The sequence below is a fragment of the Garra rufa genome, chromosome 24, assembly GCF_049309525.1.
Source record: "Garra rufa chromosome 24, GarRuf1.0, whole genome shotgun sequence".
Taxonomy (NCBI): domain Eukaryota; kingdom Metazoa; phylum Chordata; class Actinopteri; order Cypriniformes; family Cyprinidae; genus Garra; species Garra rufa.
Window position 1 is genome coordinate 26,045,291 of NC_133384.1, and position 61,107 is coordinate 26,106,397.

Sequence of the window (61,107 nt, forward strand, 5' to 3'; positions counted from 1 at the left end):
AAAATAGTTCAAGGCTGACAGCAAAATAAAAGCCATCCATCAAACGAAGGCTGCATGGACGACCTGCTGTGGCATCAGAGGAGTGCCATGGACTGTCTGTACCTGTCCCATCTGTACACAGCCTAATATTATACATGCAAAGCAACATCTACAAACCCTACCTTGATGTTTTATTAAAGTTACCTGTTTATAGGCAGGCATGGTTGCACAAGTAATTCTATCTATGTATCTATCTACTGTATATATTTTACAGCTGTAGGCTTTGTGGTTGCAGTTTGACAGAAAAGTAAAAGTGTATTTGTAAAATGTTCATGGGGCATCATAAAAAAATTTAGTCATTTTCCAGCTTGTCAATCAGACCTTCCCCAGTTACTCTGCTTTATGATGATTCATGTGCTTTAAGACCAAAGGAAGATCTGCCCATGGCCTCTCATATCCTAGCAATAAAATACTGGCGGTGTATCCAATGACCCAGCGGTGTTTTTAAAGCATCATCCACATCTATCACAGTGCATTCATCTGCTATGTTTGTAAGTCCTGCACTCAAGACGTCTCTCACCTAATGAACTGTAATAAATAGCCCCTAAATACTGAGGAGCAGCCCGGAGAATTATGCTGCATTCATTTTCTTTTGCTCTCCAGGGTTTGAATGATGTTTCTTCTGAATGATTTTCATAAAAACGTAATATCTGGACTTTGAGAAATGATCTGCCGTGCTGCCATAAATCTTCATTAAAAGCCAGCACAGTTGCCATCCTCATAGTCATATGTTTGGATGACCAGACATCTTTGTTTTCTAGAGACAGTTTCTAATTTTTGTGGCTCGTCCTTAGGTGGAGATGTCCTTTCTCTGAAAGTGTCCCCATTTCTGCTATGTCAGAAGTGAAATAATACCTAATGTGCTAGATATTGCATATAAGTAGCACAGGTATATTTGTAGCAATAGCCAACAATACATTGTAGGGGTCAAAATGATAATTTTTTCTTAAAGGATATTAAGTAAAGATCATGTTCCATGATGATATTTTGTACATTTCCTACCATAAAAATGTCAAAACTTAATTTTTGATTGGTAATATGCATTGCTAAGAACTTTATTTGGACAACTTTAAAGGAGACGTTGACTTCCAGAACAAAAATGTACAGATAATGTACTCACCCCATTGTAGTCCAAGATGTTAATTTCTTTCTTTCTTCAGTCGTACAGAAATTGTTTTTTTTTTTTGTTTTTTTGAGGAAAACATTAAATGACTTTTTCTCCATATAGTGGACTTTTATGGTCCCCCGATATTGAACTTCCAGAATGCAATTTAAATGTGGCTTCAAACGATCCCAAATGCGGTTGTAAACTATCCCAGCCAAGGAAGAAGGTCTTATCTAGCGAAATAATCTGTTGTTTATTTCATTTTTTTCAATTTATATACTTTTTAACCTCAAACGCTTGTCTTGTCTTGCTCTGCCTGAGCTCTATTTTTTTCCAGTTCAAGACAGTAAGTATATAGTATATAAATTGTAATAAAAAAACTTTAGTTTTGCTAGATAAGACCACTTTTCCTTGGCTGGGAAAGTTTACAACCACATTTGGGATCATTTAAAGACGCATTTAATCTGCATTTTGGAAGTTGAAACTCAGGGCACCATAGAAGTCCACTATATCAAGAAAAACCCTGAAATGTTTTCCTCCAAAAACAAAATTTCTTTACGACTGAAGAAAGACATGAACATCTTGGATGACAAGGGGGTGAGTACATTATCTGTACATTTTTGTTCTGGAAGTGAACTTTTACTTTAAAGGCGATTTTCTCAATATTTAGATTTTTTTGCACCCTCAGAATCCAGATTTTCCTTACATCAACGGAAAGCTTATTAAGCTTTCAGATCATATAGCAATCTCAAATTTTTTTTAAATTACCCTTTTGACTGGTTTTGTGGTCCAGGGTCACATATAATAATAATAATAATAATAATAAATATTTTATATCAATAAAATAATTACAAATAATAATAACAAAATAACTTTATTTTTCTATTTATTTTTATTTTTCTTTCTTTCTTTTATTTATTTATTTATTTGTTAATTTTTTAAAATTGAGTTATAACTGAAATATATGAAAAACGATCAGCTCCATGTCGTTCATTGAGGCTGTTGGGAGGGAGTTGTCTGTCAAGCTGCTAGTATGTATTATTTACAGAACATATAACTACAAGGCCTTTTCCCCCCTCACATCCCTGTATATAATAAGTCAGATTTATTTAATTCAAAATTTCAATTATATATTAAGCAGAGAAATAGTAATGTGCCTGGTTTTCAATTCAGAAATGTGGCCATCTTATCATGTAGCTAAGCCTCTCAGATGTATAAAGTTCAGAGTTGACTGTTTATAGAGACTTTCATTAAGCTAATCATTAGCCGTATGGAAGGTGAACTTACTGAACAGTCTATTTGATCAAACGTTCATCCTACTGGCACACAATGAAATTTCCCTAATTTTCATTATTTCATCTCCAGTTGTGATTAAGGGGATTGAGGGGTCATTCGGCTAATGTTTATCCAGTAGCGCGCTCTGTTTGAGCTAACTAGCAGCTAGTCTTCAAAGAGAGAGAGTTAGACTTTGACAGGCTTTGGGAACTTTTCCTCAAACTTCATCCTGACAACTTTCTACCCCACGATTTTCATTCAAAGTTATGCTTTCAAACTGTTTGTTTTTGAACCTGGGACGTCATGAAAACTCATTTTCGACTGTAACTGTGTTTTCCCTCCTGAATGAAGCTGTCATAATCATAATAAACCCCTCACGGTTTTATTCCCCTATTACCTGTATAATCCAATTCTAGAGGTATATTAGAGCTGCAAACAAGCAGCCACAAAATGACTCTAACTGTGCATATTGGAAACCTCTGCAGTGGTAAGATAAGCCTATTTGGTTTGTAAGTAGTTCACAGGGCTTTTTCTCCTTGCACCTTCTGAACCATTGGGTTGAAACTGCGATTTCTCATTTGTATCCATGGTAACCGATGCATACATTTTGACGCTGATTAGTGTGCCCTGAATGATCTCAATGATGACTTTCCCTGCAGATGCTGTTATTTGTGCTTGTAGAAGCTGACTGCTTCAATAGAATGAATCTCCTTTAGGTGTCTGAACTAAATATAGTGCTTTCTTGTAAAATTAGGTTAATTACTTGGCATGGTGGTTAACTTTCATTTAGTGCTCCAGTTTTCTCTCTTTGTTCAAAAAAATAAAACTTATGTAGCTTAAACGACTCTGAAATGCTTCTAAATCTACATTTAGGCTAATATATAAACAGCTTCTATCCACCTTATTTTTTTTCCGTAAGAGTGGATGCAGCCATTTGTACATTTTATGGCTCTGGCTTATCCAGCTATTTTAGCTGCACAAAACAGCTCCTTTTGCCACTTGATGTTGCAAATTGGTGTCTTAAAATATTATTTTAATGTATTACCTTAATTATGAACATACTGGTTTGTAGTGCAAACGGTTTTACCATTTACTGCGGATTGGTATTCTTTTTGTTTTCGGGTAATAAACCGAAAGTCTCAGCCATAGACTTTCTTCAGTGTTAAACAATGTTAAAAATAGTGTTAATTTTGTTAACTATGATGAAAAATGTTTGTTGACAAGTTTTTTTTTTCCATGACTAATACATGACGAAGCGACAAAAGAGGGTTTGCACTTACGATTTGTTCGGTTACACGAATACGTGGCCATATTGGATATACTTGGATGTATACAACAGCATTGATTGCATGGTTAATGTACTACTGAATACGTTGTTCTGCTAATTTATGCTATCTAAACCAACTTGGAAAACTTAACACTGTGATAACTGCGACTACATTAACATGCACTATCGTTCAGGATAAAAGACAAGACTAAAATGTATTTAAAAAATATGAACGATACCGAAATCTTTTTTTTTCTATCTAAAGAAAGGAGACAAAATATTATTGCAGACATTCGTATGTGCCTCTACTACGCGAGCTTTCATGTGGGTGGTTGCCAGATATCAAGAGTTCAAATCCCCAAATCAGGGATTCTCTGTTAAAACGATACATTTTCTACCCAGTGTTTTGGTTTATTTTTGCAATTTGGCAACCATGCACACGCACTCACTCTTCATTACGGAAGCGCCAATCAGTGTTGCCAAGAATTAAGGCCATTGCACACTGAGTACGAAATTTTCGCACGTTAAAAAATAAATACGACCTCATGTTATCGAGTTTACACACTGCCTCTGAAACTTTCGTTCGTCATAAAAATTTCAGATCCGGTTTTGCGTTTCCGCATCCGTAACAAGCATTTTGATAGGAAAGGATGGCAAATGTGACAAAACCGCATACAAAAATTTTTGACTTTTAGACAATGACCTTTAGTCTACTTTTATGGTGCGTTTTCACTGACACGTACCAGGAAACAGCAGAGCGACCGTTTTTTTTTTTTCAATTCATTCCAATTGAAAGAAAGCGGCGTGGAGAAAGCGTTGAGAGGGCCGAGAGCATAAAAAAAGGTTGGGTATTCCTCGACTTTATCCCCGCAGAGCGACAACCAATCGCTGTGAAAAGTAGGCAACGCAAGATTTTGATATGTTTCCGAATGTGTGCTGAAATCCGAGCTGAAATCTCTTGTCGTTGAAAAAGTGTTAATTAGGTCTATGTAGACTACATTTTCTCATTTTGAATTTTAGGTTGTACCTAGATGGCGTCAATAAAGTGTTTAGTTTGTGAACCACCATTAAAAGAAGAAGATGAGACGCAAACAGGGTGTAAACATGTTTTCAGAGCCATGCTCTGCCCTAAATTTGACAAGTCCCAAAGCAGTGGCGATGTAGCATTGCCAAATGGACCATAACATTGTTTCCACAGGTTGAAGCAGACATGGAAACCCAGGGAAACCCCACTAAAAAACTATTTTTACCTAGGCACCCCTTCCGAAAGTTTTGGGATTGTTTTGAGTAGTAATTGGGCAGGTTTTGTTGTGAAAACCTGGCAACCCCGGCACCGATGTTGATCTGAAAACACTGACAAATAAGTATGTAGTGTTTCCACTACAGCATTAAATCTGCACTCTTTTAAAAACAATGTTTACACTGTTTCCGTTTTCTGTTTTTATTTTCTTTTAAGAGCAGTTCACAAACTAAACACTTTAATGTCGCCATCTAGGTACAACCTAAAATTCAAAATGATGAAACGTTGCCTATAGAGACAGACATAAATAAAACATAACTTCAACAACAAGTGATATCAGCTCAGTAATTCAGCAGTTCAGCAAACACCCGGAAACATCCGTCAAAATCTTGCCTTGCCTACTTTTCACAGCAATTGGTTGTTGCCCAAAGTTTTTGCTTGATGTTTGCATAGCCGAGGAACGTCCAAACTTTTTGACACTCTCGGCTGCTCTCAACACTTTCTCCGTGCCATTTTCAATCCCATAATGCACCGCGCAAGCATTTAAGCTCAGCTTCTATAGGAATGAATTAAAACAAGACTAAATATGATAACTAAAAAGTACATTTGACACAGGACTAAGATTAAGACTTAATTAAAACTTAATTAAATAATCTTATTTGATACTCGCATTTTTATGTGATTTTTTTTCAGTAAGTGTTCATCTTCCCATATTACTAACAATATAAAAGTTATACTTATCTGTACTTTATTAAATTTGGTAAAGATTTCAGAGCAAAAAGTCAAACGCACCATAACCTGAAGGGGGACATTTTTAGAATTAAACTAAAAGGCCTTTTAGTTGCTAAAAAAGCATAAACTGTGTACAACAGGTTTTCAGCAGCCTTTATAGGGTTAAACCTTCTGTATATGTATGACTAACTCATTATAAGCAATTATTGATCAAATGTAAATTAATAGGGTTGTTTCTTGCTCTCTCAACCCCTAATGTGTTTATCATGCTCACACCTGATTTCTGCTTAAGCACAGTAGTAGATCAATGGTGTTGATTCAAAGCTAAAATAGGAGGACGGCTATTCATAGTCATGACATTTCAGCAAAACATTTTTTAAACAAAATATGTTGGCATTTTATTATCAGTACAAGTAATACAATTAGTCCAGTGAAGTGTCAGGTAGCGCACAGGGAGCTTTGTGAGATGAACACTGACCTTTTACAGCAGAACACAGATGGGAAGAGCAGAGAATGGAGAACTCCCTTCATATCTAATGGCTTTGTGTTTTAATGAAGCATCTAATTAACTCTGAGAGTCCTCATAAAGACCTGGAGAATTGTGGAAGTAATAGGTATATAACGACATTATGCATTATTATGATAAAACTGCCATGTCCGTTGAGCTCTATTGTGCTAACCTTATCAAAGCACGAGGTAGCATTATACTTATAGACCAGCCAGCCTGGACAGTGCTTCAAATAACAGAATTACATTTAAATAGAGTTGTGATAAAAAATTACACCAGGCCATTAAATCTGTTTTCGGTATGGATAATTTTTTCATGAATAATGTGGAAATATATACAGTCAAGCCTGAAATTTTTCATACCCCTGGCAAATATTGACTTAAAGTTACTTTTATTCAACCAGCAAGTTTTTTTTTTGACCGGAAATGACAGGCTTATCCCAAAAGATAATAAGACGACGTACAAGGGGCATCATTGTGGAGCAAAATATAACTCATCTTTTATTTACATTTGAACAAAAAGTGGCATGTCCAAAATGATTCATACTCTTCTCAATAATCAATAGAAATGCCTTTATTAGCTATTACAGCAATTAAACGCTTCCTATAATTGCTGACCAGCTTTTTGCATGTCTCCACTGGTGTTTTTGCCCATTTATCTTTAGCGATGAGCTCCAACTCTTTCAGGTTGGAGGGTCTCCTTGCCATCACCCTGATCTTTAGCTCCCTCCACAGATTCTCAATTGGATTTAAGTCAGGACTCTGGCTGGGCCTTGGTGGTGATCCTTGGATTCTTCTTTTTTACCTCTCTCACTATCCTTCTGGCCAGCACAGGTGTCACTTTTGGCTTCCGACCGCGTCCTCTGAGATTTTTCATAGTGCGGAATGTCTTGTATTTTTTAATAATACTTTGCACTGTAGCCACTGGAACTTCAAAACATTTAGATATGGTCTTATAGCCCTTTCCCACAATGCGCAGCCGCAGATCTTCAGTGAGCTTCTTTGTCTTAGCCATGACTGTCCACAAACCAACAGCAGAGAGCTTCGTTTTTCTGCTGTTTTTTTACCTGTTGAGTTGATGAAAACAGCTGTTCCCAATGAATCAGGGTAATTAGGATGCTTTAGAACAGCTTGGACTATTTGGAATGGTATAGAACTTTGGATTTTCCCATAGACTGTGACAGTTTGCAAATGGTATGAATAATTTTGGACATGCCACTTTTTGTTCAAATGTAAATAAAAGCTGAGAAATATTTTTTCCACAATGATGGATGATAATGATTATTATCTTTTGGGAGAAGCCTGTGTAATTTCTGGTCAAAAAAAAAAACTTGCTGGTTGAATAAAAGTCTGAATTTGCCAGGGATATGAATAATTTTGGGCTTGACTGTATATACACTACCATTCAAAATGCTTTTAAAAGTCTCTTATGCTCACCAAGGCTGCACTTTTATAAAGATCGGGGTAAATTTTATTTATTTTTCTTCTTGGAATCATGAAAGTATCTTCTGTAGCTTCTGTAGGGCAGTACTAAATTAAAAAAAATATGATATTTAGAATAAAATAAGAAAAATGTACACATCTTCATTCTGTTCAAAAGTTTTTATCCAACGACTTTTTATGCATCGCTTTTCCTTCTGGAACATCAGTGAGCATTTGAACATTCTGTAGTAGTTGCATATGAGTACCTCAGTTGTCCTCAGTGTGAAAAGATGGATCTCAAAATCATACTGTCATTGTTGGAAAGTGTTCAAATACACAAAAATGATGAACAACCAAAGAATCTGTGGGACCTGAAGGATTTTTCTGAAGAACAGTGGGCAGTTTAACTGTTCAGGACAAATAAGGGACTAAATAAACAACTATCACAAAACAAAAAAACACAGCTGTGGATCATTCAGGCAACAACACAGTATTAACAATCAAGTGTATGTAAACTTCAGGTCAGTACTAAGCAAAAATGAACATGCATTTTGTATGATCCCTCTTTTTTTGGTAAAATAATTACCATTTTGTACATTCTGCAAGGTGTATGTAAACTTTTGACCTCAACTGTGTTGAAAAAAAAAACGTATATAAAAAATATAATTTTTTTAGTCATATATCCTTCATTTTATCTTATTTATCTCTGTTTCAAAAGGCCTTTCAGCGCTTGATACTGTATTATGTCAGCCACAAGGTGGCGCCCCATGATTACAATAAAGTTTCTCCTGTTCGTATGCTAGCAGCTCTGAATTGGTAATTTGTTAGAATAGATCCCAGACAAAATGGGTCTTACTAGGTTACTAGGCAGTAATTATCTACTCTACCTTCGTTTAATAAGCAGATATCTTTAACAATATTCAGAAAGTAATCAGATAACATATTAGCTACTCTCACAAAGTGTGCTTTAAACTAACTAGCAGGCAGCAGGAATAAATCAACAACAGTAACTATACAAAACACTCACACTGTCTTATCTAAATGTGATAGTGTGACTGGTTGTTTAATACGCACAGCTGCTTTGCATGTCCAGTCAGATATTTTTAGGAGTGACAAGCACAGAAAAAAAACTAGCACACAAGATCCCAAAAGGCAAAAGGACAACAGCTCAAACTCTCACTGCACACAAAAGACTGTATTGATACACTGTTGCTAACCAGGTAGGACAAAACATTCTTGTCTAATCCTAAAATTATAATCCTGGTGTCTTTACTTTTCTAAAAACTTCTTTATTTTCCACTACAGCACAGATTGATCACGTGGCCTTATAATGAAGCCTGCATGGATAGCTGTGCTTTGTGTGCTAATGGCAACCAGACTGGGTGTCTCTCAGGATAAGGACACAGAGCTGGCTGAGCAGGACGGCAGGGAACCTTGTGCCCGCTCAATGAGGGGCATTCCTGGCACACCAGGGTTCGATGGCATAGCTGGGCGAGATGGACGTGAGGGGCGTGAGGGGGAAAAGGGAGATATCGGAGATCCAGGTGATTTATTTACAGACTGCTAATGGTATAAAGTGCCCATAAGAAGTACTTGATGTTCATGTCTTTCTTCCTTCAATCAAAATAGAAATTAAGGTTTTTGAGGAAATCATTTTAGGATTTTACTGCATATAGTGGACTACAATGGGAGCCAGTGGGTTAAAGATCCAAACTGCAGTTTGAATGCAGCTGCAAAGGGGAAAAACTTCATCTCATTTTCTCCTCCAACTTCAAAATCATCCAACATCATTGTTTTACCTTTTTTATGTTTTACGTTGACTTTCTTTGTACATTTGCTTTGTAAAACTCAGTCAGTACTTCCACCGCTAGTGCAGGACGAACATTTGTGGTTAAAAAGTACATAAATTTGAACTTTTTTTAGAAAATGACCCATCATTTCACTAGATAAGACCCTTATTCCTTGGCTGTAATTGTGTAGAGTCCTTTGAAGCTGCATTGAAACTTAAATTTGGTCCTTCAACCCATTGATCCCCATTGAAGTCCACTATATGGAGAAAAATCCTGGAATGTTTTCCTCAAAAACCTTCTTTTCGACTGAAGAAAAAAAGACATGAACATCTTGGATGACATGTGGGTGAGTAAATTATCCTTTAAAGTTAAAACCATCTAATATTAATATCTACATTAACCCTGATTGGTTTCAGTACAGTTCATCAAAAAACACACAATGATAAACTGATATAAAATGCATTATAAAATGTTTCTATTTAGGCTCTGTGCAGATGTTCATGACCCTAAATGTTAGATAATTTCAAGAAAAACATTACTGGTATTTCCGATAATTAAAAAAAAACGAAATCCATTTAACCCACAACCTAAGCTGTACAAAAAAAAATCTTATTCTCTTCAATTATCTTTCTCTAGGCCCTAAAGGACCGAATGGAGAGCCAGGTGAACCAGGGGATGAGGGATCTGCAGGCAAAAGAGGATTTCCTGGAAACCCCGGTCTGAAAGGCGAAAGCGGAGAGGGCTCCTTCCCTTACCAATCTGCTTTTAGCTTGGGACTCTCAGATAAAACCACCCAGGCTAGTGGGGCTCCCATCCGCTTCCTTAAAACCTTCTACAATGAGCAGCACCACTACGACGACATCTCCGGAAAGTTTCGCTGTGCCATCTCTGGGATCTACTACTTTACGTATCACCTCACCATCAACGGGAAGGAGACCAAGGTAGCTATGTATAAAAACGGCCAGACCGTGGCCTTTACTCTTGACCAGTTTCACAACGGAAATCTGGATCAGGCCTCCGGAGGGGTGATTTTAAATCTGTCTGCTGGAGATGAGGTTTGGCTGCAGTTGTATGATGACATATTTGATGTGGGGATTTATGCAGATACCAACAACGACTCCACCTTCAGTGGCTTCCTTTTGACTCCTAAAATCTTAAGCAACCCAACTGACAACCGCAGACGCTGACACTGTGGATTTATTTGTATCCACATGTTCACTTAATCTCATGGAATAATCAGTTTAATGCAGCATGAATAGATTATTTGCTGTGTGTGTGTGTTTGATACTGTCGTAAGCCTTGTCATTTTTAGATTTATAGGCCAGATATGTTCACAGGGAGTCTGTCTTCCCACCCGCTAAACATGTCACTTCTAGCCAGCTGGCTTCCTTTCAGTTCTGCAGTTGGTGTGCAGTTTAGCATACTTCATCCTCAGATATTTTAATCAAAGTCAGTATGTACCACCAGACATACTGAGCTACACATACATACTGATTTGCGACTTGCTATCTGTATGCCATAATGAACCAAAATATGTATTTTATATTTACTAATGTTTATCAAAGGCATTCTCAGGCGAATGCCCAATTACTTGAACTGTGTTTTTAAGATTTTGAAGAAACATCTTAATTGTAGAGAGTTTTACATCTCTCTAAACTCCTAAGACAGTTAACTGAAAAATCCTGCAAATTAATGCCACATTAGTGGCACATTAAATATGGATTTTTATGCTGATTTGGAGCATGAAAGTGTGTGTAGATAAGTGAGATAATTAATCAGTTTTTAGTATTGCATTGCTCTGTGAATAACAATAGGATGGCATTATAATTATGGCCTTATCATTCACTTGTCTGTGATAGTCCAATAAAATGTGAGCAACAACAATTTCTACCAGCAGTTTTTTTAATAATATTATTTCACTGCAATTAATACAAAGTTAACTACTAATAACTAATAGTTTTTGAACAGTAAGATTTTATGATTTGTATGATTTTAATTTATGATTTAATGATTTGAATGTCTCTTCTGCTCACTAAGCCTGCATTTATTTATCCAAAATACAGCAAAAGCAGTAAAACTTTGAAATATTTTTACTATTTAAAATAGCTGTTTTCTATTTTAATATATTTTAAAATGTAGTTTATTCCTGTGATTTCAAAGCTGAATTTTTGCATCATTACTCCAGTCACATGATTCTTCAGAAATCATTATAATATTGCTGCTCAAAAAACATTTATTACTATTACTATTAATATGTTGAAAACAGCTGAGTACATTTTTTCAGGATTCTTTGATAAATAGAAAGCTTACTTAAGCTCACTTTAAATGTCACACTGAAGACTAGAGTAATAATGCTGAAAATGTAGCTTTGATCACAGAATAAATCACATTTTAAAATATATTCAAATAGCAAGCAGTTATTTTAAATTGTAAAATGCAGCTTTTGCTGTATTTCGGATCAAATAAATGCAGGTTTGGTGAGAAGAAGAGACTTCTTTAAAAACATTAAAAATCTTTTGACTGGTTGTGTATGTTAAATTAGCTAGATTGTCAGTAGTAATAATGCATTTGCAAATAAAGAGACTCAAGATCTTTAAAGCTTTTATTTGAAACATTCAAAGAAAAACATCTTACAAATATGCAAACAAATCACAAAGCATCAATCTGGCGATTTAAAAACGAATACCATTAAACAAGGGTCCCAGAAGTTCATTAAATATTCTTTTGAAGGAAAATTGTGGGGTGAATTTACAAAGAAAAAGCCAAAATGAATGAAAAAGCTTACAGTATATTCAAATACACCTTTCACCTTTTGCAAATTTTGTTTGGTGTAATTTTCCCTCCACGAAGCTACGAAGAGCTATTTTATGTGCTCTTCTAGTACAATATCTCTTCTAGAGATGCTGCAACACAAAATCAGATTACATGGGCTAAAAGAATTAACAAGAAATCATTTATTTTCCCTATACAAGTGCTGTCAAACTCCAGAGCTAGGAAATTTCAGCAGCTCACCAAAATATTGTGAGCAAACCAAGTGAGTTTCTGCGAAACTGATGTGGGCCTTTTCTACAAGTGTGTAAACAAAAAAACATGTTTTGTCCTGACTATTTTTGTTATACATTGTCACAGGTATTTATTTATTTCTGTAGTCTCCGTTGTAGGCACGGTGGTCATCCTGGCCAGGATACCGACCACCGTATCCTCTTAGGACATCCTGAAAACTAGTCGCTCCTTGTTCCTGGGAGCCATATCCGGCATATGGATCTTCTTGTCCACTCATGTAACGCTCGTACTGCTGCTGGTCGTAGCCTGGAGCCTCAGGGTAGGACTCTTCTCTATGCTGAGGGACCTCCTCACGGTGGGATTCCTCCTGGGCTGGCTCCTCTTGAGGAAATGGACTGGCAGGTTGGGCCACCTCAGGTTCGTAGCGGCGCAAGCGGCAGTTTCTGTCGTACTCTGGGTCGCAGTCGGGATCAGGTTCGATCACTCCATTTCTGGATCCATCAGCATTCAGATGGGGCTCGTAGGCTTGGGTTGGCAAGGATGGCTGTCTGTGCACAGGAGGGCGGTGCTCGTTTTGGGAACCCAGTGGGAAGCACTCTTCATCGTACCCAATGAAGCAGTCATAGCCCTCTTTGGTCTTCCCACGGGGTCCCAAAGGATGTTGAGCCTCCTCTGGTTGGTGCCTTGGAGGCTGGAGTTGTGTAGGCAGGTGTCTTCGCAGGTCAGCCCCAGCAGATGCATCTCGGTACATGGCGTAAGGGTCATGACGAGGGCTTGGAGGTGCCCGCATGGCACCGGCATCAGAAGCAGGCTCGTCCTTCAGATCTTCAGGAGACAGGCTGCCATACCTTGTGGCTGTCAGAGGGTTGCAGTTATCATCGTACAGAGGATTGCAAGGTCCAGAAGATGGGGCTTCAAGGTTTTGCGAGGAAGCCAGAGCAGCAGCATAAGCACAGTATGGGTCAACTCGAGGATCACAATGGGGATAACGCAGGTAGAGACTGGATGGCGCCTTCTGGACCATATGGGGGACGCAGTGAGGATCGGTCTTAGGGTCACAGCCGAGATGAGCGTAGGATGGGGCCATGGCAGCAGCTGGCTTGTATCCGTAAGCAGCACGGAGGTGGTACTGAAGACACTCAACATCTTCTGCATCGCAGATGCGCAACAGCTCGGCCCTCTGCTCGGCTGACAGGAAGGATTGCACAATTGGAGAGTAGTAGTAGTAACCAGAACGTGGGTCCTTCATCACAGGTGTGTGGATGTAGGCTGGGGCTTTGACTGGGGCCGGTGCAGGTGCTTTGACGGCAGCTGGGGCTGGTGCCATGTATGGGTAATACGAGTATCCCTTCGAGTACATGCAGTATGGGTCCCTATAAGGGTCGCAAGACTTGACCGGGGCAGGCGCCGGTGCCTCAGCCTTGGGTTTGGGTCTGTTGGTGTACGAGGCAACACAGTTTGGGTCATCAGACTCGGCACAAGATTTGTAGATATCGCTAAGGTGCTGCAGGTACTGCTTGTAGGAACTACGTGCCTCAGCCCGATTCTTGTTCTGCAAGTATGCGAGATAGACGCGATCCAGCTCTGCAACCTGAAAGGTGACAACGAATGATTTTGATTTAGTACTTGGATTATACAACAAACAGCCTGATACTGAGGAGATAGTTCAGCCAAAACTCCCCTCCCCTGCTCCCCTGTATGTCGTTTCAAACCTGTAAGTCCTTCATTTATCTTTGGGACACAAATTTAGATATTTTTGATGAAATCCGAGCTTTTTCTGCATAGACAACAATGGAACTGACATGTTCAAGGCCAAGAAAGGTAGTAATTATTAAATAATTAAACATTATTAAAATAGTCCATGTGACAGTGGTTCAACTTAAATTTTATGAAGCTAAGAGAGTACTTTGTGTGCAAAAATAACAACTTTATTCAATAATTTCTTTACTTCCGTGTCAGTCCCATGCTGTCTATGCAGGGTCAGAAAGCTCTCGGATTTCATCAAAATTTCTTAATTTGTGTTCTGAGGATGAATGAAGGTCCTACAGGTTTGGAACAACATGGGGGTGAGTAATTAATGACACAATTTTCATTGTTGGGTGAACTATTCCTTTTAGATGAATCTTTGGAAAAACTATGAACAATTCGTATAGGATTGTTGTCCTGTTTAGTTGATAATACGCTGTACTCACTCCTTCTTGGTTCCCATTGTCAGTGAAGTATTTGTACCAGTTCCAGAAGTCAGAGTGCTGCTTGTACCAACTGATGTTTCTCCTGTTGCGGATTAGTTTCTTTGGACCTGCTTCAAAGCCTGCCTTTTCATCACTTCCATCTGGCAGAAACATTACGTGTTACTTCATTATATGGTAGCTATACAACAGATACATGTGAAGACAAAAGTTAACAAACACCTTGTAAAATCTGCTAACTGTTAAGTATTGCACCAAAATAGGAGGGATCATACAAAATGCATGCTATTTTTATTTAGTACTGACCTGAATAATATATTTCACATAAAAGATGTTTACATAGTTCACAAGAAAAAAAATAATAGTTGAATTTATAAAAATGACCCTGTTCAAAAGTTTACATACACTTGATTCTTAATACTGTGTCGTTACCTGAATGATCCTTGTTTGTCCTGAACAGTTAAACTGCCCGCTGTTCTTCAGAAAAGTCTCCCTCAGTTGTCCTCAGTGTGAAAAGATGGACCTCAATATCATACACTCATTGGAAAGGGTTCAAATACACAAAAATGCTGAAAAGCCAAAGAACCTGAAGGATTTTTCTGAAGAACAGCAGGCAGTTTAACTGTTCAGGACAAACAAGGGACTCGCGAACAACCATCACTAAACAAAAAAACAGCTGTGGATCATTCAGGTAACAACACAGTATTAAGAGTCAAGCGTATGTAAACTTTTAAACAGGGACATTTTCTCTTGTGAACTATATGTAAACATCTTTTATGTGAAATATCTTAGTCAAGTCAGGTTATTTTGTTAAAATAATTAACATTTTGCAGATTGTGCAAGGTGCATGTAAACTTTTGACTTCAACTGTATAAAGAAGCTGACAGAACAGGAGAGCAAGCCATTCTTACCATCTCCTTTTAAACGATGGGTAACAGGGACAGCCAACAGAAACTCTGTTTTAGAAGAAGAGTAGAGGGGGAAAATTAGGGGGTCCAAGTCTCAACCAGATGTTGCATTTTGTCAAAGACAGAGCAGAAAATGCTTACAGACAGTAAAGGTCCAATGAGCTGAGGGCAGCAGGATGCACTTTTACAAGTTTTTGGGGGGAAGGGAAGGTGGCAATATACAGGGTATTGTAGGAAATTAATCTTCAAATAGCACACATCAGCACTTTGATGCCTGACAGCAGGGGGCCACAGTAACCGAGCTCGTCTACAAGCAAAAGCTATAAAATCTACAAAGGAAAGGAGCCTCTGTAACTACAGGTGAACCTAATTATCCCAGCGTCAGAAAAAATATATGAACTGACACTTTTTCTGTCTTATCTCTCTGAAGGTGACGTTCATCTCTGCTGGAATGGGGACGAGCGGATCATGGATGTCTTTACTGTGCGGTGACTGAACGGAAGATCTCAATGTCTTGTATGAGGGAGGTAAAGGAAATGTTGCTCTTTCAGAGTATCAGCAAGTTTATTTTTATGAGCTCGTAAACTGCTGCCACATCTGGAAACCTGGTGCACTTGAGTTTTTGCTGACTACTGTTAATCATTTTACCAGTTGCAGAGCAAAAAGCAAAGACCTGGCACTCAGAAACATGATACCCCTTGTTTGCTATACAAGCCTTTAACTCAAAAGATACAAAGTCAGATACAAAGTTAAGTAGCTTCTAACTGATCTGGCATTTTATCATAGAACTACTAAAAATAAAGATACATACATAAATGATCTATAAAGCAGCTCGAATTATGAGAAAACCAAAAAAATATTTTTCAAAAGTCTTACCTGGTAATAACAGTGTTGCTAGCAGCAACACATGGAAGACGGAACGAGCCATTCTTAACCTTCCTGATCCCTTTGAATAAACAAAATTATTTATAGCATTTAAATTTGTATTTTCGCATTCAAACTTTAACATGAACAATGCAATATTTGAACTGATATTTGACCATTTTGAGAGGAAGAATCGATCAAATAAAAAAACTCAGCAAATAGTACCAAAAACTTAGCTCTACACTACCAGTCAAAAGTTTTTGAACAGTAAGATTTGTAATGTTTTTTTAAGTCTCTTCTGCTCACTAAGCCTGCATTTATTTGATCCAAAATACAGCAAAAACAGTAATATTGTGAAATATTTTTACTATTTAAAATAACTGTTTTCTATTTGAATATATTTTAAAATGCAATTAATTCCTGTGATTCCAAAGCTGAATTTTTAGCATCGCTACTCCAGTCACATGACCCTTTAGAAATCATTCTAATATTCTGATTTGCAGCTCAAAAAACATTATTATTATTATGTTGAAAACAGCTGAGTAGAATTTTTTCAGGTTTCTTTGATGAATACAAAGTTCATTAGAACAGCATTTTTCTGAAATAGAAATCATTTTTAACATTATAAATGTCTTTAGCATCACTTTTTGAAGCATCCTTGCTAAATAATGTATTAATTTCTATAATTTATTTCCCAAAAATCTTTACATTCATCAAAGAATTCTAAAAAAAAAAAAAATGACTCAACTGTTTTAAATATAGATAATAATGATAAATGTTTCTTGAACAGCAAATCGGCATATTAGAATGATTTCAGAACGGTCATGTCACACTGAAGACTGGAGTAATGATGCTGAAAATGTAGCTTTGATCACAGGAAAAAATTATGTTTAAAAATCAATTCACATAGAAAGCAATTCTTTTAAATAGTAAAAAATATTACACAATATTACTGCTTTTGTTGCGTTCAATTAAATACAGGCTTGATGTTCAGTAGAGAATTCTTAAAAAAAACATTAAAAATCAAAAACTTTTGACTGGTAGTGTATATGTTCGATTATCTGCAAATTATTGGTTTTTACATGTTACAATTTGCCTGTATACAAAGAAACATACAATTAAAGTCATTTTTCCTGTCAGTGTCATTATTTTTGCTTGTGCAGCTTTCAGCTTTTTTTAAACAAAAAGTTTGAAATATTTTCTTAATATAAAAGAATTAAAAAATTCTCTTACAGCCATTTAACTGTGCAAAAAACATGTTCAAATGTTTAAGAAATGTAAATTTGGGGCACATCTGCATATTGTTAAATGCAACTATAAGGGTTTTTGAAATGTAGAAATGTGCATTTGCTTTATAATCAGACAAATGAAAGCACATACAAAAGGTTTTTTAGCTGTGTCTTACCTGTGTTAGGATGTGATGATATGAACTGCTGGGGAGAGGCCTTGAAGTTCAGCTCTACAGCTGACCGACTGGAAGAGGAAGGTGAGCCAAACCCCTCGTGTACTACTGTCTCAACACACCCCTGTACACCGACTGGGCCACCTTTAAGAACCTGGCCACAATTTAAACCCAACCTTGATAATTAAAAACACAAAGGTGCATCCCATAGGGCCGACTACATGCTGCTTCCAACCCTATGATTGGCCTTCTCTGGCCCAGCGAGTCAACCAATCAGATGTTGCAATTATAAGCACAGAAACAGGAGGAGAGAAAAGAACATCAACTGTTTTGTGTTAAAGAGGTAAAGAAAAAATGCTGAAGGACAAAAAGTACAAGGCATAAAAAAAATCCAATCTGCGCAATTGCTTTAGTTAGAAAATGGGGGAACAAAGACAAAGTTTGTGTCTAAACTAGTTGCCCTCAAAATAGTGAAAGCAGTCATATATATATTAGGTGCATTTAATAAGTTTAGTTTAGTAGTGTAGCTTTCAGTTACTAAATAACTGTTTTTTGCTTCATAATCTGGTTTTCAGATTTGTTTTTAAAGAAATTGTTCACCCAAAAATGAAAATTTCAAAAACCATCCTAAATGCAGATGAGTTTGTTACTTTTCAGACTTGAAGATTTAGAGAAAGTTAGCATTACATCACTTGCTCATCAATGGACCCTCTGCAGTGAATGGGTGCCATCAGAATGAGTCCAAATGGCTGATAAAAACATCACAATAATCCGCATGTAATGTAAGTAATGCACAAGCCGCATGTTTGTAATAAACAATTCCATCAAGACATATTTTACCATTTCTTTTAGCTAAAATCCTCGTTTTCCAAGTTTTCTCGTCCGAATCAGGAGAGAAATATGTACAGATCAAGCACTGTTTAAAAGTGAAAATACTTCAAAACAAATACATTGGTGGATTTTGATGTGAGAGGACAACAGGGGGTGGGCTTTACCAGAGGAAGTGTTATTATGAATAATAGACTGATTTTGGCCAGAATCAAGTTGAAATGTCTTAAAGATGAATTTGTTTCTTATAAATGTGCAGCTTTTCACTTCACAAGATGTTAATTGATAGACTAGAGTCGTGAGGATTGCTTGTGGATTATTGTGATTTTTTTTTTTATCAGCTGTTTGGACAATCATTCTGACGGCACCCATTCACTACAGAGGATCTATTGGTGAGCAAGTGATGTATTGCTAAGTTTCTTATGCTAAACTGTTCCAAAATTAAGAAACAAATTCATCTACATCTTGGATGGACAAAGTTTCATTTTTGAGTGAACTATTTCTTTGAATACAGTTGAAGTCAAAAGTTTACATACGTTTTGCAGAATCTGCAAAGTGTTCATTATTTTACCAAAATTATTTTACCATTATTTTTTATTTAGTACTTACCTGAATAAAAGATAAAAGATGTTTACATATAGTCCACAAGAAAAAATAATAGTTGAATTTATAAAAATGACACTGTTCAAAAGTTTACATATATCCTTCAGGTGCCACAAATTCTTTGGTTTTTCAGCATTTTTTTGTAAATTTGGACCCCTTCCAACAATGACTGTATAATTTTGAGGTCCATCTTTTCACACTGAGGACAACTGAGGGACTCTATTACAGAAGGTTCAAACGCTCACTGATGCTTCAGAAGGAAAAATGATGAAATGCATTAATGATGCATTTCACCAGGGGTGAAAACTTTTGAAAATATGCATACATTTTTCCTATTTTGTCTAAACATCATATTTTTTTCATTTAATACTGCCCTTCAGAAGATACTGAGAGGTGAAAACTTTTAGAATTAGAAGACCAGGGTCAATTTTGTCGTCTCTGGAACATGTAAGTATCTTTTGTAGCTTATGAAGGGCAGTACTAAATGATAAAAATATGATGTTTAGGCAAAAGGAACACATCTTCATTCCATTCAAAAGTTTTCACCCTGTCTCTTAATGCATCGTTTTTCCTTCTGGAGCATCAGTGAGCATTTGAACCTTCTGTAATAGTTGCATATGAGTCCCTCGGTTGTCCTCAGTGTAAAAAGATAGATCTCAAAATCATACAATCATTGTTGGAAATGCTAAAAAACCAAAGAATCTGTGAGACCTGAAGGACTTTTCTGAAGAACAGCAGGCAGTTTAACTGTTCAGGACAAACAATGAACAATTATCACTAAAAAAAAAAACACAGCTGTGGATCATTCAGGTATACAGGATTAAGAATCAAGCGTATGTAAACTTTTGAACAGGGTAATTTTTTATAATGCATTCCTTTTATATTCAGCTATTACTTTCTCTTGCGGACTATATGTAAGCATCCTTTATGTGAAATATCTTATTCAGGTCAGTACTAAATAAACAATAACATGCATTTTGTATGATCCCTTTTATTTTGGCAAAATAATCAACATTTTGCAGATTCTGCAAGGAGTATGTAAACTTCAGACTTCGACTGCATGTAGGTTACCTTCAAGTCTATATAATAACACAACTTCAGCATTGCCATCAGCACCTGGGAATGTACCATATGTGTCTTTACAGCGTCTTTAAATATTGCATCACTAAATGCACTAAACCATCAACTGCAGCAAACAGGGCAAAACCCTTATGGGGAATTTTATCATATGCACATCTGCCAAGCAGCGACTCAATCCATCATCCCACAATTAACTGCTCACAATGGCATTACGAGTGATCATTCACAATTAAAATCCTATTTGTGATGAAGCAATACAGATAAGGAATTAATGCATGTCTTTTTGAATTATCTGACTATCTGAATGATAACAGATGTCTGTATGATGTCTGTTCAGATATATCTGTGAGCAAAAATATTTTTATGTCAATGTCAGTGTAAAACATCTGTGCTTTATGTTAACAGTGGATCGCACATGTAATTATGCAGCCTTACAGGTGTTCAGGAATGTGCAAAAACCTACAATCAGGGCTAGAAACAGATTTCAGCCTAGGGAGAAAACGTTTATAATAATTTTAACTTGACTCGGAATGTCTGTGGAAACATCTGGAAAAAGGAAGACTTTGTATTGCACAAAAGTTTATTATTCAACTGAACATCACTCTTGAGTGAAGAAAGAAAACACTTAAATGTACAACATTTTATACAATGGAGAAATCCTATTCGTCCTCTTCATCACTGAATATCATCGTCATCAAATAGATCCTCAAAATCTGTGGAGGAAAAGAAAATGGAAACCAGAATGTGTCAAATTTGCACAAATAGCTCATCTATGACATGCTGTTCTTAGTTAAACGAGGGTATGAGCTCTTATCGGGGTCTCTGGGTTATTTTCCATAAACCTTTCAAAAAGGCCCCCTGATAAAACCGCCCTTGTGACACGTGTTCAGCTACTTCAAGCGCTGCAGATGGATACAGAGCCTCTAAAGAGGGAAGACCTGCTGTGCTGGAGCCAATGAAGCCCAATAAAGCGCTTTACATGGGCTCAGCTTCAAACCTCCTTTGCTCTTTAACTGCCTGTTTTTAGGTCATCCTGTGCCAAGCTTAAACTAGCTTTACTATCACTATGTATAGGAGGCGGAAAAGTGTAAAGAAAATTGTAGAGTCTGCATGCTAAAGCACTTTGGAATATTCCGTTGCGAAGCAAACAAATGATAATAGCAACTTAATGGAAAGAATGTGTTTTAATAAATTTTGCACATACACATATTGATGGTCAAAAGTTTGTAATCATTAGGATTTGTAATGTCTCGAATTAGTTATAAGTTATCAAAAATGCTGTAAAAAACAGTAACATTGTGAAATATTTTTACTATGTAAATTAATTGGTTTCTGTTTGAACATATTTTAAAATGTAATTTATTTCTGTGATGCAACGCTGAATTTTCAGCATCATTACTCCAGTTTTCAGTTTTACATGATCCTTCAAAAAAATCATTCTAATATGCTGATTTGGTGCTCAGGAAACATTTATTATTATCATCAATGTTGAAAACAGTTGTGCTGCTTTGCATTTTTGTGGAAACCGTGAAACATTTCTATTCAAAGGTTTGGAGCAAGTAACATTTATGAATTGAATTCTATAGGTACCTCGACAAGGATTTTTTTGGCTGAAAGAAATATTTTGCATTTAGTGAACAAGCATATTTAAGTTAGATGTATTGTTTTATTTTAAATTTAGTGTGTTTTAATGAAGTTATTATTACTATTTTGTTTGTTTGTTTGTTTGTTTGTTTGTTTTTCTACAGGGCCCCAAAACATTCTCAGACCCCAGAGGGTTCATTTATTTATGTATTTATTTAATACAGTTTTTGGTATCTAGCATTATTTTCTTTTCTTTTTTTATTTTTTTCATTAGTTTTTTATTTTATTTATTCTGTATAATATTATTTTAATACATTAGTTTAGTGTTAAATTAAATATTTATTTAATTGATTATTTTATTCATTTTATGTTTACTCATTTTTATTTGTACATTTTTTTGTATTTAGCATAATTTTATTTTAGTACTGTAGTTTGTTATATTTATGGGCTTTTTATTACAGTTTTTGGTATCTAGCATAATTTTATTATTTTCTTTTCATTTGTTTTTTATTTATTTTTGTCTAGTATTATTTTATTTTACTTTTAATTTAGTTTGTTTTAATTTAATTTATTACTTTTTAATACATTAGTGTTAAATTAAATATTTAATTTATTATTTTATTTTATTATTACATTTATTTTATGTTTATTCATTTTTATTTTATTATTGTAGTTTGTTATTTTATTTTTAATTTACTTTTTTAAAGTTACATTTATAGGCTTTTTTATAAAAAAAATATTCCTTTATTATTTTTATTTTTTTCAGTTTTAGTTTTTACAGGTTAGTGTTTAGTATTGTTTTATTTTGCTTTAAATTCAGTTTGTTTTAATTTAATATTTTGATTTTTGTGGAGTAACCCCCCGGGTTACAGTTTTGTGTCTATCATGATTTTATTAATTAATTTATTTTAGTTATTAAGGTGTAAGGTGATTCGCTGGGATTGCATTCTCTCTGGCTGATCTTATATCTTTAAAAGCAGTTGTGGTGTAAAATTATTACAGTTAAGGGAAAAAAAGAAATATACTTTTATTAAGCAAGAATGCATTAAATTGGTCAAATGTGACATTTAAGACATTTATCATGTGCAAATTATTTTATGTCAAATAAATAATTTTCTTTGAACTTTCTCTCATCAAAGAATCTTAAATATATAAAGCAGATTTTAACTGCTGAACTGGATGCTTCAACTGTTTTGAATATTGATAATATTACGAAATGTTTCTTGAGCAGCAAATCAGCATACTGGTATGATTTTTGAGGGATCATGTGACACTGAAAATTGGAAAAATGATGCTGAAGCTTTGCCATCACAGGAACAAATTACATTTTGAAATATATTCAAATAAAAAAAAGTTTTAAATAGGAAGAATATTTCACAATATTACTGGTTTTACTGTATTTTTGAATGCAGCATAATATATTAGTGAACATAAAAAACATTTAAAAAATAATTATTCCAGTTATGATTGGTTCTTAATTATTCCAGAATTTCAACAGTGAATTAAAAATTGACATTTCCAGGTCTGGAAAAGTAAATAAATCTTGAAAAGTCATTGAAATGTGCATGTTTTGCTCTACTCTACAAATTAAATTTGTGTAGGCTAGGCCTACATCTTTAAATCTTTCCTAGAAATTTTCATTAAAATTATTTTTAATAAAAAAATCTAGTAATGACAAACCATTGGAACGGTCAATGAACGTAACCGATCGACCTACTGTACATAATAAATTATAACTTTTTTGTTTGTGAGTCTCACCATTGAAAAAGTCTGAATGTACAGCCTTCTCATTGGCGGCCAGATCCATCAGCAGTCCAGTGCTGCCTCCTGCCTGTCAACACACAGCACTACATCATTACTAATGTACCATAATAATAGCTCATCAGACCAGTCAACACATTTACTCATTCCTGGCTTTTGAATAAATAAAAGGCCATAAACATTTACAAAACATGCATTAAATAAACACTAATGTAGCCTACGTCTGAGAAAAATGGGCTTTTCCACTGTACAGAAGGAAGATTACAAGTAACAGTGGTTAAGTTAACGTTACGCTGTGGTTTATACAGGTTTACTTGAAATGATACATAATTCTGTTCGTTTACATATATATGACACCTTTAAGTTCATGTAAACTTAAATACGCGTTTATCACAGACAGAAAATCGCACAGAAACATCTGTAAACACCAACCTCATCCAGGTCCACATACGGACCAGCTCCTTCAGGAAACATTTCATCAACTGCTGGCTTCATAACTAAAGCGTGAGTACTTATAACTTAACTCAGCGATGAACAAATGTTAAAATTAAGTATTTTCAGCTCACTGTCACATTCACCAAAACAAACACTGTAGCGCTTCGCTCTCTTTCCGGTGCTGTTTCGATTCGCGATGTCCGATTCGTGAATGAATTGTTCATTTGAGTCGAATCTTCTAAATGAATCTGTTTCAACCATAGGTTTCAACACCCGATTTGAAGGACCCACTTTTTAAATTTATTAGCCGATTAGCAAAAGTATAAATAAAATGACTCTAAACACGTGTTCATTAAACATACATAAATGCTAAATGTTTTTTCTGAAGGACTTGAATGCATTATAAAATGAGCTGAATTATGGCTGCAGCTACACATTAAAACAAGTATATTAATTAATTACCTAAACATAATAGTAATAAAACAATAATAGTAATAAAATAGTATTAAATATGAGTTTATTCGAATGTTTAAAGCATAAAATATGCCAGTGCCACGTGATGCCGCTACGAACCGGTTCTTTAGAATGAACTGTTCAAAGGAATCGATTCGCGGAATTCATCACTAGTGGTGTTACGTAAAAACGTAACCGGGTGGGAAACGGGTCCCACTGGCTCGGTTGGCGAACTGGTTCTCACGGTTTATTGCAAGGATATTGTTAAAATAATTGGTGTGCAACAGTATGACACTTTATGGTTTTATTTCTTACATTCCTATATTTGCAGCTGCAGTAATCGTATAATACATCACAATCATGCACTTACACTACAATCAAACATTAGTAGTTTTAGTAGTAATATGCTACATTTAACAATATGGCATCATTACAGGATTATAAATGCTGTTTAGTTACATTTAGTTTCTAATGACACAAACTAAACTTTAAGTGATGAACTAATGATATCAACTCAGTGTTCATGTTGATCTGCCACTTCATAACCCAGTGTGTCTCCCAGATGCTGATGGGCGAAGAATGTTCTGGCCATTTCATTGATCCGGTCGTAGGCCCCAATGTTGCGGAAGTATTCCACGTAGTTCCAGAAATCTGAGGTGGAATAAGACCAGTAGGGCACAGCCGGGGGCTGTTCATAGGGCACTACATTTGAGAGAGAAAAATAGAGCTTGTGTATTCCTGCTGAGTTCTTGCATTCCAGAATTCCTGATGTGTAACTGCAGAAGTTGTGTCTAAATGTGCCTCTTTGTTTCCTCAGGCAAACATAACAATACAGTTAGTGAATATAATTATAAAACCAGCACCAAGAGTTCAACTGAAAGGTGCATTGTGTATTTAGGATTTTTAAATACTACTATTAATATATACTGGCTAAAGGTGTGTAAACAAAATGATAAATGGTCTGTTTACCCCCTTCAGGAATGAATCTGGCACCTGTGGAAGGAGAGAGAAGAGAAGAGTGAATGAAATATGAAATCCTCTCTTACAAAGAGCTGATTCATGCTTGAGAACTGAATATCTCCCAAGGGATTTAAGAAACGTGTGAGTTTCCTCCACAAATATTATTCCTAACTATGTGCACAGTTGTCCTGATGAACACAGCTCAAGTCTTTAATATTTATGATATTAACATGTGGTATTTTGCTGTTTTCATTTCATGCAATGTCCCACTTTGTTTATCTGACAAACATTAACCTCTTTTGTCCTATAATACAGAAATATTTACCATAAAATACAGCTATTTTCATATTCGGGAAGTTTAGATTTTAAAGTAAATATTCAAAGTGCCCAGAGATGAGTGATATACACTGCTTACCGCTGAGATTATTAGCAAGAAAGCATAGCAAGAAAACTGCCAAAACAATACTCCACTTCATCATTCCCTGGAAATAAAAATAATTAAAAAAAAAAAACTTTTACAAATTAAAATGTTAAGTAAATATGAAAAAGCTTGAAAAAGCAAATAGTTTGCTATATTATGTTCATGCATGCTTCATAATTGAGTCACATAACAAGTTATGTATATTGCTAATTGTTTTGGAAATGAACAACATTACCTCGTTTGCAGCAGTGATCCGTCCGGGTCTGAGAGCTAAAAAGATTTTGTGTGTCACAGGTTCTGCACAGACTGAACCCCAAGTTCAGGAAATTTTTGTCCCCTCCCAAACTAGATCTGCATCATTGAAACCCAACTCAGGGCTGTATATGATACAGTATGTGTTTCAAAGTTGTTTTATGCATCATTCCATATAAACATGAAAATAAAAAAACAATGTTACTTACATTCCAAGAACATAATTCCATTTTTAGTTCCTTAATATTCCAGTAGTAATCTAAACACATTTTTTTATCTACATAAAGCAATCACAAAGGCACAGAAAACACAATTTTGAGGACCAATGCATATCACAAATTGTGCAGAACAGACATGACTTCGGTGTACAGTTGAGGTCAAAAGTTTACATACACCTTGCAGAATCTGCAAAATGTAAATTATTTTACCAAAATAATAAGAGGGATCACACAAAATGCTTGTTATTTTTATTTAGTACTGACCTGAATAAGATATTTCACATAAAACATTTTTTATTATTATTTACAAGATTTTTATATATAGTCCACAAGAGAAAACCCTGTTCAAAAGTGTACATACACTTTATTCTTAATACTATGTTGTTACCTGAATGATCCACAGCTGTTTAGTGATAGTTGTTCATGAGTCACTTGTTTGTCCTGCTGTTCTTCAGAAAAAAACCTTCAGGTCCCACAAATTCCTTGGTTTTGATTGACTATGATCTTTTAAGACAGAGGACAACTGAGGGACTCATATGCAACTATTACAGAAGGTTCAATCGCTCACTGATGCTTCAGAAGGAAAAACAATGCATTAAAATCAATACTTTGAATTTGAAGATCAGGGTAAAGTTTATTTATTTTGTCTTCTGGTACACATGTATGTATCTTCTGTATCTTCTTAATGGCAGTACTAAATGAAAAAATATATATATATTTAGACAAAATAAGAAAAATGTACATATCTTAATGCATTATTTTTCCTTCTGGAGCATCAGTTCAGTTTGAACCTTCTGTAATAGTTGCATATGAGTCTTTCAGTTCTCCTCAGTGTGAAAAGATGGATCTCAAAATCATACAGTCATTGTTGGAAAGAGTTAAATTACACAAAAATGCTGAAAAACCAAAGATTTTGTGGGACCTAAATTATTTTTTGGAAGAACAACAAGGAGTTTAACTGTTCAGGACAAACAAGGGAATCATGAATAACTACCACCAAACAAAAAACAGCTTTGGATCATTCAGGTAACAACACAGAATTAAGAATCAAGTGTGTGTAAACTTTTGAATGGGGTCACTTTTAAAAATTCAACTATTATTGTGGACTACATGTGTTTTTGTGAAATATCTTATTCAAGTGAGTACTAAATTAAAAATATCGTGCATTTTGTATAATCCCTCTTATTTTGGTCAAATAATTCATATTTTGCAAAACTGTATTTTTTAAAATTATTTCTCAGGAATGACAACACAGAACTCCATCAGCAACGGATAATGCTTTATTTATTATTTTTTCAAAATACATATACACTTTAGGCAATGTTGTGCAACAGGAGTAGTTTTATAACGATAATTGAAACTGTTTACACTCATAATAGTGATAGTTAAGGATTTGTCTAAACCAAAAATATATATATTTCAGTCTTCATTGTTTACAAAGTACCATCGCATCCTTGCTGATCAGTGGGAAACATTTTGCTCACATCGATGTTGTCTCGTGAGAAGATCTCCTTGGCATGGTAGATGGCTTCTGCGGGCAGAATGCGTGAGCGTGACAGGATCCAGGCATAGTCCACATGGAAGAGCCGAAGAACATCAGTGCACGAGTAAACAAGCGCAATGCTGTTGTAGTCAGTAGACAGGACCCAGTATGGAGCATAGGGAGTGACTGCATATAATAAAGAAGAAGATTTAATTAACATAAGAACTTATCCAACTTTTTCTTCCAAGCAGAAGTAAGCCTATGGGTGAGACTTCCAGTTTATTATCCACTAAAGGGAAATAACAATGTGCAGTAAACAGTAAAACTGTTTTTTTTTAAGATAATTAAGATGATACATTTAAAATAACATGGTAAGACAGCAATTTGCAATATTTTGCCGTTTTGTACAGATAAAAATAGCTAGACGTGGATGAGACCGGAAGCCAGACCCATAAAATTTACAAATGGCGGCACCCCAGTTCTTACAGGAAGAAAAAGGTGGAAAGTGCACCTTTTGAGTAATGGTTGCAAAACCAACTGTAAACAATGTTAATACAAGCAAGAGATGCTGAAGACGAACACAAAGAGGAGAAAATACTGTAGCAGGCAGAGCAAACACTGTTCATGATGCGCAATATATTGGTTGAAAATACGAAATCCTGAATTGGGGGTTTATATTAATGTATGGCTGAAGGGAAAAGTTCAGAAAAGACTATATATATTGTCTTTACATCTTACAATGCATATTAATGAAGTATGGAAACGCTGTATTGCTGCTGTTCCATAAGTGCCACCTGCTGTCAGAGAGTGGATTTGCATTCTCATTCAGCCTGCCTGCTGTTTTTGTTTCGCACAGTTGTTTTATGTAGCGTAATTTCATTTTTAATTCAGATTTTTGGTCAAACTGCCCAGCACTGAAAGAACTCTTTAAAAAACGAGAAAAAATATCCTACAGTGTTCAAGAAATGTGTTGTTTGAACACACACAGACCACATTCATGGACTTACAGTATGAGAAACTGACTCCAAGCTTTGCTGGCTCCTTTGGGTCCTGAATGATTGCTGTGCCCTCTGCTGTTCTAATTTTTCCTTTGCTGTTTTATATAAACACAATTTAGTTATGAAAAAAAAACAATGGTGACAAACACAAGTTAAATTTAGAAGTCAGAAGATTTGGTTACTCACTATGTCTGAACATTGAGAACTCGGACGGTTTTGTCAGGTCTTAGTGCGTAGTTTGCCTCAATGCACTTGCCTTTCTCAAAGGACGCTGGGAGCTTTTCGATCTCATACCACTTTCCAAGATACTAGGAGAGAAAGGTAAAACTCATATAAGTGTACACTATAACAGCATTTGGATTTAGTAAATAATGACGATTTTGAGATTTAAGATTGTGTGTATTTACTAGTGGTGGGCCGTTATCGGCGTTAACGTGCTGCGTTAACGTGAAACTCTTATCGCGCGATAAAAAAAATATCGCCGTTAATCTATTCTCAAATTTGGGTTGGGAGCTGGGTCTAAACTACGCAAGCTATGATGACTTTCACCTTGATAGTTTAACGCGGATGTATACCGAAGACTATAGAATATGGTCGCGCGTTTAAGTCTCCTCCGCCAAAACACAGACGGGATCGCGTCGTCCTCCATTCATAAAAACCGAATCTACTATAGCGAAATGCCACGTAAATTCGTCGTTTTTTGGATTCATAAATCAAATGTTGGTCAGTCACTTAATTCAAATCGCGATATGGACTAGTGTATGTGAAAACTGAAATGCAAAAAGACCGTTTTAATATGAATCCGATATGTTCCGTTTGCCTAGCTGTATGTATGCATTGCGGAGACGAGCTTTTACTAACGTTACACGCATACTGAAACACACGTGACGCTCCCGGTAATTTTTGGCATTTTCATCTCACATGAACAGATAAACTCAATCTCCAAAACTGCTGTGAGTGTCACTTTTACCGTTTCATTTGAGAAAACTAGCATCATATCATACTGTATACACAGAAACTTCACGGCAACCTGTCAAAATAAAAGTACGGTGTAACATGTAATGGGCTGGGTAGGTGTTGACGTTAAAAAAAAAAAAAACAATCTAATAGGTAGAAAAAATTATTTCATTGTTAGTTAGTTAGTAAACACAAGTACATCTAATTGAACATAATTTATTTTCATCAACAAATTATCATAGAACAGCTTTATGAGCTTTATGATCCATTCTCAAAGACTTTAAGTCATTATTTGGGTAGCACACATATTCTGAATGCCTTCAGCAGAATTCAAATTAGCCATTTTAATCTAGATTAATTCCAAGATTTAATCTAGATTAATCTAGATTAAAAAAATTAATCTATGCCCACCCCTAGTATTTACATACCTTGTCTAATTCAAAGTTTGGTTGGACCATTGGTGTTGGGCAGGGGCCCCAACGAAATGTCTGAGCAGAGACCAAGGGAAGCAGGAGAGGTACGACCAACACAATCACGGCCTTCATGCTGTCAAGAGCTGCTGTCTCGGCTGTGAGAAAAAGTTGAGTCATGAGCTCAAGATGCATTAGCCATTTTAATGTAATCATGACAATATGTCACAGTGTTATATGGAAATTTGTAAACATATTTGTTATATGGATATATTTTTCACACCGAATTAATTTGTTGTTTTGCTTTTTATTGAGTGAAGACACTCAAATTAAAAAAACAATTCCACTGTGCTATGACTTTAAAAAAGTTTTTTTCCCCCGGGGTCTTCTTCTGTTTTTTCAATGACGTGTCACGTTAGCAAAACTTCTTTTAAAAACATGACAAGACTTTTTTAAACAAGTTTTTTTAATTCTGCTGTGCTGTGTCTCACGTCGCTCTCTGTGTGAATGGACTAGATTAACTTAGAGTATAGAATTTGCAGGGTTTTGAGATGCCTTTTGTCTCGAATGCCAGCATTTTTGTTGATCTCATCCTGTCAGACCTGTTAAACCTGTTTGCATATGATCAGAATTCACTGGTGTACACGTGCACATTATTTATGTTATGAAACGTGATGTTATAAAACCATTAAATAATAAAATAATCTTTATAATAAATTAAAAGATTTTTTTAGCCTAGTCCTAGACTAAAATGTAAGTCCGAGCTGTTTCAACTGAAATAAACTTGCACCGACTGAGTTTAAAAATATATCAGTATTTTTTTTTTTGTTTTAAGATGCACACCAGTAATGTTTTTTTCTAAGCATGTTTATAAAAATTACTTAAATGTCCTAATTGATCTATGGCCTAATCCTGGCTTAGTCTAAGCCCTGTCTGTGAAACTGCGCCTATAAGAACACAATTATAGTCTACAGAAACTGTAATACAAATAATGAAATCATATAAAACCCAGTTTGCTGGATAAAATCATTAGTGCTTAGTAGAATTTATCAGCTTTTTTCTTTCAGTTTTTAAGGCGGTATTTTTATAAAAATCTAAATGTAACACCTAACACAATAGTTACACAATATACACAGTATACTGTGTAAACACAGAAAATGATTATTGATAGAATTATGATTAAATATCACAAAAAGTATGAAACAGACTTTAAAACAATGCAAAATAAATTGATACCTGTTCTAGATGAACCTGTTAAGTGCAGAGTTGAAGTTGTTGCGTGCGTGTTGGTTCAGTAACCGTGTGCTGACAAGGGAGGAGGAGACGCTTATAACAGACTGAGATTGTTTTGTAACCAGAAGCAGCTGATTATGTAAATTGATATCATGGGAGTAGTACTACAATTATAAGGTGTGTCCTGATAAATTGTGTCTCTTTATTTGTCCCTCTCCATTTGCCCAGACCTTTTGTATCAGAATGTTCTTGTCACATGAAGATTATTTTCAGCAGATTTTATTCATAAAACTGACAATCAGACTGTCCCACAGACTGCAGCTAGACACTAAATGTCATTCTTGAGCCCAGTAAACAAATGACATGAGTAACCTTTTAGGTTAGGTAAGTTTGATTATTAAGTATAATTAAATGTATATACCTTAGTAGTTCACCACCCATTTTGGTTAACGGTCACATTGTTGATGTCAAAAGGCCTACCACTCCTGGTTAATTCTTTGCGGAGACACGTTCCTTGTAGTTTCGGCCCAGGATAATTACTCACACTCATGTCGTTCGAAACCCATAAGACCTTCATTCATCTTGGGAACACAAATTAAGATATTTTTGATGAAATAGACAGCAGTTTTATGTGCTAGAGTGTTTTCACAACACGTCATCAATCTGTTGTATTGGCGGCATTAAGGGTAAAAATTCCACTGAACAGAATGAAACTTGTATATTTCGCTGATTATTGCTGCTGAAAATGTCAATTATTGTCATGTTTTGGGCTGTACTAATCAGTCAGACTGGGAAAAACATCTGGAATACTACTGACTGCCAAAAGTTATAACAAATCAAGGAGAAGAGTTCAAAAAACTGAAGAGCAAAAGGTGTTTGTGGTTGGCCAAAATGAACCAGCATTTCCAGGGCAAGTCTTGACAACATTCACGTTTGTTCTTATCAGGTTGGTAAATTATTAGGCTAACATTTTAATTAATTCTTGTCGTATGTATCTTTTCCACCTATTAAATTAATGTTTGTCAAAATATTGCGCCCTTTCCTGCTTATGAAGTCCTTCTCAATGTCAGGGTTAGCAAGAAGGGACCCAAATGCAGAGTGAATGAGACAATTATTGACAACACAGGTTCAGGGGTGCACAGGGGTGAACAATCTTGAGCTCCAATCCAGCTGAAAGAGAATTGTGCCTCCAGAGATGGACAATCTGGAAAACAGTCCCATACATATGGCCAAACCAGGCAGAATACTGAGGGGAACGCCAGAGCAGAAACGCCAGAGCTAGCAGTCAGAGTGACGGGATGCAAAGCAGGCCAGAATCAGAGATAGAATCTCAGCACCAGGCTTTGTTGGCGAGCTGCCCAGGAGAACCAACAGGCAGGGAGTCTCAGGCTGGGAGGGCAGGACTGGAGGGAACACAACACAAACATACAACATTCAAGACCACACAACACTAATTAGCACAACACAGGGAGAAACATGTAATATGTAAAAAAGGAAAAATAAAAATACCAAAAAAAAAAAAAAAAAAGAATAAAAGCAAAACAAAAAGGTAAAAAAGAATATCTGAATTTAAACTATAAAAAGTAATATTAAAGCCAAATAAAACAAGACTAGAAACAAGACAGAAGAACTACTAAAAATAATGTTTTAAGTAAATATTAGCAAGAAAGCTAAAAGGTAGTGATGTAACGTTTGACACCGAAGCTTCGAAGCTTGTATCAAAAAAACGAAACATCTCACAGTAAAGCACTGTACCGGAGCTTGATTCGTTTTGCCATAACCACATGACCTGTGACGTCCGATGCTTCGTTTTCACACACAACCACGTGACTGCTTCATATTCTGATTCAAATAACGCAAACTCCTTGCGCAGGTTTCAAGTGTCATTCGCTTATTGTTAAGAATAAAATCATAATACGGATAAATATGTACATGTGTAGTTTTGTGCATGTCAATTTTGTAGTTATCCTTGCTTCACTAGCACTTCTAATTAATAATAATTATTAGTCAACTTAACAGTTAATTTACTTTGAACATAGATGCCTACATAAACCATGCTTATATTTTTAGAATTTTATAAAAAAGTTTATTTACAGATTAATTCAAGTAAAATGACATTTTTATTATTTTTTAATTTCTGACGGTTTTCGTTGCACTTGATGTATTTGATGAAACTGTCCAAAATCGCTTTGAGATCTGGGACGCAAAGGCAACTTTTTCCAACTTTGGCCACAAGATGTCATTAGTGTGCAACGTGTTGAAAAGCTTCGAGTAATGAACCTTTTTACGATACAGTTGAGGGGAAAGCTTTAGTGCTTCGAAAAGCTTCATTTTCCCATCACTACTAAAAGGTATAAATAAAAACAAAAGCAGCAAAACTGCAGCAAGGCTACACCAAACTACAAGGCAGGATTGGAATATAGAGCAGCAAGTGAGCACTGCCTCTATGACACAAAACAAGCCCACAAACACTGAAAGAGAAATAGCACAATATAAAGGGAGAAAGGTAATGAGGGCCAGGTGAGCACAATTAGAAGAAACGAGGACAAGACAAGGGCTAAACAAGAGGGCGTGACCAAGGGAAACAAGGAGGTGGGACCACAGGAACACATGGTAGACACAAACAAAGACAAAGCCATGTGTTAAGACACAAGATAAACAAAGAAACATTAAACAAAGACAGCACAGACAAAGCTGCCAGGGCAGAGCTCTGACACTCTATATGATTTAGCAGCTTCCACACTTTTTTTTTTTTGCTTCTGTGGTTTAGACAGCATAAATTAGCAGAACAACATATTCAGTACTATATTAACCGTGCAATCCATGCTGTTGTTTACATCAATTGCGACTTTATCTCACAATTCTGACTTTTTTTTTTGCAATTCTGACTTTGTATCTCGCAATTCTGACTTTGTATCTCGCAATTCTGACTTTGTATCTCGCAATTCTGACTTTGTATTTCACAATTCTGAAATTGTATCTTTTGTAATTCTGACTTTTTTTTGCAATTGCGACTTTGTATCTTACAATCCTGACTTTTTTCTCACAATTGCGACTTTGTATCTCACAATTCTGACTTCTTCCTCGCAATTGCGACTTTGTATCTCGCAATTCTGATTTTTTTTTCAAAATTGTGAGATATAAACAAGCAATTGCGTTATAAGGTGCTGTTCTCAGGAAAAAAAGATGTTCACAGAATTGCTAGTTTCTCACAATTCTGACTTAACTCGCAATTGTGAGTTTATATCACACAATTCTGACTTTATAACTCGCAACTGTGAGTTTATCTCACAATTCTGAGAAAAAAGTCATTATTGCGAGTTTGTATCATGCAATTCTAAGGGAAAAAAGTCTCAATTTTGAGATAACAAGTTGCAGTAACCTTTAAAAAAATTATTCAGTGACAGAAAAGGATTAATCGGATTGCATTAAAATAGCTTAATTTGTGTTCCAGAGATGAACGAAGGTCTTACGTATTTTGGAACAACATGAGAGTGAGTAAATAATGACAGAATTTTAATTTTTGTGTAAACAATCCCTTCAATAAATTAGGGTGACCATATTTTAGTTTTTAACAAAGAGGACGTAAGAGGGTATGGTGGGGGCGGGGTGTTGGAGGTTGTGTTGGGGTCCTAGTTTTGGTATCAAAACATGTTATTTCCATACCAAAACTACATATTTTACAGTCACCGTTATTCAGATTGATCATAACACAGCTAAAAAGCTTCCTACCACAGTGGCTATCCTTCACAAAACTAATATCTATCAGTTTTATCACAGATAGACGGCAAAATGTTTCAATAATAAGCATTTCAGTCAAATGGAATCTATGCAATATTTCTAACTTTTAACCCACGGGAAAATAATCCGCCGCAACAGTTTAAAATCAGCCCATTTTCGTGGAAAAAAAATGCGAATTTGGCAACCCTACATCCAACACGAGCTGCATTGAATGCGATATAAATAGCGATTTAGGATGGATTAAGAAAACAGTCCCGCGCAAGGCTTTAAAACAAAAACGCACAGGCGACTGTAGAAAGCAAAAGCCGAATGCTGGACATTTTGGGCGATTTAGGAATGCATTTTAAGTCCAAAAAAGAGGACGTGTCCGGGGAAAAGAGAACGTATGGTCACCCTAAATAAATGCATCAAAAAGAAGGGGAAAATGTTATGATGAAGTAAAATCTTTTAAGTATGACTTTTGCGTTGGAATTGTAATTAAATAAAAGTACCTACAAGTACAAGTACACATTAAACACTATAGTAATGAAGTACAGTTACTACACACTGTAGTCCTTGAAAGTACAAGTTTCTGGTCACTTGTGTGTTTGGCTCCACCTAATGGCGACAGCTGTCATTTTGGCTCAAACACCGGAAAGAATTCAGACGGGAGGATATGACGTCACCGACCAAATCCCCTTGAAGACCTCGAAAATGGCCGTCAAAGCAAAGAGATTTTAATCTACTGTCGAAATAACGTGAGACCTGAATTCTTATTAAAATTCGAATTTAACTGTATATTTATCAATCACATAATTTAAATAATTATTGCACGACTCGGTGTTGTGCTTGTAATATACGGACCGAGCCTGTGAATGGCAGCTTTACGCGCTCTACCGGATCGAGCATTTTCGAAATAAGAGCCCTTTGTTTTTGCATGTCAAAATTATAAACATTCCTCTCCGCAGCCATTTAGAAAACAATGCATCTAGCTTATTTTAGTGCATATTTACGACTAGAATTATTGGGTGCATAATAATATTTTGAGTGGCCTTTAACGGGGATAGTTTGTTAGCAAGCTCGTTATTGCAGCCAACTTTTGAGTAATGGGCGGGAACTTTTATTTTCCTTAGCTGATGTTGTCCAGTCTGAACAATCGCTAGTTTTATATTGAGCAATGGTTCATTTATATGTGCACAAGTTATATATATTTACATGCATGTCTGTTTCATTTAAACAGGATTTTGGGTGTGGTTTATACCATTATAAATTTACGTGCGGTGAGTGAATTAATTTTGTTATTTTGTTTATTGCTTGTAAAATTATTGCATGTAAAATAGGTTCATGATAGGTCAAGTTCATCCAAAATGTAAATAATTTAATCATTTATTCATGTTGTTTACCATTATGTTGTTCCAAACCTTTATTATTAGAACTCACCACTTTTATTATATGGAATGAGGATGCAGTGCAAAATTTTTGATGTTCTAATATGTTCATGATGCTTATTGCAGGTTGCTCCTCTTCCACGTCATGCCACATATCACCCACAGTGAGTTTCTTCTAGAGCAGCTGAAGAGGCAACGTGAGAGAAGCTTTCTGTGTGACTGCACAGTAGCAATAGGACAGTCTCAATATAATGCACACCACAATGTTCTGGCAGCCTTTAGCGAGTATTTCTCCACGCAGTCTATTGATGCTGGAAAGGAGAATGCCACCATAACTTTGGACCCAGAGCTGGTGAGCGGGGCTGTGTTTGAAAGACTACTGACTTACATTTACACCGGGGACTTGAGTATGGACAGGTGAGTCGATTATTGATATCTGTATGTATTGTTATCGATATTTAGAAGTACTGAAAAATTAACGTAAATAAATTAATTGGAAATTTTCGTTAATAAATACGGATTTTAAAGTAATTTTAAAATGCACTACCAGTCAAACGTTTTCGAACAGTAAGATTTTTAATGTTTTTTTTTAAGAAGTCTCTTTTGCTCACCAAGCCTGCATTTATTTGATCCAAGGTATAGAGAAAACTTTTAAAAAAATGTTTAAATATTTTTACTATTTAAAACAACTGTTTTCTATTTAAATATATTTCAAAATGTAATTTATTCTTGTGATTTCAAACCTGAATTTTAGCATCATTACTCCTGCCATGTAATCCTTCAGAAATCCTTGTAATATTCTGATTGGCTGCTCAAACTTTTATTATTATTACGTTGAAAATGGCTGAGTAGAAACTTCAGGTTTTTCTGATGAATAGAAAGTTCAGAAGAATAGCAGTTATCTGAAATAGACATTTTTTTGTAACATTGTAAATGTCTTTATCATTACGTTTGATCAATTTAAAGCATCCTTGCTAAATAAAAATATTAATTTTTGTAATCTCTTTCCCTAAAAAAAAAAAAAAAAACAAAAAACATACTGACTCCAAGCTTTTGAAAGGTGTAGTGTATGATGTTGCAAAAGATTTTATTTCAGATAAATGCTGATCTTTGGATCTTTCTATTCATCAAAAACTGAAAAAATGTGCTGAACTGTTTTAAATACTGATAATAATAAAAAATCAGCTCATTAGAATGATTTCTGAAGGATCACGTGACATTTAGCTTTGATCACAGGAATAAATTACATTTTAAAATATATTCAAATAAAAAGCAGTTATTTTAAATAGTAAAATTATTTAACAATATTACTGATTTTCCTGTGTTTTGGATCAAATAAATGCAGGCTTGCTGACCAGAAGAGACTTCTTTAAAAACATTAAAAATCTAAAAAAAAAAAAAAAAAAAAAAAGACTGGTAATGTATATATTAAATATGAATAAAAGTGCATATTCACAACTGAAAAAAATTGTTTACCTGACTAGATCAAATATAAAAAATGTATATTGGAAGTCATGGAAATGTATTCTATAAAGTTATTTTGTGAGTAGTGTGAAAATTCTAAAAGTAGTGAGTATGAACTTTTAGTTTTACTCTTCCACTTTTTTTTACTTAACTATTAACTATTTAATCTGCTAAATGTTATTTTGGCAAAAACTTTATCTTCATAGATTAAAACTAATATATATTTATATAGTTCATATAGTTCTAACTATAGTTCATAAATTCCTTTGCTTTGTTTTCCACAGAGAGGAAATTGAAAGTGTTCAGAAAGCTGCATCTTATCTTGGGATGCCCGAGGTTGTAGCTCGTTGTACTTTAACACAAGATGATATAAAAATTGGTGGCTCACCCACAAGACAAGCAGAGTATGAAGACCCACGTTCCCCCTTGAGCCCAGACGACTACGAACCTTTAGAGCCAATCGCAGAGGTGGAAGAACGAGTTGAGAGGTTAAGAGAGAAAAAAGAAGATGGGTTACAGGATGATCCCGCATCTATGGACGAAGCCCAGTCATCCAGCGATCAGACGCCGCAGAGAAGCGGCAGCAAGAGAGGGAGGAAACCCAAAACTAGGCTGTACGAGGATGAGGTTGAGATTGAGACCATCACAGCTCACAGAGGCAGAGGAAGAGGTCGGGGGAGACCGAGAGGTCGCCCACGCATAAGGCCGTTGACTTCTGATTCAACTGAACAATCTCCTGTGCAGCAAACTATGAGTCCAAATAGCAGCTCGGTAGGGAGAGGAAGCGGAAGACCAAGAGGTCGTCCACGGGTTAGACCTCTGTCCACTGACAGAGATGATTCCGGAAACGCTGAAGATGAATCTGTAGCAAACGAGGCTCACAAAAAAGGACATGCACAAATTAGACCCCTATCCTCAGGTGCAGAAGGAGACAACGGAGAAGAACAAGGAGACGTCCAAGAAACAGAACTTGTTGAAGAAGATTCTGTGAACGCTGGTGAGGAAGATGACGGTCATGAAAAGACTGATGTGGAAAACACAGATGACGGTCCTGTAAAACGAGGAAGAGGAAGACCACGGATGAAATCGTCAACCACTGAGAACCAAACTACAAACACTGAAAGCGCAAATACAAACACAGAAGATGGCTCAGAACCTTTAAAGACGAAAGAGAACGAAGGGACCGGCCGTAAAAGAGGAAGACCTCGATCCAAACCCGAGTCTTCAAATCCAACAGAGAACAGTGGAGAAGAAGCGAGTGGAGATGCTGAGAAACACCCTGAAGAAGGCTCATCTCAAGCTACTGAAGATTCAGAGTCAAATCCTGCGAAGAAGGTCCGCACCAGCAACAGAAAGCGAAGCTTGAGTAGAAAGCTAAAAGAAAGCCAAGCGAGTAATGAGGAAGAAGATGATGTAGAAGATGAAGAAATTAGCAATGACAATGAGGACTGGGCCGGAGAGGAAGAAGTGAAGCCTTTGCAGGACAAACACAGGCCTATTTGTAACATCTGCGGGAACCTCTTCTCAGAGATGAGCAGTCTGCGCAGACACATGCGCATACACAAGGGCCTCAAACCCTATCAGTGCCAGCTCTGTACCCGATCCTTCAGACAGGGAAACCAGCTGAAGACACATATGCGGATACACACAGGTATGACTCTTTGCACTTACATCACAGTTTTGTCAGTTACCTGGATGCATGGCTATATTGGCGATACTCGGATGTAAACAACAGCATGGGTTGTACAGTTAATGTACTACAGAATACGTTGTTCTGTTAATTTATTCTTTCTAAACCATGGAAAAAACATGTGGAAGCTGTTGAACCATATAGGGATGGACTTAAGCAATATTTTGACAAACTAAAGTTGATAGGTGGTAAAGATACGAACAAGACAGGAAATGATAAGAACAAACACAAATGTTGACGAGATTCTTGCCCTGGAAATGGTTCAGTTTGTCCAACCACAAACACGTCTTGTTCCTCAGACAGTTTTTGCACGCTTTTTCTTGATTTGTTATAAGTTTTGGCAGTCTGTTGTACTCCAGATGTTTTTCCTGGTTCAACCGATTAGTACAGCCCAAAACATGACAATAATTGATCATTTTCAGCAGCAGTAATCAGCAAAATATGCGAGTTTTGTTCAGTTCAGTGACATTGTTTACATTCAGTGCTGCCAATATGGCCAATTGATGATGCATTGTGAAAACACTCTATAGACTCGTTAACTTGAACGAATTTGTCTTATGTAGTTTTGATATATAATGTAGTAATATATTGTAAAATGTAGTTTATTCCTGTGATGGCAAAGCTGAATTTTCATCGTCATTACTCCAGTCTTCAGTGTCACATGATTCTTCAGAAGTCATTCTGATATGGTGATTTGCTGCTCAAGAAACGTTTTTTTTTTTAGCAATATTGAAAGACATTGTGCAGCTTAATATTTGTGGAAACTGATACATTTTTTTATGAGTAGCATTTATATGAAACATAAATCTTTTTGTGATATTATTATATATGTATTTACTGTCACTTTTTTATCATTTTAATGCATCCATGCTGAAAAAAAACTATAAATTTCTTTTAAAATAATCTAAAATCTTAATCACACTAAAGATTTTGCCATAACTTTGTTTATAGCTTAATGTAAAGTGATACATGTTCTGTTTTGTATTCAGGGGAGAAGCCCTTCAATTGTACATCTTGCGATGCACGTTTTGCTCAGAAATGTCAGCTGGTCTACCATTGCCGCATGCATCACGGAGAAGAAAAGCCGCATAAATGTGATTTCTGCGGAGCAGCTTTTGCCACATCAAGCAATCTGAAAATTCACATAAGGTATGTGTAGTGCAATTCATGAGCAGTATTCTTATTACATTTAATTTTTTTTTTTTTTTAAATTACACATGTATGGGCATTGATTCAAATCCGGTCTGCTTCTCAAAAACTTCTTTGCTGTACTATTCCATAAAATTAGAGATCTCACACTTAAAGGGATAGCTCACCCAAAAATGAAAATTCTGTCATTAATTACTCACCCTCATGTCGTTCCAAACCAGTACAACCTTTGTTCATTTTGGGAACACAAATTAAGATAATTTTGATGAAATCAAGAGCTGACCCTGCCTAGACAGCAATGCAACTACATAAATAACTCTTCTAAACAAATTCTTCTATTCTGTGTCAGTCTTCAACGTGCGTTAATGAGAGTACCATGACGCATGCATGTGGTGCTGCTGATGCAGGAGCCTGTGTTGAATAAATAGTTAAAAAAAGTTGCCATTTTTGTTTTCTTTGTGCGCAAAAAGTTTGAATTAAGGTTGAATTACTGATTATGGACTACTTTAACAATGTCCTTACTACCTTTCTGGGCTGTGAATGTGTCAGTTGCATTGATGTCTCTGTCATTAAAATATCAATAGTAAATTAGGAGAATAAGTTCTCATCATTTCTCATTTGCTCTCAGGAAGCACAGTGGTGAGAAGCCCTATGAGTGTGGAGAATGTGGGAAGCGCTTCACACAGGCCAGTACTCTGATGTACCACAAGCGGCGACACACGGGGGAGAAACCCTATATCTGCGACACGTGTGGCATGGCATTCGCTGTGTCCAGCTCTCTCATCGCTCACACCAGGAAACACACCGGTGAGTGTCTAATGCATTCAATAACACTTTCAACATTTTCTGTTTTCTATTTGCTAACATACTGATGCCACAGGGAGTCTGTGTTTAATAAATGATTTTTTTCTTTCCCTTTTATTTTAGGTGTGACCCCATATATATGCTTGGATTGTGGAAAGCCTTGCTTAACTGCCGGGGAACTTCGAAAGCACATGGACATCCACAATGGTAAATTTAGTTAATAAAAGCAAGTGATTCATTTTCAAAATGGAAATCTTGCAAGAATATATCCAAATACATATTTATCTATGTCATTTTACCTGTAGGATCAAGAAAAGTGAGGTGTAACCTGTGTGGGAACATGTTTTCGGACATATATAGCTTGAAGAAGCACAGCATTTTGAAGCATAACGGTGTGTTATTTGAATGTTTTTTTGTTTTGTTTATTATTAAAAAATATGAAAGCCTGTTTCCACCACTGAATAAAAAATTAAACGACTTTTGATCTTACAATTCTGACTTTTTTTCTCAGAATGGCTTAATAGAAAAACTCAATTCAGAGAAAATAAATTAGGATTGTGAGATGTAAACTCATAATTCTGAGAAATAAAGTCAGAATTGCGAAATATAAACTCGCAATTGCAAAAAATAAAGTCAGAAGACATTAAAAAGTGAGATTAAAACTTTTTTCTTGCAATTGCGAGTTTATGTCTTGCAATTTAGATTTTTGATAAACAGATTTTTTGAGTTCAGTTCTGAGGGGGAAGAAGACTGATACGTTCTCATAATTGTGTTTAAATCTCACAATTCCTACTTCATTTCTGAACTGACTTTCTCAGATTTGAAAGTTTAAATCTTTCAAAAAAAGTTAGAACTGTGAGTTTATGCAAGAGATCTAAAACTATATTTCTATATAAACTATATCACTCACATAAACTCGCAGTTCTGACTTTTTTTCCCAGTATTGCATGATTATAAAGTCAAAATTCGCAGTTCTTAGAGAAAAAAGAATTTTATATTAGATATAGATCTAGTTCTAGATTCTCTTAATTCAGAGAAAAAAGTCAGAATTGTGAGATAAAAAGTCACAATTTTATTTTTTATTCAGTATTGAAAACGGGCTTTCATTTTTTATTTCACAATTCTGGCTTTTTTCTCAATTGCATGATACATACTCAAAAATTCTGGCTTTTTACTTAGAACTGAGGGGAAAAAAATGTAGTTTAGAATAATTAAAAATAAATAAATTATATTTTTGAAAGAAATCTCAATCTTGTGTTCACCAGGGACATACTGTTTATGTTATAAACAGTAATATTGTCCAATATTATTCCAATTTAAAATTCCAGTTTAAAAGAATCTTAAATTCTTTTTAAAAATTCGGCAAAGCTGAATTTTCAGCTTCATTACTCCAGTCTTCGGTGTCACATGATCCTTCAGAAATCATTTTAATATGCTCATTTGCTGCTCTAAAATATGTCTTATTATCAATGTTGATAACAGTTGTGCTGCTTTATATTTTTGTGGAAACCTTTACGATATGTCACCATTCAATAGTTTGGAATAAGTAAGAATGCATTAAATTGATCAAAAGTAACATTAAAGAGTTATAATTTTACAAAACCTTTCTGTTTTAAATAAATGCTGTTCTTTTGAACTTTGTTCATCGAAAAAACCTTGGGGAAAAAAAAAAAAACGTGCCAGAGTTTCCACAAAAATTATTGACCAGTTCAGTTGTGTATATAACATAATTGATCTATCCATTCATCTAAATATCTATTTTTAAACATACTTTTCAGCTCTTCCAGGCCAAGAGCCGCCGCCTCCTGTGAAAACCGACCCAACGCAGTGTCCTCTCAACATCCCCATCGACCACCAGGGCCTGATCGCACGTGTCCGCTCTGCCCTCGTTGATTCCCAAGACCATGAAATTCAGATGGAGCCCCCGTTGCCAATTTTGCCCCCAGAACCCTCATTTATTATCCAACAATCAGAGCCTCAGATGATCATACAGCATGCAGACGGCACAGAACCCTCCATGATCTTCCAGCACGCAGAATCGTCTGAAGCACCGGTTCTCATCCAACACGGAGAATCAGGCGAGCAAGTGAGCTATGTAGTGGAACAGTATGAAATCCCAGGAACCGCTGAAATGGAGCACACACAGATTGTCATCGTTCAGACCATTGATTAAAATCCCCGGCTTTTACTTTTATTTTAAATGTATTTTCTCCATTAAGTGAAGACTGAGGAATGGGATCAGTTACACAAACAGTCATAAACATCCCTTCAGATAACTTGTTTTCTAAGCGCTTGAATGATGAGCTCTTAGCAGATACCAGTTATACAAAGCTATCGAGTGAATGCGTGGGGCTTCTCCTCTCTTGCTTTTTCGTAATTAAATGTAAAGTCACATTCAGAGCAGAATCTGGCTCATTAAAGGCATAAAGTATTTTCTGAAATGAAGGCAAGGCCAAACTTACGTTTAGCTGTAATATAAAAATCTCTGCATTTTGGTTCGTTTAAAAAGACTTTTCTATTTAATTCAAAGGACAGTGCGGCTCTACATTACAACTAACTTGGTCATTCTGATATTTTGAACTATGCGTTTGTCTTTTAGAAGTATGACATGTAAATATCTATAATGTTATATGACCCAGTCTCTGAACAATTTCATATATACAGTAATGTGAAATCATTTGGATCCTCTAACAAACTGGGCAACTTTTATAATAAATCATCTCACGTCTGAATATTTGTTGTGGTTGATATATATGTTTTTGAGTAAGACATATTTAACTCAGTAGTCAGTACCCATCAATATTACTTGTAGTAGTTTCTTTTTTAGGGTGATTCTTCAACGAATGGAAGTTTTCTGTCCACTAGGATGATTTTAAAGAAAAAACTATATCAACCTTTTTATTTAACATGGAAAAGACTTTGGTTCTCATTTCATAGGAAAATAATAAGAAGATGTGCGGTAAACGGTAAAACTGTTTGCACTATGAACCAATGTGCTCATAATTAAGATAATAAGTAAAAATAATATGGTAAGATACACCAATTTGCAATATCAAGCTGCAAAACCAGCTGTTTTGTACAGCTAAAAATAACTGGATGTGGATGAGACCAGAAGACAGATACAAAATTACAAATCGCCGAACCCATTCTTAAGAAAGGGTGGATATATAAAACATTAATTCTATTCGATTTTTTTTTTTTTACATTTACTTAATATGAAGAGTGTTGAACTTACAAGAACTTCTCTATTTTGGGTTTGTTTTTACCTTATATTTATGTTTTTTTTTTTTTTTTAAGTTATGACATTACCTTCCCTACAAGTATTTAAAAAAGTTTTTTTTCCTGTTGGGTTTTACATCTTGATATCAGGTAATATATTTAAACTTGATCTCAGGTAATCTGAATTCAGAAACAGTCCATTTCTTTATATTTATATAAATGAATATAATTTACAGATGACTAGCTTTTTATTATTATAGGTCCAATACTACTTTCAAGGCCCAATTCCTTCAGAATGTGAGTACTGTTTTTTTCCCCCTACATTTTAGTGGATATATGACACATCATTTACATATTTTGAATACTTTTGTAACACGTTTATAAAGAAAATATTTTGTGAAAGATTCAATAGGTATGTTTCTCGATGTTTTCCTATTCTCGATGACTTAGAATGTTGTTTCTTTAACCACATTTCTATATATCTTTTTTATACACACACACACATATGCATGAAGTCAAACCAAAAATTATTCAGACACCAGATATAATTTTTTAACAAGTGGGTGCAGGGCACTATAGTTCATTTATACAAGTGAGGATAGCAAAATAAAGTAAACCATATATTATACCCAAACATTCTTAAGTTGATACAAATCTAGGACCAAAAATTATTCAGACACTTCTACCTGACCATGGTTTGCTTAAGAGTTTTTTTTTTTCACAGACTGTACAAAATTAAGCATTGCTTGGTAATATTGGTCAACAAAGTACTGATAGTTGTGTGAATATTGTCATACAGTTGTCTGAATTTTTGGTCGATTGTAATCCATTACATACCTTTCTGTCAAAGATATCTGACATTATCAAGATGAGTTTGTTCTGACGCAGATTTCTTGTCATATTTTATTACCATTTTCTAAACTACAGCGAGTAAACTGATATAATGAAAAGTGTTGAAGGTGTCTGAGTCTGAATAAATTTTGGTTTGACTGTACATTTCATTTATTCATTCATTCGAGATAACCGTTATCTTCGACCTGAAGATGTCGCCATTGCGCAGTTGCGTTTTATATAGGCATGGAATTAGCCTCTGTTGCCTTAACAACTTAAAGCGTAAAACATGGAGGACCTAAAGAGTCGATATTTATCTATATGCGCTGAACTTCAGCAGCCTCCAAATATATGTGTTTTGGAAGTCTTCGAAGACAACATTAGTAGGTTGGTTTGGCAAGTATATAATATAGCATGAAGTGGGAGCAGTCGTTCGACTTCACTGTGAATTAATGGTTTTTTGTTTATTTCAGTGATGGCTTTCTCAAACTAACCGGTAATGAGCAACTGAAGCATGGAGACAGATTGTCAGATGACGATATGCTGGTCTTGTCAAAAACACTCGAGGGAAATTCGGCTATAAAGGGTAAATATTAACTTGTTCTGCCCAGAGCACTTTTAGGTCATGCCAATCATAAACTAGTAGACATATTTGCAAGTATATGTAACCTGAATGAAGTAATTTTAAAAGTATGATTTGGTAATTAACTGAAAATTGCAGGTTTAGACCTTAGATGCAACAGTGTCACAGATGAAGGAGCTGTTTATGTCGCACACCTCATTCAGGTATGTCATCAGAGTGTTTCTAAAGACTCATTTTAAGGTTACACAGTTGAGGTCAAAAGTTTACATACACCTTGCAGAATCTGCAAAATGTTACCTTTACACAATAAAGGGGATCATACAAAATGCATGTTGATTTTTATTTAGTACTGACCTGATTAAGACATTTCACATAAAAGACATTTACATATAGTCCACAAGAAAAAATAATAGTTGAATTTATAAAAATGAACCTGTTTAAATGTTTACATACACTTGATTCTTAGTACTGTGTTGTTACCTGAATGATCCACAGCTGTTTTGTTTTTATTTTAGTGATTGTTGTTTATGAGTCCTTTGTTTGTCCTGAACAGTTAATCCTTCAGGTCCCACAAATTTGGTTTTTCAGTATTTATGTGTATTTGAATCCTTGCCAACAATGACTGTAGAATTTTGTGCCTAAATGCTTAAATGTTTTGTTACCCTTAAATTCAAAACGTTTTCACTCCCTGGCTCTTAATGCATTGTTTTTCCTTCAGAAGCATCAGTGAGTGTTTGAACCTTTCGTAATAATTGCATATGAGTCCCCCAGTTGTCCTCAGTGTAAAAAGATGGATCTCAAAATCATACAGCCATTGTTGGAAAGGGTTTAAATACACAAAAATGCGGAAAACCATAGAATTTGTGGGACCTGAAGGATTTTTCTGAAGAACACCAGGCAGTTTAACTGTTCAGGACAAACAAGTGACTTATGAACTATCACTAAACAAAAAAAAAACAGCTGTGGATCATTCAGGTAACAACACAGTATTTAGAATCAAGCATGCTTTGAACAGGGTCATTTTTATAAATTCAACTATTATTTATTACTATTATTATTTTGGTAAAAAAAAAAAAAAACATTTAGCTGATTCTGCAAGGGTGTATATAAACTTTTGACATCAACTAACACTTTATAGCTTGTCAGACTTTAAATGAATATTGTAATTTTAACAGGAGAGTGAGTCCCTTCAGTCTCTTGATCTAATGTGTAATAACATTGAGGTCGATGGTGCAGAAGTGATTGCAAAAAGTTTGCACGTAAGTGTGGCTAATTCACATTAAATATCTGTATTTTAATTATAGGTGTTAAATTAATTCCAATGTTTATCACAATTGGAGCATGTACTTTTCGTCAATTTTACAGAAAAATAAAAATCTGAAGATGCTCAGAATGACGGGAAATAAGATTGGAAACAAAGGTGCCATGCAACTGGCTGCTATGTTGCAGATCAACACAACTTTAGAAGAAATCGACATCTCAGACTGTGATCTGGTAAGTGAGCTAAACATAAATATAGCCACAATATAATGATAATTTAAATTTCAATTAAAGTATTGTGTTTATATACTAGGCTACACAAAGTGTAATAGCGTTTGCCATCGTCCTTAAGAACAACAGAAGAATCCGTGCTATTAATCTTAGCCGACCTCTTCTTTTCAGTCTTCAGGTATGTTTTCAGTATGCCCACTTTTTTAATAAAAGCCTTTTCTAATGCCTAAAACTAATTTTAAATGATAGGAGGAAACAACAGTCCATATGGCACAGATGCTGGTGGTGAATAAGACACTGAGGGAGCTGCACATGGGAAAGCACGGCATGACTGATACTGGTTTGGAAAGACTGTGCGAAGCACTGAAGTTAAACATCTCTCTACGCTACTTGGATCTCCGCTGGTATACACTCACACAAGTGTCTAATTAATGATCTTAGAGGGATGGTTCACATACACACGCAAAACGGTTTGGTCACCTGGAATGTTGGCCATATTGGCGATACTTGGATGTAAACAACAGCATTAATTGCACGTTAATGTACTACTGAATATGTTGTTCTGCTAATTTATGCTGTCTAAACCACAGAAATAATGTGTGGAAGCTGGTAAATCATATAGAGAAGGACTAAGTAAGCAGGAAAGGGTGCAATATTTTGACATGCTAAAGTTAATAGGTGGTAAAGATACGTACAAGCAGTATTTATTAAGATATAAGCCTAATATTTCACCTATCTGACCGGAAGTGATTAGAACGACAAATGTTGTCAAGATTCTGGAAATCCTGGTCAACGCCTTTTGTTCCTCAGACAGTTTTTTGCAGTCATCTCCTTGATTTGTTATAACTTTTGGCACTATATTACTCTGAATGGTTTTTACTGTCAGACCGATTAGTACAGCCCAAAACATGACAATAATTGAACATACTTAGCAGCAATAATCAGCAAAATATACATGTTTTGTTCTGTTCAGTGGCATTGGTTATGTTTAGTGCTGCCAATATGGCCGATTGATGACGTATCGTAAAAACCACTCTATTGTTTACCCTTGTGTCTTTTGAAAATCTGAATGACTGACTTTCTTCTCTGGAAAGCAAATCATAGCTATCATAGTTTGTTTTATACAATGAAAGTGGAATGCGACCACGGCTTTCCGCTATCATTGTATGACACAGAGCAACTCAGACATGAGTTCTTTTGTGCTCCACAGACAAAGGACAGTCAAGTCACCTTCATTTATATAGCGCCTTATACAATACAGATTGTCTCAAAGCAGCTTTAGAGTAATAAACAGGAAAAAACAACTGACCCAATGATGCAGACTTCATCAAATATGAGTCAAATTCTGCTGCAAAGCAGCTCTACGAAGACAATAGTATCATTATTCAGCTTAAATTGGTTGATTTATGTTCAATGTTGATTCAGTTTAGTGTAAAATTAATCAGTTATGTCTATCCACCTCATTCTTCCTGGAAGAGTGGGCCATTTGTAAATTTTAAGGGTCAGGCTTTTGGTCTCATCCGCATCCAGCTATTTTTGGCTGTATGAAACAGCTCATTTTGCTGCTTGATAGGCAAATTGGGGTGTTTACCATATTATTTTAATGTATTATTGTAATTATGAACACACTGGTTTGTAGTGCAAACAGTTTTACCGTTTACTGCATGTTGTTATTCTGCTCATTATTTCTCTATAGTGGCTATTGAACCAGAAGTCTCACCTATAGGCTTACTTCTACGCTGAAGAATAAGGTGGATAGAAAAATCATAAGAGAAATGATAATTTCTGTATTGTGTTTTTTTTTTTTTTTACAGTAACAGAATCACACGTGATGGAGCCAAATGCTTATCAGAAGTTTTAAAACAAAATCCGTCTTTGGAGATCCTAGATCTTTCTTCCAATCGCATTGAGGATGACGGTGCGGTGTATCTAAGTGAAGCTATCAAGCTGCCACACAGCAAACTCAAAGCGTTAGTGTCTAATCTAAAATGCATGTTTTATAAATCAAACTATCATTTGTCTATGCTGTCCAACTTATCTCATTGTTTTTCACTCCTAGATTGTCTGTTACCAGCAACAACATTGGAAAGCAAGGTCTAATGTCCCTCAATGAGGCGATGAAAGTGAATTCCTGTCTCTCACACATTTACATCTGGGGGAACAAACTTGAGGAGCCAGTTTGTGTGGTGAGATTCCACAAATCTCTAAATGATCAAATAGCATACGAAAGGTCATTAAATTGTCTTGATGTTCTCTCTGCGTGTATAATCAGGCTTTCTCTGAGCTGATGAGCAGCGGGCGGCTGTTGGAGGAGCACACAGATGTTTCTCCCTATGAGGTGGACAGTCATGTTTTCTTGGCAGAAGCGTCTCATGGTTTATGCAGGAATTACTATTGGACATCCAGATATGGGGAAGATGGAGATTCAAGTAATTCAGCTCTGGCCCTGATGGCAGCAGATTCTTTAGCTCTGCAGATCTACCCAGACTCGTGATTCACGATTATCGGTTTTGTCCAAAAGTATACTGCTGCTTCAGAGTAAGACACATTTAGACTAAACTTGATTGTGACTTTGTTGTTGTTGTTGTTGAACTTTTACTTTTTCAGTGGCTGGCAAGCACAGTAATCCACAGCACAGTTGGTTACATTTGAATTTATTAAAATTAATCACAAAGTTAGTGTTTTTGATTACAGCTTTTTTTGTCCATGTGTCCAGTGTTTGGAAATGTCACAGGCTGCCATGATGTCTGCGAAAAACACGTCATTTATGTAAATGATTTGCGCTGACACTTAGTCTTCACTGTATTCGGTGTCACATGCTAATTTTCCCACAGTTTTGTCAGGATGGAAAAAGTCTGAGAGATTTTGATTTAACAAATTCAGTCAAACAAACAATGTTTTATGTAACTGAGGAAAGAAGAAAATAAATAAAATGATGATAAATTGTAAATCAACACTACCAGTCAAAAGTTTTTGAACAGTAAGATTTTAATGTTTTTTTTTAAAGAAGCATCATTACTCCAGTCTTTAGTGTCACATGATCCTTCAGAAATCATTCAAATAAGCTGATTTGCTGTTCAAGAAACATTTTTATTATTATTATTAATATTTAAAACAGTTGAGTGCATTTTGTTCAGGATTCTTTGAGTAGAAAGATCCAAAGATCTCTGAAATAAAAAGCTTTTGTAACATTATTCACTATACCATTAAAAAGCTTGGAGTTAGTATAATTTTTTAAAATTTTATTTTTAAATAAATCATAGAAATCATTACTTTTATTTAGCAAGGAGGCTTCAAATTGATCAAAAGTGATGTAAAAAGACATTTATTATGTTACAAAAGATTTCTATTTCAGATAAATGCTGTTCTTCTGAACTTTATATTCACCAAAGAAACTTGAAAAAAATCTACTCAACATAATAAAAATAATAATAATAAATGTTTTTGAGCAGCAAATCAGAATATTACAATGATTTCTGAAGGATCATATGACTGGAGTGATGCTGCTAAAAATTCAGCTTCGAAATCAAAGGAATAAATTACATTTTAAAATATATTCAAATAGAAAACGGTTATTTTAAATAGTAAAAATATGACAAAATGTTAGTGTTTTTGCTGTACGTTAGATTAAATAAATGCAGGCTTGGTGAGCAGAAGAGACTTCTTTAAAAAACATTAAAAATCTTAGTGTTCAAAAACATTTGATTAATAGTGTAAATTCTTGTCCGACAAGAATAATCTCTACTGTAGTGCAAACAATCAACACTTACAGGATATTACACCCACAAATGAAATTTTCTGTATCTTAATGCAGGTCTAAGTATATAATGATACATTTTGTAATAAAACCAGGGCATTTTAGGCATTTCAGAAATCTCGGATATGTGTGTTAACAAGTTAAATTTCAATTTTCCATGGTTTAAATTGATGATAAAAAAATCCTCTTTTTATACAATCATTCATGTGATTCATGAATACATGTTTAAAAAAAAATAGGTCAAAGGAAACTATGTAATAGGTGAATGCATTTCAATCATTGCATTCTCAGTAACATCTTGATTTGCATTTTCAGTAACTTGGAAAACCATAATTGTCAAAGCAGTTGAAATGCTTCTCATTAACCTGCAGCCTTTGGCGTGGGCGTGGCCAGCCTGTCACATTCCAGGATGCCATTCTTCTTGCTAAGAATTTTTTCCAGCTTCTCTCTCTCAGCTGAACTCAGAGCCCAGTGCTGGAGAGACAGACGGGTGAGGGACGAGAGCTGTGGAAGGGCCTCCAACAACGCGGGCAGCCAGGGAGACACAGAGAGGGATGCAGAAGGTCGCAGACTGATATCCAGCTCCTCCAGTCCTTTCAGAGCAGCAGCCTTGCCAAAAAGAGACGTCCAACCACCATCGCCAACGCTGCCATTATAGGACAAATCCAGCTGCTTCAGATGGGACAGAACTCTAAGCTGGCAAGCAGATTCTGCAAGTTTACAAACAGTGCAAAAGTCTCATTAGTAGTGTATTCCAGCCTTAAAGGGACAGTTCACCCAAAAATTAAACTGACCACATGATTTACTCACTCTCAAGATCACTCTCTTCTTCTTTCAGACTAACACAATCTGAGTTCTATTTAAAATGTCCTGGCTCTTCCAAGATTTATAATGGCAGTGAACAGCTGTTGAAATTTTGAAGTGCAGTAAAGTGCATCCATCCATTATAAAAGTACTCCACACGGCTCCGGGGCGTTAATAAAGACTTTCTGAAGCAAACTGATGCATTTGTGTAAGAAAGATATGCATATTTAAAACTGTAATCTCTAGCTTTTGTTAACTGTTGTATGCTTTATTAACACCCCTGAGCCATGTGGAGCACTTTTTATGATGGATGGATGCACTTTCTTGGCTACTGAATCCCTTATAAAGCTTGGAAGAGCCAGGACTATAGTCATATACACCTAGTATGGCTTGAATATAAGAAAATCATGGGGTAATTTTAATTTTTTTAGTGAACTATCCCTTTAATGTAATGAATTGAAAGCTCTTTGACCAGAACTGACCTAGATGTAGCATATCTTCAGTGGTTAAATTACAGCTGCTCAGTCTGAGTTCCTGTAGTTTGCAATCAGGCTGCAAAGGCTCCAGAAATTGCCTCAGATTTTCCCCCACACACTTGTTCCACGACAAGTTCAGACTTTCAAGCTGTTTTAGCATCTGCATTGCGGTAGCTGTGAGGAAACCAAAAAACATACATTATACACATTTGTTTTTTCAAAATCTATTTGCTTAAAACAAATTTTTTGAAACTGTATTGTTTCATACCCAGAGCATGGCATGCATGTGTGCTTAACGCACAGTTGTTTAGTGGAAGTTTGGTTATCTGAGAAAGAGGGAGGGCTTGCAGAAGATCCTGGAGTGCATCTCCAACACTTTTATTAGATGACAAATCCAGCTCTCTGAGCTCTTTGAGAGATGGAGCTGCCTGGACTGAGAAAGCAAGTTAAAATAACATTACAAACAATTTCAACTTAAAATCAACAGTGACAAATAGTCTTACCTAAAGCTGACACATCCTCCTTTGTCAGACAACACAGGTGCATGTCCAAACTTGTCAAGTGTGGGAGAAGAACTAGGTTAGTGGCCAGTGTGGTGAGACCTCCACCTGCTTCCTTATTGCACGACAGATCGATGTGCTCTAGCGCAGAGATGGATCTGAATGCCTGTCCTTTTATCATTTCACAAAACAAATTCATTATTCTCCAAAAGTAGTATTATAATTAAAATGGTTACTCATTTGTGACCATGGACCACAAAACCAGTCATAAGGGCACATTTCTATTCAAATGTATACATTATATGAAAGGATATGGCTATATTTGGCCTAGATACAACTATTTGAAAATCTGTAATCTGAGCGTGTAAGAAAATCCAAATATTGAGAAAATTGCCTTTAAAGTTGTCCAAATGAAGTTCTTAGCCATGCATTTTACTAATCAAAAATTTAGTTTTTTATATATTTATGGTAGAAAATGGAACATGATCCTTACTTAATATCCAAATGATTTTGGCATAAAAGAAAAATCGATAATTTTGACCCATACAATGTATTGTTGGCCATTGCAACAAATATACCTGTGCCACTTAAGACTGGTTTTGTGGTCCAGGATCACATTTATCACTGAAATCAGAGTCTGTGCTCGTAGTTTGTAGCTGTGTTTCTATGTTAGTCCATTGAAGGTATATTTTGTAGGACTTTTTACAACGCTTTCATACCTAGAATACTGAGGCTGTCTTTAGTGAGTCCACACATGCTTAGTTTTAGTGTCTTCAGTTGTGGAGTTGAGCCTAGAGAGGAGGTGAAGTTTTCCATTGCCTTGATTGGCAGCTTGTTATTAGACAGATCTAACTCCTCCAAACTAGATAACATGGGAAGAGCCTCACCTGTAGAAAAAAAATAGTGCATTTTAAAGAAAATTGATGAGTAACCATTCTTAGCGCATTGTAGACTTATTCTGAATGAGCTTAAGCTGAATTCCCAGTTGATACACTCAAACACAATGGCGGACTAAAGTATTTTTTACTTTGTTACTGTATCTGATATATATATAGCCCATTTCAGCCACTAAATAATAAGTTTTTTAAAAAAAGTAATTTTGACTTTTTTTCACAGTTCTCACTTTTTTCTCAAAACTGCGTGATACAAACTCACATTTTTTTTCTCAGAATTGTGATATATAAAGTCAGAACTGCAAGATATAAACTCACAAATCTGACTTTTTTCTCAGAATTGCGTTATATAAACTCAGTTACAAGTTATAAAGTTTGAATTGAAGGATGAAAACTCAAAATTTCCGAGTTAGTCAGAGTGATGAAAATTCACAATTCTGACTTCTTTCCCAAAATTACATTATATAAACTCAATTGCAAGTTCTAAAGTCAGAATTGAGTGATAAAAACTCACAAATCTAACTTTTTTTTCTCAGAATTGCATTAAATAAACTCATATACTAATATACTTATTAAATAAAAAGATATACTCAACATTTGCAACTTCATATCTTACAATTATGACTTTAAAAATCACAACTGCGAGTAAATATCGCTGACTTAATTTCCCTGAATTGCGAGTTTCTCACAATTCTGACTTTTTAACTTGCAATTGCGAATTTATATCTCAGAATTGTCAGAATTGTGAGATAAAAAGTTGCAATTACCTTTTTTATTTTTTATTCAGATGAATTACAAGAATAATATCCAGAAAATGAAAGCCTTGACTGTTTTATTAACTAATTTAACCGGTTCTCAAACCTCTTTAAGTCGTTTATTTGATAAATCAGCTACTGACTGCATCAGTTACCAAATGATTTAGTGATCAAGTCAGAGCAAGTCTCAAGTTAACAAATCACTAAATTTGTGTAGTCCAACAAAAAATGTAAGTAATATGTTCCTCAGTTTGACTATGCTGACTCTTAATAATTCATAATGATGTCAAACTGAGCTCTAACCTATTTAAACTCTATATCTTATCTGACATTATCGTGGTACTCTAGTGAACGCATGTCAAAGACTGACACGGAAGAGAAAAAAATGTTGAATAAACTTATTTTTGTTTTCTTTGCGCACAAAAAAAGTATTCTCGTAGCTTCATAACATTACGGTTTAAACCAATGATGTCACATGGACTTTTCTACCTGATTTCATCAAAAATATCTTAATTTGTGTGCAAAGATGAACAAAGGTCTTACGGGTTTGGAACTACATGAAGGTGAGCAATTAATGACAGAATTTTCATTTTTGGGTGAACTATTGCTTAAAGCATAAGTTTTTACTGGTATTATATTTTATCCACCTCCATATATTATCCACCACTGCCCCAAAAATTAAACTTCATAGTCTTCAAAGTCATATGAAATCCTGCCTTGGAATAGTTGGAGGTTCTACTCCAAATTACCATCACTTATATGAGTTTTATACAAAACGTGTCGTACTCAGAGCTGTAATGTCTGTCTCAGAGAGCTGACAGTCCACCAGGCGGAGTTCTTTCAGTGTGCTTTGAGGTTGGAGGTGTTCTGCGAAGTGTCTGAAATTTCCTGCGCCGACGCCAACATTCCAGGACAAATCTAGCACCTCTATTAGAGGAATGCAGTCAAGAGCCTCACCTGGAATATCATTTTAGAAGAGGTTTGTCAATTGTTCAAAATTGTTTCTGTCTTAAATTAGACCAATTTCAAGAATTCAGGTTGGAATTAATATGATTTTCCAAAGAAATGTGTGTATATTTACACTACTGTTCAAAAGTTTGGGATCAGTAAGATTTTTAAAGTTTTTTAAAGAATTCTCTTATGCTCATCATTTACTTGATCAAAAATACAGATGTTATTACAGTTTAAAATATTGGTTTTCTATTTTAATATATTTTAAAATATAATTTATTCCTGTGATGCACAGCTGAATTTTCTTCAGTCTTCAGTGTCACATGAACCTTCAGAAACCAATGTTAGAAACTGCTGCTTAATATTTTTTTTTCTTTTTTCAGGATTCTTTGATGAATAAAAAGTTAAAAACAACAGCATTTATTTAAAATAGAAATCTTTCCCAACAAAATAAGTCTTTACTATCACTTTTTATTAATGTAACACAATCTTGGGTGAATAAAAGTATTGATTTCTTTAAAAAAAAGAAAGAATACAAATTTGCTGACCACAAATGTTTTTTACAAAAGATTTATATTTTAAATAAATGCTGTTCTTTTTAACTTTTTATTTATTTAAAGAATCCGGAAAAACAGTATCACAGGTTCCAACAAAATATTAAGCAGGGTCCGTGTATCATCTGATCATTCAGTTATTCCACTTAATCTGGCAAACGAAAAATAGGCAAAACAGGTTGATGTTTCATTTTTGGGTTTTTCTGTATGAGCCAAAACATGACAGCTGATTTATTTTTTCCGTTTTTCAGCTCGAAACCAAAATCCAATAAACAGGAAAACCACAACGAAATAATACGGCTAAATTACGTTTTTCTTTATTTTTAGCTTTGCGCATGCGCAATGAATAGCGACGTAAAAGCCTGTCATCATTTGTGGTACACAATGTAAAGATATGTAGAAAATACACGTCATGCCAGCCGCACTTTTTTTTTGCGCGTCTAATCGTGCTGGGAGCGGTCAAAATGTATGTACAAAATATAATTTATTCAGAAACATTAAAATCATACTCTTTTTTTGACTTGATGGAAAATAGCAATAAATAAATATTGTAGGCTATATATAGGTGCGATTTGCCGGGGGGATGGGGGCGATTTATGGGTGCGGTTTGCCGGGGGGATGATAATGTGATATCCTAATTATTAATAAATAAATTAAAAAAAAAAATCGTGAAATCCTGGAGAGACTGGTTAGTGTAATTTGTTGACAATGCGCATTATATACCCGTCTTTTTAGGTAAGAAAAAAATATTGGGTGTCAGGTCATGAAATGTTTTTAATACGACAGAAGCTGTATTATGTCATCACAATTTAATAAAAACATCCTAAGTTAGGCCTATTAATAGTAATGATTAATTTAAAACAACGAATACATTTTATAGAGAAGGTGAGCAAAGTATCAAAGGAGCTTTTTGGTTTCGAGCTGAAAAACGGAAAAAAGAAATCAGCTGTCATGTTTTGGCTCATTCAGAAAAACCCAAAAATGAAATATCAACCTGTTTTGCCTATTTTTCGTTTGCCAGATTAAGTGGAATAACTGAATGATCAGATGATACACGGACCAAGCAGCACAACTGTTTCCAACATTGATTATAAAACTGAAAATTCAGCTTTGCATCACAGGAATATATTATATTTTGAAATATATTCAAATAAAGAACCATTATTTTAATCTCTAATAATATTTCACAATATTACTGCCTTTTCTAGATTTCTGATCAAATAAATGCAGCCTCGATGAGCATAAGAAACATCTTTAAAAAAAAATAAAAAATCTTACTGATCCCAAACTTTTGAAAAAGCAATGTAGCTTTTTAGCTCATGTATGAGTTAAGTTTTGCTCAATTCAGCATTTTTGTGAGGTCTTTTTTTTTTATTTTATTTTTTTTATTGTCATTATGTCAAACTTGTGTGAAATCTTTCTTTCTTCACCAGACACAAAAGAAGATATTTTGAAGAATGTTAGTAATCAAAGTGTTTTGGTTCCCATTGATCTCCATTATATTTTTTGACCATACAATGTAGGTCAATAGAAACTGAAATTTGCTCATCAAAATTCTTTAAAATATCTTCTTTTGTGTTTTTGTAAAGAGTGTTGGTAACATTCCCATTCTGCAGAAGAAAGAAAGTCATAGGCCTACTAGTTTAAAAAAACATTAAGAGTAAATGATGACAGAATTGTCATTTTTGAGTGAACTATTCCTTTAAGTCATCATAATAAATGAATACTTCCTGTACCGAGAGCAGTAAGGTCTTGATCTGTTAATCTGCAGCTGCACATCTTCAGCACTCTCAGTTTCCCTACATGCTGCAGATGGGCAGTCAGTGCCTTCAGGGAGCCTCCAACCAGATCATTCCAGGACAGATCCATCACCTCCAGCTGAGCCAGAAATGGCAGTAAGGTGGCTGAGGTAATGTCAAAACAAAAATTGGAGATCCTGTCTTGTGTATATTATTGCACTGTGAGAAAAACTGTATGTCACAACACCCACCTAGTTCCACCACATCTGTCGCTGTCAGATCACAGTGGCTCAGGCTCAGATTCTGACTGTGAGGGGTTTTCCCAAGCTTCTGAACGAACTGCTTCACCCGACCCCAGCCCACAACAGAGCCGGTTTCGTCATCCGTATTATTGATCTCTGAAGAAAAAAAAAGGGTTTGTTAATCTATATTTGTATTAAGTCGAGTCTTCTGAAAGCATCTGATGCCCACCTTTCCCAGGCTCATTATTTTCCTTTCCGTCACTGGTGTCTGATTCTTTCACTTCAGGTATGCCTACGTTTTTCTTGTCACTGCTCTCTGACGGGCGGAAGAGGCGGCCCACAGCCGGTTTCTTTCTCTCTGTAAAAGAGGCTTTCCTTCGAAACTGGTTCATAATCAGATCGAGAGGAGATCTTTTCTGAACGCTCTCCTTCCCTTTGTTTGACTCTGCAATGTAATGACAAAATGAATTTATGGTTCCACACCAAAATAATAATAGAGATACTATATTTTCACTTTATTATATATTTTCAATACAATTATCATTACTGATGTTTTACTTTTATGTTTGTTTATACAACAAATACTAAATATACCGTTGAAGTCAAAAGTTTACATACACCTTGCAGAATCTGCAAAATGTTAATAAGAGTGATCATACAAAATGCATGTTATTTTTTATTTAGTACTGGCCTGAATAAGATATATATATATATATATATATATATATATATATATATATATATATATATATATATATATATATATAGTCCACAAGAGAAATTAAGAACTGAATTTATAAATATACCCATTCAAAAGTTTACATACACTTGATTCTTAATACTGTGTTGTTACCCGAATGATCCACAGCTGTGTTTTTTGTTTAGTAATAGTTCATGAGTCCCTTGTTTGTCCTGAACAGTTAAACTGCCTGCTGTTCTTCATAAAAATCCTTCAGGTCCCACAAATTCTTTGGTTTTTCAGCATTTTTGTGTATTTGACCCCTTTCCAACAATGACTGCATGATTTTCAGATCCATCTTTTCACACTGAGGACAACTGAGGGACTCACATGCAACTATTACAGAAGGTTCAAACGCTCACTGATGCTCCAGAAAGAAAACTGATGCATTAAAGTCAGGGGGTGAACACTTTTGAATCAAATGAAGATATGTACATTTTTCTTATTTTCATATTATTTAGTATTTCCCTTCAGAAGCTACAGAAGATACATGTTTCCTAGAAGACAAAATAAGTTCAATTTACCCTGATCTTACCCTGAAGCATAAGTGAGCATTTGAGCCTTCTGTAATAGTTGCATATCCCCCAGTTGTCCTCAGTTTGAAAGGATGGACCTCAAAACGATACAGTCATTGTTGGAAAGGATTTAAATACACACAAATGCTAAAAAAACAAATAATTTGTGGGACCTGAAGGATTTTTCTGAAGCACAGCAGGTATTTTAACTGTTCTGGACAAAGGAAACTTTTGAACGGGTTCATTTTTATTAATTGAACTATTATTTTCTCTTGTGGACTATATGTAAACGTATTTTATGTGATATATCTTATTCAGTCAGTACTAAACAAATCCCTTTTATTTTGGTAAAATAATTAACATTTAGCAGATTCTGCTAGGTGTATGTTAACTTTTGACCTCAACGATAGATAGATAGATAGATAGATAGATAGATAGATAGATAGATAGATAGATAGATAGATAGATAGATAGATAGATATTTTATATAAACATATATAAGACTTTAGGGGGTTTAATATGACCCGGACATGCTTTAATAGACTTCAGGGATTCCCGCTTTCAGATAACATACCTGTTGAATCCATTGCTTCTTAAAAGAAGTTCTCGCTTATCTGCAGGTAAATTATGAAAGGATGTTCTTTCCTTTTTTAGTCTGAAAAACAAATACACTAATATTTAAAACAATATGAATGACAATCGATTTATTTACTTGTTAAAGTAAACTTTGTTTACTTTATCATATCCTGCTCGTCGGTGGAACAGGACAAAACCATTCAGTCAGAATTGTTGAATGACTCGAGTTGCTCCTACCTTGAAATATGTCTTGAATCTTTTATATATTATGTATTCATCAGTGCGCGATTATTGTAATCATTTTTAGTCCGCATTTACACCTGTCACATTCATCGTTCATTCCAGATCCCGGAAGTTAGGCTGAACTTTGGCTTTATAAAAAAACATTGTAAACAAAGAGCTGTCACATGAATCCGGTCACTTTAAAAGCCTAATTCGTTTAAAGTCTTAGTTATCCATTTATGAAAATTGCACAAACGCATGAATTTGCTGAGTGGACACCGGAGATAGTTGCCCAGCAAACATGCCCGTGCGGGCCCACTGCGGGTTTTCTGTGGGACAGTGCGGGCAGAGCAAGCCCACACTAAAACCCACACCAGCCCCATGTGGGTTAGCCCATGTGGGGCCCACAGCAGTTTTGCCCTTTAGGGGCCCAATCGGGGTTTGTGAGGGAAAGCCCGCAATGGGCTTGCCCACAGAAAACCCACACCGGCCCCATGTGGGTTAGCCCATGTGGGGCCCACAGCAGTTTTGCCCTTTAGGGGCCCAATCGGGGTTTGTGAGGGAAAGCCCGCAATGGGCTTGCCCACAGAAAACCCACACCGGCCCCATGTGGGTTAGCCCATGTG

The 61,107-nt window shown here is 35.4% G+C and overlaps 8 protein-coding genes across 9 annotated transcripts; 3 read left to right on the plus strand and 5 right to left on the minus strand.

Moving 5' to 3' along the window:
* The first annotated feature begins 8,455 nt into the window (after positions 1-8,455).
* adipoqa (adiponectin, C1Q and collagen domain containing, a) lies at positions 8,456-11,250 on the plus strand. The gene is made up of 3 exons (XM_073831167.1): positions 8,456-8,807; positions 8,893-9,131; positions 10,014-11,250. The coding sequence occupies exons 2-3, from the start codon at positions 8,918-8,920 to the stop codon at positions 10,562-10,564; spliced, it is 765 nt and encodes a 254-aa protein (XP_073687268.1). The 5' UTR covers positions 8,456-8,807; positions 8,893-8,917; the 3' UTR covers positions 10,565-11,250.
* A 716-nt stretch (positions 11,251-11,966) lies between these two features.
* Positions 11,967-17,873, minus strand: and1 (actinodin1). Its single transcript, XM_073831175.1, has 5 exons — positions 17,747-17,873; positions 16,354-16,423; positions 15,481-15,525; positions 14,573-14,712; positions 11,967-13,971 (listed from the first exon to the last, which is right to left on the minus strand). Exons 2-5 carry the CDS (start codon positions 16,403-16,405, stop codon positions 12,511-12,513), a joined length of 1,698 nt encoding a protein of 565 aa, XP_073687276.1. The 5' UTR covers positions 16,406-16,423; positions 17,747-17,873; the 3' UTR covers positions 11,967-12,510.
* Positions 17,874-20,816: 2,943 nt separating this feature from the next.
* On the minus strand, positions 20,817-24,234 carry cops9 (COP9 signalosome subunit 9). Its single transcript, XM_073831200.1, has 3 exons — positions 24,032-24,234; positions 23,597-23,669; positions 20,817-20,967 (listed from the first exon to the last, which is right to left on the minus strand). The coding sequence occupies exons 1-3, from the start codon at positions 24,092-24,094 to the stop codon at positions 20,930-20,932; spliced, it is 174 nt and encodes a 57-aa protein (XP_073687301.1). The 5' UTR covers positions 24,095-24,234; the 3' UTR covers positions 20,817-20,929.
* Positions 24,235-24,776: 542 nt separating this feature from the next.
* Positions 24,777-26,163, minus strand: otos (otospiralin). The gene is made up of 4 exons (XM_073830338.1): positions 26,104-26,163; positions 25,863-25,929; positions 25,457-25,480; positions 24,777-25,189 (listed from the first exon to the last, which is right to left on the minus strand). Exons 2-4 carry the CDS (start codon positions 25,924-25,926, stop codon positions 25,002-25,004), a joined length of 276 nt encoding a protein of 91 aa, XP_073686439.1. The 5' UTR covers positions 25,927-25,929; positions 26,104-26,163; the 3' UTR covers positions 24,777-25,001.
* A 1,442-nt stretch (positions 26,164-27,605) lies between these two features.
* On the minus strand, positions 27,606-31,559 carry apodb (apolipoprotein Db). Its single transcript, XM_073831156.1, has 5 exons — positions 31,423-31,559; positions 30,205-30,344; positions 29,006-29,127; positions 28,829-28,914; positions 27,606-28,007 (listed from the first exon to the last, which is right to left on the minus strand). The coding sequence occupies exons 2-5, from the start codon at positions 30,319-30,321 to the stop codon at positions 27,772-27,774; spliced, it is 561 nt and encodes a 186-aa protein (XP_073687257.1). The 5' UTR covers positions 30,322-30,344; positions 31,423-31,559; the 3' UTR covers positions 27,606-27,771.
* A 4,260-nt stretch (positions 31,560-35,819) lies between these two features.
* On the plus strand, positions 35,820-44,360 carry mynn (myoneurin). 2 transcript variants are annotated; one of them, XM_073830870.1, is made up of 9 exons: positions 35,820-35,897; positions 36,380-36,419; positions 36,654-36,944; positions 38,276-39,642; positions 40,671-40,830; positions 41,459-41,637; positions 41,758-41,841; positions 41,940-42,026; positions 43,413-44,360. In XM_073830870.1, the coding sequence occupies exons 3-9, from the start codon at positions 36,673-36,675 to the stop codon at positions 43,805-43,807; spliced, it is 2,544 nt and encodes an 847-aa protein (XP_073686971.1). In that variant the 5' UTR covers positions 35,820-35,897; positions 36,380-36,419; positions 36,654-36,672; the 3' UTR covers positions 43,808-44,360. The 2 variants fall into 2 exon arrangements, with proteins under 2 accessions (XP_073686971.1, XP_073686972.1); XM_073830871.1 differs by lacking the exon at positions 41,940-42,026.
* A 1,607-nt stretch (positions 44,361-45,967) lies between these two features.
* Positions 45,968-51,266, plus strand: lrrc34 (leucine rich repeat containing 34). Its single transcript, XM_073830970.1, has 10 exons — positions 45,968-46,071; positions 46,158-46,270; positions 46,406-46,470; positions 47,443-47,526; positions 47,633-47,761; positions 47,841-47,936; positions 48,008-48,162; positions 49,573-49,728; positions 49,818-49,944; positions 50,031-51,266. Exons 1-10 carry the CDS (start codon positions 45,974-45,976, stop codon positions 50,250-50,252), a joined length of 1,245 nt encoding a protein of 414 aa, XP_073687071.1. The 5' UTR covers positions 45,968-45,973; the 3' UTR covers positions 50,253-51,266.
* Positions 51,267-51,405: 139 nt separating this feature from the next.
* On the minus strand, positions 51,406-60,604 carry lrrc31 (leucine rich repeat containing 31). Its single transcript, XM_073830969.1, has 11 exons — positions 60,497-60,604; positions 60,258-60,338; positions 58,659-58,874; positions 58,439-58,585; positions 58,185-58,352; positions 55,730-55,900; positions 54,015-54,182; positions 53,299-53,466; positions 53,064-53,228; positions 52,802-52,969; positions 51,406-52,225 (listed from the first exon to the last, which is right to left on the minus strand). Exons 2-11 carry the CDS (start codon positions 60,268-60,270, stop codon positions 51,876-51,878), a joined length of 1,734 nt encoding a protein of 577 aa, XP_073687070.1. The 5' UTR covers positions 60,271-60,338; positions 60,497-60,604; the 3' UTR covers positions 51,406-51,875.
* Between the last annotated feature and the right edge of the window lie 503 nt (positions 60,605-61,107).

What these genes read in the sequence shown, in the direction of transcription:
- and1 (XM_073831175.1), bottom strand. Translation starts at nt 16,405, where the DNA reads ATGGCTCGTTCCGTCTTCCATGTGTTGCTGCTAGCAACACTGTTATTA. An exon ending in CCATCGTTTAAAAGGAGATG is followed by an intron (nt 14,713 to 15,480) that starts GTAAGAATGGCT and finishes TGTTTCTGCCAG; the next exon opens with ATGGAAGTGATGAAAAGGCA. An exon ending in ACAATGGGAACCAAGAAGGA is followed by an intron (nt 13,972 to 14,572) that starts GTGAGTACAGCG and finishes GTCACCTTTCAG; the next exon opens with GTTGCAGAGCTGGATCGCGT.
- lrrc34 (XM_073830970.1), top strand. Translation starts at nt 45,974, where the DNA reads ATGGAGGACCTAAAGAGTCGATATTTATCTATATGCGCTGAACTTCAG. An exon ending in GGGAAATTCGGCTATAAAGG is followed by an intron (nt 46,271 to 46,405) that starts GTAAATATTAAC and finishes TGAAAATTGCAG; the next exon opens with GTTTAGACCTTAGATGCAAC. An exon ending in CGCTACTTGGATCTCCGCTG is followed by an intron (nt 48,163 to 49,572) that starts GTATACACTCAC and finishes TTTTTTTTACAG; the next exon opens with TAACAGAATCACACGTGATG.
- apodb (XM_073831156.1), bottom strand. Translation starts at nt 30,321, where the DNA reads ATGAAGGCCGTGATTGTGTTGGTCGTACCTCTCCTGCTTCCCTTGGTC. An exon ending in CAAACTTTGAATTAGACAAG is followed by an intron (nt 29,128 to 30,204) that starts GTATGTAAATAC and finishes TTTCTCTCCTAG; the next exon opens with TATCTTGGAAAGTGGTATGA. An exon ending in GTTCTCAATGTTCAGACATA is followed by an intron (nt 28,915 to 29,005) that starts GTGAGTAACCAA and finishes TATATAAAACAG; the next exon opens with CAAAGGAAAAATTAGAACAG.
- cops9 (XM_073831200.1), bottom strand. Translation starts at nt 24,094, where the DNA reads ATGAAGCCAGCAGTTGATGAAATGTTTCCTGAAGGAGCTGGTCCGTAT. An exon ending in CGTATGTGGACCTGGATGAG is followed by an intron (nt 23,670 to 24,031) that starts GTTGGTGTTTAC and finishes GTGTGTTGACAG; the next exon opens with GCAGGAGGCAGCACTGGACT. An exon ending in ACATTCAGACTTTTTCAATG is followed by an intron (nt 20,968 to 23,596) that starts GTGAGACTCACA and finishes TTTCCTCCACAG; the next exon opens with ATTTTGAGGATCTATTTGAT.
- adipoqa (XM_073831167.1), top strand. Translation starts at nt 8,918, where the DNA reads ATGAAGCCTGCATGGATAGCTGTGCTTTGTGTGCTAATGGCAACCAGA. An exon ending in GGGAGATATCGGAGATCCAG is followed by an intron (nt 9,132 to 10,013) that starts GTGATTTATTTA and finishes ATCTTTCTCTAG; the next exon opens with GCCCTAAAGGACCGAATGGA.
- otos (XM_073830338.1), bottom strand. Translation starts at nt 25,926, where the DNA reads ATGATGAAGTGGAGTATTGTTTTGGCAGTTTTCTTGCTATGCTTTCTT. An exon ending in TCTTGCTAATAATCTCAGCG is followed by an intron (nt 25,481 to 25,862) that starts GTAAGCAGTGTA and finishes CTCCTTCCACAG; the next exon opens with GTGCCAGATTCATTCCTGAA. An exon ending in CAGATTCATTCCTGAAGGGG is followed by an intron (nt 25,190 to 25,456) that starts GTAAACAGACCA and finishes TCTCAAATGTAG; the next exon opens with TGCCCTATGAACAGCCCCCG.
- mynn (XM_073830870.1), top strand. Translation starts at nt 36,673, where the DNA reads ATGCCACATATCACCCACAGTGAGTTTCTTCTAGAGCAGCTGAAGAGG. An exon ending in ACATATGCGGATACACACAG is followed by an intron (nt 39,643 to 40,670) that starts GTATGACTCTTT and finishes TTTTGTATTCAG; the next exon opens with GGGAGAAGCCCTTCAATTGT. An exon ending in GCACATGGACATCCACAATG is followed by an intron (nt 41,842 to 41,939) that starts GTAAATTTAGTT and finishes TTTTACCTGTAG; the next exon opens with GATCAAGAAAAGTGAGGTGT.
- lrrc31 (XM_073830969.1), bottom strand. An exon ending in GACAGATGTGGTGGAACTAG is followed by an intron (nt 58,353 to 58,438) that starts GTGGGTGTTGTG and finishes ACATTACCTCAG; the next exon opens with CCACCTTACTGCCATTTCTG. An exon ending in ACATGCATGCCATGCTCTGG is followed by an intron (nt 52,970 to 53,063) that starts GTATGAAACAAT and finishes GTTTCCTCACAG; the next exon opens with CTACCGCAATGCAGATGCTA.